We start from the raw sequence: 72,089 nt of genomic DNA, 5'->3' as shown, positions 1-72,089 counted from the left end.
GGAAACCAACCCCAAAATATTTAGGGACATGATTCTATGTGGAATTTAAGATATTATATTGAAGCCACTTAAAGCCTAGATAAATTCATAATGGTGACAACCATAATTGTATATATCATATTTAAAACGGTGTTTGTGTCAAATATATATCAAAATAATAATTTAAATTTAAGTTTTTTTCCTAAGGAGTTGTTAACTACATGAAAGAACTTTTTATAATATTGGGCGACAGTCTCTTACTGTGCACAACCTTTTTTCTATCCTATTTACGGATATTAAATGTAGTTTCATGAGGATTAAATCGTAATCTATTAAACTTTACTCTTGTTGATCCTGCCTAGGACAGGCCGTTTCTGCTAACCACAAAAACAGAAGTCTCAGTTGTGCCGGAAATTAGGCATTTCGTCACTTTTTTTAATTTATTCTATAATTTTAAAATTTTTTGGGGTTTCCATTTTTTTAAATTTATCTGGTGGTTAATGGGGGTGATTTACTTTTTGTTAGGCCGGTGTACGCCACCGATTTAAACTTGGTGCCAGTGGACCGAAGCCCCTTCCCAGGGGGGCCAATCTGATATTTTGCTGTCTAATGTGGACATGGTCAGCCCGGTTGAAATTTCTCTCGCCTGCAGTCACGCCCCGAGTTTGTAATTTTAATTCCCTGCATGACCAAAACTGCTTTGAGCAGCTCCTGGGCTGCAAGCTGCTACCTTGTAGAGGCCTGCTGAGAAAAGCATGTCTCGTCACGAAGCAGTCTCCAGTGGAGCTGCGTTCCCACCTTAGTGGCTATTTCTGCCCCCCCTTCCTCTCTCTCCTCCTCACTTTAGTTCTGAGAATTTAAGCTAAGAGCAGTGATCGGACGCGACGATGACCTGATGCAAAAACCTTCTCCCGGGTCCGACAGACACATCCCTGACATCTAGCGGCAAAAAAAGTAACCGCGGGCCTGGTCGCCAGCGTGCAGAGCTTACCCTCATGACACCTGGTGACAAGTCTGCTCACCACCTCAAGTAGTTCCCCCTTACGCCGCTAGAAGGCAGCGTCGCGGTGCCATAAGGCACTATGCTTTCCTCTCGCGGCCCGGAGAAGTCGATTGTTCTTTGTTTTCGTTTCGGTCCGGTAGAGAGCGTGCATGTCGTGTTGTTGCCACGACCGCCTCGGACTCCTTCGGAAATTTTCGGCTTAGAACCGAACCTACCACCTCCTTTGACCCGGGGCCTTACCGCCCGATTTAATTAGGGGTTTTGGCCGATTGCGGGGCACTCAGCCCTCTGACCTCGGCTACTGACTTCGTCTCATCTACGTCCTCTGCGCTAAGAGGCTTTTTGCGGGAACGGTGATTTTCGCGTGCACGAGAATGTAGTCAGTTTGCTTAAGGGATGTGATCCCGTTTGTACAGTAGCCAGGCAGAGATAGTTTTTAGAAAAGTCATGCGTAGTTAAATTTTTATTTCTTCTTATTTAATTCTAAAAATTCCGGTTTCATCCGCGCATCCTGATTTCTCGGTCCGCGGCATCCTGATGTCGGCGCGAGACACCTAGTGAGCTCCGAACTCTACACCCTAGTTGGTGAGTAATTTTTTTTCTTTCCCCCCCCCCCCCCCCCCATTCCCGTTTGTTGGCCTTTTGCGCCGACGGTATAGGACTGTCTGGAAGCAAGTCTAATTCGTTTTGAATTTGATTTGGGTTTCAGACAGGGTCGAAGTGCTGGAGAGAGAAATCGCTCCCAGCTCGTGGTCCTGCACCTCCACTGCGGGTCACGTTAGAAGAGAGGTTTCCGCGACCCGACGTTATTTTTTGAAGACCCGGGTGGTAATGTGAAATCAACATCCCCCCCCCCCCACTTTCTAGCTACGAACTACATTAATCGAATGAATAGCCTACCAGCGAACAGTGCTTTCCTCAAGAATATGTAGAATCAATAAAACTAATCAGCGATGTAATTGTTGGGACATTCAAATTTGGTGTAATTTTTAAATTTTAATTATGTAATAATTTTTGCTAAGGTGTAACATGTACTGTTTTAATTACTCCTGGGGCGCCCCCTTTAACTTTGTTATTTACTAAGATTTTTATTGTCAGGTTTGAATAATACGAACACAAAATTCCTTAATAATAAACCAGGTAACCTATAGACCAAGCTACATGTGTAGTGTTAATTTATTTATGATATACCTTCTTCCCTTAAAAGATCCATACTCCTCCCAAGTTGCTTGTGTCAGGGAGATCCAAATTATCTTGTTCTCCACCTCGTGCCACCTCTGGTCAATTACTTAATTTTCTTATTTTTCTTACCCAGCAAGTTTCCAAGGCTCTTTTTAATTAATTTAAAATAATTCAACTTTGAGGCACGAGGGGCGTTACAATTGGTAGCAGAGCATGGTTTGGTCTATAGGCATACCTAAATCGAGTAGGCATACCTAAAAATAATAATAATAATAATAATAATAAATATAAATATAAAAAAAATTAATTAAATTGTTGTGATAGCAAATTTGTAATAATAACATTGTGAACTGATCGCTGGTACACCCGGTAGTTATATTGCTTTTCTATTTTAAAGTTATGATTGAGTTTTAAAGTCCCGTGCGGACTTAGTCTGCGCGCAGCGCAAGAAGTCGCGTCGTGCGGTCCGCTAGCGGGCCGGCAGCGAGACGTGTCTTATCACTCGGCTCAGCTGGCGTCCCCCCCCCCCCCATCACCCGCTTGAGCCAGCGACACGCCCGTTATCTGAGGGCGACGACACGGCCCTGTTCCTCCCGCACACCTCTCTCCCTTGTCCATCGTGGGAGACGACCTTGCGAGCGGCAGGTCAGTCCCCCTGTTGAGTATACAGGTTGGCAAGTCAAACTGACAGGGGAAGCTCGCGCAGTTGTCTGAGTAGTACGACGACTCTTTACGCAAATAAGTTTGGGCACATACCCCCCCACCTTGGAAGTGTGATTTACTCCCCGCGCATTGGGGCTAGTTGGTATTTTACAATAATATAGGAAGCCTTAGGAGGTATTTAAAATTAAGATAGTTTTTAAGGGAGGTGTATTTATGGTGTACGTTTGAATCGTACATGTGTGTTAAATTTTTGTTTTAATTAGCAGTAATTTAAGTCCGAGCAGTATGTTTAAGCCGGAGTTATTGCGGTCAGACGAGCTGACCTATGAGTTACAGCTACGCAATTTGCCCTCCAGTGGCAATGTCCAAGTCCTCAGGAAGAGGCTCAGGGCCGCCCTTCATGATGGCGTGCCCACTAGTGTATCGAATTTGGATTTAGATGTAACTGAAGAATTCAACCTGGCTTGCGCCAAGTTTTATGATATATCGGCTTTCGTAAGTTATCTAGATGTGGAGGAAAATTTACCCAATGTCGAGCGACATATAGTCAGGCTAAAACATGTTACCCGACGTTTGCAAAACCTGAAACAGCTTTCGGCAGACCTTCTCCATGGAATTTATATAAAAGAGGTAGAACGATGTTTGCAACAGACGGCAGGTTTCCATTCAAAATTGGCGGCGAGAGCAGCCGTTTTGGAAGACACACGACGCAGTCAGCATTATGTGGCTGGGGCACAGGCTTTAGGCATCGATTGTCCCGCCTTCCCGGAAGGGGACGCTCCTAGCTTGCCCCTGGGAGTAGAGCAACCCGACACGCGACAATCAGAAGTACGGGCGACGGTAAACAGACAGGAGACGGAAACGAGCAGATTACCAGACGCAGCCCCTGACTCACAGCCACTAACGTCGCTTCCAAACCAACCGATACACGTATCTACCACTCATTCAGAGCCACTTGTGCAGTCGACGACAGCGGCGACAAACATTACAACGAGTCATGTGACAACCCACCCCGTCACTAGCGTGACATTTTCACAGGGATTACCAACCTTGGCACACCAAATGACGCAACCATACCCACCAAACATGTTTTTCCCGTATCCGATCGTTCAGGGCCTTTTTAACCCTTATGCTCAATTTCAGCCACAGTTTCCTTCATGGCAAACCACCCCACTTCCGAGTGCTGGTATTCTGCAGCCGCCACTCACAACGCCCCAGCTCACTCCACCACAAATAAGCCCCTCGGGTGCGACTCGGGAACAGACTCAGTCGCACCCGGTGTCACACCAGCCTTCACCTCAGCCGGCAGGAGCCGCGGCTCAGCCCCACGACTCAGTATTGAGGAGCACGACAGCCCCAGAAACTGGCTACAGTTTATACGGAAAAATCACCCATCCTGTAGAAAGGTTACTCAAGGATTTGCCAGAGGCGTCGGGTCTGGACGCACACAAACTGATTGATTTCCTTCGAGTCTTGTTAAAGCTACGGCAAAAGGGAAGGATTCCCGACAAACAAATTTTTGAAATTGTTTACCCATACACCCAAGCTCCCTTAAGTGAGCGGATCATGGCAGCCATTGAGAATGACCTCACTTTCGATGAGTTTCATGAAGACGTGTTAAATTTTTGTATACCGAGTAGGCTACTCACAAACATTCGGTTGGAGTGGTTTAACCGCCTGCAGCAGCGTAATGAAACCTTGCCAAATTACGTGGCTGACATACGCGAAGCCAACCAGGTACTCAGGTTAAAGGTTTCCGAGAGAGAGGTCGTGAGTACTATTCTAGACGGTTTGAACCCAGCGGAGCGCTCGCGCTCAGTGTTCCAGGCACGACCCCAAAATTATGCTGAACTAGACAAACTTTGAGTACACGCCACAAACATAGAATACGCTGATTTTCAGCGAAATAAACAAGCCACATTCGCTAGTCAACAAGGTAGCAGCGCGGGAACGGAGCGCAGTAATTCGCAACATAAGAATGCAGCACAGAAACATCAGGGCAATACATTTTTCTCTTCAAGGCCACAAGGGAGATATCAACAAAATGCACATTGTACTTTCTGTAAAAGAGACGGGCATTCCCTGGCCCAGTGTTACCACAAAAACAACAAACAAAATGGCGACACTCCAAAAAACGCATAACGCGGTGGCCTGAACAACCTTATTCAGGGCCACCGAAAAATTCAAGTGTTAAAAATTTTTCTTATAAGTGGGAAGTTCAACTTGCGCCAAGTAATGGCCGTACACAAGAAACACCATTACACAAAAACAATAATCCTAACAACAAGGAGTCCAGGAATAAAAGTAACAAGCGAGGTCACAAACATAAACAAAGAAAGCACAATAGCAGGAGAAATAACAAAAATAAGGGAAATGGTAATTCAACGCACACGTACTCATGTAAAACGTGTGTTGATCCTACAAATAAGGGCAAGAGAAAGTGCCACCAAATTTTTGGCAATATTCCTACAGTAATTCCGTATGCAGTAACAACGATTGGCGAACACACTGTATCGGGACTAATTGATACAGGATCAGCGCGCAGCCTGATTTCTGGGCAGTTATTTAACAAGTTAAAACAGAGCAAATTAATTCTAAAGACTGAGACCACTAAGCTTCAGAGCAGCCATTAAATATTACGTTAGCAGTTGTGATCAAGGTGAAGATTGATTTATATTCATGGAATTTCCCATTTTTGGTGTCTGATCAACTTGCTACAGACCTAATCTACGGGTCTGATTTCATTGCCAAGACAGGTCTAATCATTAATCTTCAGGCGAAGAATTTCGTTTTTAAATTCAACATGGGTAATCCTATTCCTTGTGGGACCCCTGAACAAATAGTTTCAGTTCCGGCCGAGCCAACGGCAGCCATCTTGGATCAGGGCAACACCACTTCACACGAGCACCTTAATACACAGCAGCGGGCCGCCATTGATAAATTATGCAGTAGTTTTCCAGATGTCTTGAGTAGTAAACTAGGTCGCACAAATTTAGTCGAGTACCAAATTGAGTTAGCGGATAAAATACCAGTGAGATCTCACCCTTATCAATTTTTAGGCCCTAAGATGCAGACGATGCGCAATCATGTTCAGGAGCTTTTGGAAAAAGGGGTAATCGAACCCTCGACCTCCGCCTATAGTTCCCCAGCTTTTCTGGTGCCTAAGGGCAAGGATCAACAACGATGTGTAATTGATTACAGAAAAGTTAATGAGAAAATAGTCATACAAAACATACCTTTGCCAGACCTAAACACTGCTTTTCATTGGTTCAGTAAGGCCAAATATTTTAGTGTGTTTGATCTAAATTCTGCCTACCACCAAATTCCCCTTACTGCGGATTCAAAACCCATCACAGCCTTCTGTGTCCCTTGGAACTTGTACCAATACACAGTAGTACCTTTCGGACTTGCCACGGGAGCCCAAGTACTAACTCGACTCCTGGATCAGATACTAGGAGATCTAAAATTCAAAACAGTGTACAACTACCTAGACGATGTCGTCGTATATTCAGAAACATTCGAAGAACACATCAAACATTTAGAGGAAGTGCTAAGTAGATTTCGTAAAGCAGGGCTAACTGTCAACACAAAAAAGGTTAAGTTTGCAGTCCAAGAACTGTCTTTTCTAGGACACCTGGTTTCTAGCAAGGGAGTCACCATTGATCCTTCACGTACACAAGCCATTCGTGATTTTCCGCCTCCCACAAACCCTAAGGGTATTTCACGTTTTATTGGGATGGCAAATTTTTACTCAAAATATATTCCTAATTTCGCTGAGCACGCAGCACCACTAAATACCTTGCGCAAGAAAAACACACCTTTCACATGGGGTCCGGAACAAGAAAAAGCCTTTAATTTCCTGAAACAGGCGATTTCTTCCCCGCCTGTACTCCGCATGGCAGATTTCACCAAACCTTTCATTTTACAGACTGATGCGTCCAGTGTGGCTATTGGCGCAGTACTGTCACAGGAAGTCGAAGGCTGCAGACAGCCCATTGCGTTTGCATCGCGGACACTTACCCACGCCGAGAGGAAAGCCTCCTCGATCTACGAATTAGAATGCCTCGCCGTGGTATTTGGCATCGACAAATTCCGCCAATTTATAGAACACAGGGAATTCCTGTTAGAGACAGATAATCAGGCATTAGCCTGGCTTTTGGCACACCCGAAACAATTAGGGAAACTCAGGCGATGGATTGCGAAAATTTCCTCTTTGAAGTTCAAAATCCAACATATTCGGGGCACACAGAATATAGTAGCGGACACACTGTCTCGCATGTTCGAAAACCCAACTCAGACTCCGCCCGAAGGAACACCACTCTTATGTCAAGCCCTATTGACAGACTTTCCGTTGGCATTTCAGGATTTACAGAGCCAGCAGGAAGCTGACCCACACATTTCCAGTATTATTAAACGTTTTAGTTCAGGAACGGCGCCAAAATACTTTAGGATGTCTAAGGGGCTGTTGCAAAAACGCACCCCCCAATCAAAAACATACAAAATCGTGCTCCCGCAAAATCTACGTAATATGATATTCCATTATTATCACACCTCGCCGGTGGGCGCACACCTCGGTATATATAAAACCATTCAGGGTATCCGACGTCATTTCGTGTGGGACGGCATGCACAAGGACATCACCGAGCAGGTGAAACTATGCAAAATCTGTGCGCTGAGTAAGCCAGCGCAGAACACTCGTTTCGGTTATTTAACTTCAGATGTGGCCGAGCGCCCCATGCAAAAGATGTTTATAGACTTTGTCGGACCTTTCCCGCGCTCAAAGACAGGAAACACTATGCTGCTGGTGTGTATTGACGCCTTCACAAAATTTGTCTGGCTCATCCCCATGCGAAAAGCCACCGCAGAAAACACTGTATCTGCGCTACGTAATCAGATCTCAAGACGTCGGGAGTCCCGTCTATAGTAGTGTCAGATAATGCAACCCAGTTCACGGCTAGGATTTTTAAGAACATGTGCTTCTCACATGGCATTCTGCACGTCACAACCTCGCCTTATTATCCACAGCCCTCGCATGCTGAGAGATTCAACCGCAATCTCCGGTCTGCTCTAATAGCTTACCATGCGCAGGAGCAGGATAAATGGGATTCGAATTTGGTGTGGCTGCAAATGGCCTTTAATTATGCACATCATGAAGGACACAAAAGTACTCCTTTCGAACTCATGTTCACTTACCGACCTAATACCCCTCTTTCAAATCTTTGGTCTTTGAATGACCTATTGCCCGATGATCCGAGAGACATCAGGGAGATTTGGAGACGAGCTCGTAAAAATCTCAACCTGGCTCATGAGAGCAGAAAAAAGAAATACAACGAAAACCGATCTCCTAACCCTTACAGGGTAGGCGATTTTGTGCTTTGTAAGGCACACCCACTCAGCAAGGCAGTGGATAAGTTTTCCGCCAAGCTGGCGTACCGCTGGAGAGGTCCTTTTCAAATACAGCGATTTTTAACGCCAGTGACGGTTAGCCTAGCTGATCCCAGTTCAGGAGAATTCGTGACCAGAGCGCACATCTCCCATCTAAAGAAAACACAGGCTGACTTAAAGTAGATGTGTTTAATTTCTTTCCCCTAACACAGGGGACTCTCTAATATTACGCATGCCAGAAATCCTCGAGGTCTTAAAAATCCATGGTACTAGAAATAAGAATGCTAGCTTTACGTTGTATTAGTTTTAAGTGGCCACTTAGTTAATAAGCTCTTAGTTAATAATATTGTTTAAGGGTTATCGATATGTTGTGCCTGAGAGGCGTACGCGTCTCAAAGGTGTTAGAATATAAGTAGTAGGATACAGGCGAACCTGGTACTAGTTTTAATGAGCAGTGTAAGTGTTTGTTTTATTTTCCCTATATGCTCCGCATTCAAGCGGGGGAGTATGTGCCGGAAATTAGGCATTTCGTCACTTTTTTTAATTTATTCTATAATTTTAAAATTTTTTGGGGTTTCCATTTTTTTAAATTTATCTGGTGGTTAATGGGGGTGATTTACTTTTTGTTAGGCCGGTGTACGCCACCGATTTAAACTTGGTGCCAGTGGACCGAAGCCCCTTCCCAGGGGGGCCAATCTGATATTTTGCTGTCTAATGTGGACATGGTCAGCCCGGTTGAAATTTCTCTCGCCTGCAGTCACGCCCCGAGTTTGTAATTTTAATTCCCTGCATGACCAAAACTGCTTTGAGCAGCTCCTGGGCTGCAAGCTGCTACCTTGTAGAGGCCTGCTGAGAAAAGCATGTCTCGTCACGAAGCAGTCTCCAGTGGAGCTGCGTTCCCACCTTAGTGGCTATTTCTGCCCCCCCTTCCTCTCTCTCCTCCTCACTTTAGTTCTGAGAATTTAAGCTAAGAGCAGTGACCGAACGGGACGATGACCTGATGCAAAAACCTTCTCCCGGGTCCGACAGACACATCCCTGACATCTAGCGGCAAAAAAAGTAACCGCGGGCCTGGTCGCCAGCGTGCAGAGCTTACCCTCATGACACCTGGTGACAAGTCTGCTCACCACCTCAAGTAGTTCCCCCTTACGCCGCTAGAAGGCAGCGTCGCGGTGCCATAAGGCACTATGCTTTCCTCTCGCGGCCCGGAGAAGTCGATTGTTCTTTGTTTTCGTTTCGGTCCGGTAGAGAGCGCGCATGTCGTGTTGTTGCCACGACCGCCTCGGACTCCTTCGGAAATTTTCGGCTTAGAACCGAACCTACCACCTCCTTTGACCCGGGGCCTTACCGCCCGATTTAATTAGGGGTTTTGGCCGATTGCGGGGCACTCAGCCCTCTGACCTCGGCTACTGACCTCGTCTCATCTACGTCCTCTGCGCTAAGAGGCTTTTTGCGGGAACGGTGATTTTCGCGTGCATGAGAATGTAGTCAGTTTGCTTAAGGGATGTGATCCCGTTTGTACAGTAGCCAGGCAGAGGTAGTTTTTAGAAAAGTCATGCGTAGTTAAATTTTTATTTCTTCTTATTTAATTCTAAAAATTCCGGTTTCATCCGCGCATCCTGATTTCTCGGTCCGCGGCATCCTGATGTCGGCGCGAGACACCTAGTGAGCTCCGAACTCTACACCCTGGTTGGTGAGTAATTTTTTTTCTTTCCCCCCCCCCCCATTCCCGTTTGTTGGCCTTTTGCGCCGACGGTATAGGACTGTCTGGAAGCAAGTCTAATTCGTTTTGAATTTGATTTGGGTTTCAGACAGGGTCGAAGTGCTGGAGAGAGAAATCGCTCCCAGCTCGTGGTCCTGCACCTCCACTGCGGGTCACGTTAGAAGAGAGGTTTCCGCGACCCGACGTTATTTTTTGAAGACCCGGGTGGTAATGTGAAATCAACATCCCCCCCCCCCCACTTTCTAGCTACGAACTACATTAATCGAATGAATAGCCTACCAGCGAACAGTGCTTTCCTCAAGAATATGTAGAATCAATAAAACTAATCAGCGATGTAATTGTTGGGACATTCAAATTTGGTGTAATTTTTAAATTTTAATTATGTAATAATTTTTGCTAAGGTGTAACATGTACTGTTTTAATTACTCCTGGGGCGCCCCCTTTAACTTTGTTATTTACTAAGATTTTTATTGTCAGGTTTGAATAATACGAACACAAAATTCCTTAATAATAAACCAGGGAACCTATAGACCAAGCTACTTGTGTAGTGTTAATTTATTTATGATATACCTTCTTCCCTTAAAAGATCCATACTCCTCCCAAGTTGCTTGTGTCAGGGAGATCCAAATTATCTTGTTCTCCACCTCGTGCCACCTCTGGTCAATTACTTAATTTTCTTATTTTTCTTACCCAGCAAGTTTCCAAGGCTCTTTTTAATTAATTTAAAATAATTCAACTTTGAGGCACGAGGGGCGTTATAGAATGCCTGGAAGTATGCAATACCTCCTGCACGCGGAAGTAAAAACAGTATTTGCGGAAATTAAAAGGTACGATTTTCTCTAAAGGAACAAACAAGCAGCAAAGAAAAACACGTTATTCTTATGGTTAGATTATATACGAGCAGAAGGGGAATCTTGAGATTTCGGTATCTTAATTGGTACTTGTGGTGCACTTTCAGGCAGATGCAGCTTTTGTTTATCGGCCATAGTCTTTCTCGCGTTTAGATTGCAGTACAGAGTAATTGGTGACCACTGTTGCCAGATTGGTACTACCTGCATCTTTAACATTAAAATTCTTAATATGTCAATCTGCACAGGGTTCAAGGATACTTAGGTGCAGCGAATCCTTCGTTTGGCCCACTACAAGAAGAGTTTCGATGCCCTGGTTCACGCTCTGGAAATAGAATCAGCGCGCACTATGCATCCAGGAAAATCAACATCAAGGCAAGAAGAACGGGATTGGAGCCGTACTACGCTGCAGGTAGTATTGCCACCGCCAACGAAGGGGATAACATTATGGCTCTGAAGAAGCTGCTGAATTGTACTCAAGGATCTCAGCTCCGGAGGACAGGAGGTCGACCACGGTGATTTGCCTGCCAAGAACTAGGGCATATTCAGTGTGACTGTCCGCTACGCAAGAATACCCCACAGCAATTAGAGGAACATGGGAACTAGCAGTAGCTGGTGTGGAGGGTCTGCATGCCAGCTCTCTGGGGAAACGACATCCCCTACAGTGTGCCCTGTATCTTAACTCGGTAGGGGAAAAGACAGTCTGTTACTCAGTGGATGGATCGATAGCAGACAGTGCTTACTTACTTTCGACACTGAAGCATCAGCATCTATAGTTCGCACAGACATTGTTAATACGGAACAGTTGAGTAGGCTACCACTCCCTTAAAAGCTGAAAACAGCAAGTGGAGATACGTGATCTGTGCGTGGACAGCTGGATTTGAAGGTAAAGATAGGTTATTGGACATATTTGAAGACATTTATTGTTGCTGATATTACTGAAGAGGTAATCAAAGTAATCGACATCATGAATCAATATGGATTTGTTCTTGACATGTAAGATCAGACATTGCGAATCAGATCCCAAACAATATGAAGTTCCCGTAATGCAGGTAGTAGTCGACGGTACAGTTTCGATACCAGCCAGTCGTGAGCAACTAATTACAACCCGAATACGGGGAGACCCAAGGGGCAATATGACCTATATCATAGAGCCAAATATGTCCATAAGATTAGAAAAAAACATGATCAGCCATAGCATTAACAAGGTCGGTGTGATTGTGCCAGTAAGGGTGGCCAACCTCGATTCAAAAATGAAGGTTTTGATGTTTTGAATCATGGCGAACCAATAGCTAATGGTGAACCAGTCCTTTGGGTAGCCCGGTGGTAAGATACTCCACCTCACGAGTACGTTCTACCACCACTGAGCCCTGAACTAGAGTAGTTATAAAAGCGAGTTCAATAGAACATTTCTCCTGAAGAGCAAAATAAATTGCTTTTCTATGAAAAAAAAATCCCTTTCAGCACAGCCTACAGAAATAGGTAGATTTAGAAGTACCTATTTCTTCTGGAAATATTTCGGAAACTTCTATAAAATTCTGGAACATTTTAAAGTACATGACTTATTTATGTTTTCCAAAATTCCAAAATGATAAATTAAATATTTACTCATTTTCCATGCAGCGAAAATATTAAGACTATTTTTAACTCAATGTATCCACCATTTAAAAATTAGAACGAATTTCATATTATATACCAAATAAGGTAATATATAATTGTTTTAACCATCAAACTCTATTTTTCATCCCTTGTACTAATAAAATAATAGAATAAAAATTTGCTTTGCACCAATTTTAAGACAATATTAAGATGGTTTGAAATAAATTCGAATTAATTTAATTCTAAGTTTTTCATTATTTTTAAATTGCAACCCCTGTTTTACAGTAATAATTCTTTTCATCAAAAATGGTTTCAGCCTAAGATTTAGATGAAGTTTAGGATTTATACAATAAATTTTAACTGATCTGATAGTAAATCTATTATTAAAAAGTAATATCATATTTTACTTTCCATCCCTTGCAGTAATGTTTGGTTACATAAAAAATTATTTTAACAATATTTTTAAATCAATTTTCTGAAAGTTAAAAAAAAATAATGGATTCGGTAATGTACATGCTTGGGAAATTTTATTTATTTTCTTATTCTAACCACAGGTTTTTTCAACCCCTTGCAATAATGGTTTGATTTATCAAAAATTGTTACAGACAAAAGTTTTAGATAAAAATTATAAGATTTACGAACAATTTGAACGGACTTGATTTTGTCCTTGCTAAGGGAGTTATGACATTTTTGTCTTCCAACCCTTGTTTTTTTCACCCCTTGCAGTTATGGTTGGTCGTATAAAAATTATTTCAGAAGAAAGGTTTAGATAATATTTTTGCAGTTTACAAACAATTTGAACGGATTTAATAGAGTGCATATTAAGGGAGTAATGATTTTTTTTAACCCATATTATTTTCCACCACTTGCAATAATGGTTGGTCATATAAAAAATATTTTCGGATGAAAGTTGTAGATTTTTTATTTACTATAATAAAAATAAATGGATTTAATAATGTACAAGGTGCGGATTTTATGATTTTTTTAAACCTTTTTTTAACCCCTTGCAGAAATGGTTTGTTTCATCAAAAATTGTTTCAGACAAAAGTTTTAGATAAAAATTATAAGATTTACAAACACTTTGAACGAATTCGATAGTGTGCCGCAATGTAACTCCAACGAATCCAAAATAGCAGAGAAGAATGAAGGAATCGATGACATCCGATTTACAATTATCATCGGTAACAGTGCTGATAAATAGGACCATGCCAGCGTAAGGCCTATTATAGGCTGGTTGGAGGGGATACAGGATATCATGGCATGTGATATCCAGTAACCGAAGGGCTGTGAAAGCTTACTGGACACTATGGAATATCTTAGGTGATATTGAAGAGGGCATGGTAGAGTACAAATGGAAAAGTGGTTACCATGCATGTACTCCTCCCGACAAGCCTAGTACCAGAAGTGCTAAAAGAAATGCATGATGGAACCTTGGGGCTCTAGCCAAGATTGATCAGCACTACTACTGGTTGAAATGTCGTCAGGATGTAGAATCTCAGTTTAAACCATGTGACACCTATTCAGACAATATGGAGCCACAGAACCATAATCATAAATAAATATAGTTTAAAAAACTAAAGAAACGTGCTTTTAAAGATTATCAAACTAAAAAGTTAAAAATAATTTTAAAATTTAATTTATGACAATAGTATATACGCAATACTAGTATAAATGAGAAAAAAGCTTGAGGCGCTTTGTGCCATATTTTTTGTATATTAAGCGCCCCATGCTTTTTTCTCATTTATACTAGTATTGCTTATATACTATTGTCATAAATTAAATTTTAAAATTATTTTTAACTTTTTAGTTTGATAATCTTTAAAAGCATGTTTCTTTAGTTTTTTAAACTATATTTATTTTTAACTTTTTAGTTTGATATTCTTTAAAAGCATGTTTTTTTAGTTTTTTAAACTATATTTATGTATAACTAGCTGACCCGGCGAACTTCGTACCGCCTTAGCGTAGCAATGATGCACTACTTTATTTTGTATAGCTGATTTATCTTAGGTATGAGTACCTATTCAATTTGAACTGGAATCTATAATATCCTCCATATAAAAATGAATCCATAATTCCCTGGTATCACTATAACTGAAAAGGACCTTACTAATTTAATTAAATAAAAAACAAAATATATATTGTCAAAATAGTGTTTATTCCATAGAATTCAATAATTCCACTAATGTTTTTACAAATTGCTATTGAACAACTTGGCATTTTTAAGTAAACAATGAGCTCAATACCACGCGCGCTCTATAAATCAACTAATAGTCTCTGTACCCCTCACTGCTTCTCTCTACTCTAATGCTTTTTGATAAACTATATTTTTAGTTTTATGTTCTGGCGCGTAAATAAATAATGTTGATGGTTTTCCGACACGGGAACAGGCGACATATAATTGGCCATGTGAAAAACATGGATTTTCTAGGTTGATGCCACATACACTTAGCGACTGCCCTTGCGATTTATTTATTGACATTGCAAATGCAAGCCGCACCGGAAACTGTAAACGCTTAAAGCTGAATGTCATAAGGTTACTTTAAAAATATTTATGTTGTACAAAGTGTTAAGTTAGTTTGGAAATAATTTTATATATGGTGGTTCAGTATTCTTAAATTTTCTAATTTTCCGTTAATTTTTTTCTTTCATAAGAACCTTCTCGTGACAATAACAAACACAACAAAAAAAGAATTAGTGAAATCGGTTCAGTCATTTACGCGTGATGGCGTGACAAAGGGAAATAGGAATTCATTATTCTTAAATTTTCTAATTTTCCGCACAATTTTCTTAATTTTTTCTTTCATAAGAACCTTCTCCTGACCATAGCAAACACAACAAAAAAAATTAGTGAAATCGGTCCAGCCGTTCACGCGTGATGCCGTGACCAAGGAAAACGGGTTTCATTTTTATATATATAGATTATCATAGGGAAATGAGTTACCGACACTACCTATTACCATCTGAGATAACTATTTGGAGTTGCAACGTCACAAAGAAATGGTAAAGTCTCTCCGAATCATTTACAGTTAATGTATGGATATAATCTTAGAATTTACCGGGGGGGGGGGGGGGGACATTTAATTTTTTTCGGCGTGGCCGGGAGTAGAACCCATGATCGCTGAATCCGAAAGCTGACGTCACAGTAGTCGCGCGCCTTAGACCGCTCGGCTAACGAACGTAATGAAATAGGTGGGACATTTTCAGTGATTAGCCACTCACTCTTAGTCGAAAGAGTTACAGACGGACAGACAAACAAACATACAGGTGAAGCTAATATAAAGCATGTAAAAAAAATAAAGCATGTAAAAAAATGAGGTCCTACAATACTGGAGACCCATTTGAGAGGGTAGCTATACGCATTGCTGGGCCATTCGCCAAGACTAAAGAGGGTAACTGGAATATGCTGGTGGTGATTGATTATTTCAGTAAGTTGACAAAGGCTTTTGCTCTTTTAAACTAGAAATTCACCACCATGACAGACGCACTAGTACACAGTCTCATCTGCAGATTCGGGGTACCGTTTGAGCCGTACTCATACCAAGGCCGCAATTTCAAATCTATTTTTTTTTTTTCATGGGGTGTTTACTAGGGATAAATAAAACCAGTACTACAGCCTTTCATCATCAGTCTGGTGGCATGTTAAAAATGCTCAACAGGACCCTAGAAGAGCACCTTTCCAAGGTTGAGGCAGACAACAGACATGATTGGGATCAACACATCAAATTATTCCTGATAGCATATAGGGTTGCCATTCAGGACTCTACTAGACTGACTCCTGCGAGAATTGTGTTGAGATAAGAGTTTAGGTTACCCTGTGACTCCAAGATGGGCCATCCTCGCCAAAATCCAACCAGCACCACCAAGTATGCCTATCATATCGAGGAATGGTTACACTTATACACGATAAGGCTTGTAAAATATTTCGAATAGCGACGAACTGGATGAAGACAAGGATTACTCAACTGGATTTCAGGAAGGCGATTTGGTGTGACTATAAAACCAATTGTGGGAATATGCCAGAAAAGATGTATTGCCTGTTCGGGACAAACAAACTTAAGGAGAGGGAAGGGTTGAAAGATTCTAGCGAGATGCTCGCCAGCCAGCCCATGTGCTTGCTTGTGGGTGGGTCGCAGTCCATTTCTGCGAAATGCCTAATCCGATTAGAAATGGAACTTCGCTGCCCCCTCTACCTGTTTCCCCCTTCCTCTGCACTCTGGAGGGTTTGGAACTTTCCCAAAAACTCGCGTGTGTAAAGTGGCGTAACTAGAATGCCATTCTTCTGGGAGCTTCGGGTATTAAGTCAACCCCGATGATGCGACACTGCAAAGGGATGCAAGGAAATTTAGGGGACCTACATGTATCAAAATGGTGAAGTTGGCCTCCGAAGAAGTGAAGTGAAGAGGGGGAGTAAACCATTTGTGAGCGCAAGCGGACGGTTTGTGTGGATACTAGTGCATCGGGGACCGAAATATCCGGAACAGTGATGAGTGCGCGATTGCGAGAGAGTAGTATGAGACAGTGTGTTAGGACAGAGGTGAATGGTAAGAGCAGTAGTAAGAGCCACTGTCGAGCCTAGCTCTAGTGGTGAGATTAAACTATGGATTAATCAAAACAGTGATTAACGTGTGGACGGACATTTTAATTGTTGTAACTTAATAAATATTTTAAATTGTAGTTAATTAAATAAAACTGTAATTAGTTATTTGGGCTATCCTTTTTGAACTGGTTTTCCCAGTCGTAATAAATCGTTATAGGTTCCGGGTCATGATGTTACTAAAATGATCCGAAGTATGAATGAACTAAATGTAGGGGAAAGGCGTACAAAATGACATAAGCGGGTAAAATGGCACACTCGCTTTTCTCCGATACAAAAGACAACTTTTTTTTCGAAAGTAGCGTGTAGATGATCATTTAGTTATTTGTCGCCACATGTGGCGTCGCCAGTGGCCTCCGTTCGGCCACGTGAGGTGAACACTTGTTTGATTTTCGCAGTCACAAGTTTTACTCATATGGATTTTGTTTCTCCGTAAAAGTAAGTATTTTTCCACTTTCATTTGTTTTTATTGACATGAGTTCATTGCAAAGTTATTAAATAACTCCGAAAATGTGTTGAAATCTCAAAATTCATATTATATTTTTTGTTATTATTTTATAATGTTTAAGGTTATAATGCGGACAAAATGGCATACCTCTTGTTCGGGTAAAATGGCATAGTATGTCGGTTGACCCAAATATTTTTTTTTCTTTTTCCAGATAATAGAACAACATACCTCACAATTATTCTAGAAAGACAGACCGACAGGGTTGGGTTAAATACTCCGTGGAAAAGGCTATTGAAGCTGTGAGAAAAAAATAAGATGGTCTGGTTGTTGGATTCCAAAGTGTTTCAAGTCCTACAATCGACTCTTAGAAGACCTGCACTGGAACAAAATAAAGTCTTAGCTCCAACAAAAAAATGTATGGGTATCTATCTACCTACTTAATATTTTATAGACTCTCGTGGCTTGTTAGCATGATAAAAGCGCATTTAACCGTGTACCTTATTGTTTGAGGCATGGGTAGGTACAAGAGTGTTTTCACATATGAGATAGGACGAGAGCTGGTTGAACATATTAAGCAATTAGAAACGAGGTTGTTTGGATCTACATGGAAGGAAGTTCTGGAATTAGCCTACCAATTTCCAGACATGAATAATATTCCTAATAATTTTAATGAAGAAAACAAAATGGCAGGCAAAGAATGGTTGGCTGGCTTTCGACGCAGACACCCGGACATATGTTTAAGAAAACCAAAAGCTACTTCAGCTGTGAGAGCCCAAGCCTTTAACAAGCCGCAAGTAGCACTGTTTTTTAACACCTACCAAGACATAATTCAGAGCAACAACATTTCTCCGCATAGGCTCTACAACGCCGATGAGTCAGTTTTATCAACAGTTCAAAGACCCCCAAAAAGTATTTGCTTATACTGGGCGTAAGCAGGTTGGGGCTTTAATTAGTGCTGAAAAGGGATCTCATGTGACAGTTGTTTGTTGCATGAGTACAAATGGCCATTTTATCCCACCGCGCTTAATTTTTCCAAGAAAAATCATGAAACAGGGGTTGATAGATGAAGCTCCAATCGGTGTTTGGGCATTGCACAGGAATCAGGTTGGATGACAACAGCTGTATTTCTAAATGGTTGGTGCACATTCAGTTGCATGTGCAGATGTGCCAAAACAGACGAAGATATTTTATTTATGAACTCTTGCATAGAGAAATAATTTCAGACTGATTTCCAGTACAAATATGGTATACCATTTTGTCCGTACCACGTAGGTCTATGTCATTTTACCCGCCTAGGGCGGAAAAAAATGGTTTTCATACAAGTTTTTAAATATTATTCATTATTATTTTGCTATTGATATAAGTTGATAATTTAAATTAAGCATGAACCAAAGAATATAAAGCCACATAAAGTGTTCAAAATTAATAGTAAATAAACATTTGATGACTGGTTTTACAACTAGTATGTCATTTTATACGCCCTTGCCCTACACGCAATATAAATATGGGGGCAAATGTGTTCATACCACATGGCGAATGAAAATAAATTAATGTTAGAGACTTTATACCCTTTTGAGTGACTTAAAATAGTTTGGCATCGCAAAGATATTATCTTCTACTAAAAGTACATAACAGTATTAATGCACTAATTGACTAGATATCACTGAGGACAGAACAGCCTAGCATTTGCCGGAAATTACTTCAAATATTTAAATTCCATTTTACGAGGAGAAGCAGGGCTAAATGAAACTTATAAAATCGAAGTAAAACCGATAGGAACTAACTTGGATGACGAAACGAAGATAAAGTGTGGTTATCTTCTCGCAATAGAAGTGTGCCTGTGCTCAGCCCATCTGGCCAGATAACTGAAGTGAAGAGTTGTTACTTGAGTCGTACCAGTCATCGTTCTAGCCCAAGCTCTCATCATCAGAATGGTCCAACAGATTATAAACCTGGAAAGTGAAATAAGAGTCAGAAAGCGAAATGTCGAAGTCTCATTTGAGAATGAATGGATGATGTGTGTCGGGAAGTTGGGGAAAGGGACTGGGTAAGTAAGTTCATCTCCTGTGTTTATTTTCTGTCCCTATCAGGGGCTTCAGGTATCATTAAAGTTGAGAATGGGCCCATAGAGCCAGTATTGATCAGCTAGGTTGTTGTGTTACCATCATCCAGGGCTTGGTTGTTGGGAGTGTCGGCTGTTTTGGAGGCACTGCACAAATATACAGTTCGTCTTAGTAAACTTAAACCATGTGACCCCTGAAAATGTGAAAAAATTGACCACCCTTCCTTTATCCACATCATTCTGAAGGTCCATGCCTATTTGGGACCCAGTATGGCTCAAAAATTCCAGTCACCCACGAAAAGGGAATGCTGTAGTGCATTGGTGAATTGTCCAGGCTCAAGTATATGTGTTGTCATTAAGCTACAGGTCCATTCAGACAGGTATTGCTCATGTTATTGAGATCTTGCTTCTCATGTGTTGTTGTAGTGGTAAGGGTATCGCCATATTCTTGTTCTCCCCTAGTTGGAGCAGGTGCAAGTTGATCCCTGAAGGAGCTCAGGAGAGTGATCTATATCCACATTGGTATGGCACCGAAATTAATATAGTAGCAATGGCAGGGAATTTATCACTTGGCATGGTCCTAATAGTCCTGGAGCTGGAGTTGTAAATTATGTCCTGTTTTGGCTTTAAGTGTGATATTCTTGATGCTACTGCCTGCTTACGAACTGTGACTCATGGTCGGCATGTGGGACTTTAAGTTAGCCGAACCTTGGAAACACTTAAGAATCGAGAAAGTTCGCAATCATCTCTGCTCGAACACGGTTGACTGCACCTGGAAAACCGATCTTTCACCATGACAAGAAACATCTGTTTCTGGGACATATATCTCATCCAAGAAGGGGTGCAATGGTCATCAGGGTCTCTGTTCTTCGTCGCCATATGAATAGCGAGTTTTACAGTGTCTGCAGAGCTGAGATTGATAGAAGTAGCTCCAGACATCGCGAAACAACCTTGTCTATTGGAAAAGCCACTTAATGTAACAGTGGGTCGGATCTACCCCAGAGTGTTCGGCCAATTCAAAGGCATGTAAGATCTTCTGGTTTGTGAGGTTACGAGAATATGTGATTTGTGTTTTCAATGCATCGTTGCCTCTTTAGGGGCAGCTCTGCAATTATCCATCAAAGCTCAATGTATCTGTGTAGGAAATGTGTGCAACAGGATGTGACTTTACATGTATGGCTAGATCAACAAACTTTGCACTATGCATAGCCCCCATTAGTACACCAAAGTTGTAACTGGACAAGAGGTTGGAGCCATCGGACCACTTAGGCCAAGCAGTACTGAGGCACTGGAGCTGTGTCCTTAACCATTTGGTCAGTCATTGCTCTTATAACCTCCTCTGGTGAGATAAAAGGTGCTGCCTATGGACTTATGCATTAAATAGTAACTGGCTATCACAATAGGCAGCATTTGTATTACACAGAGCATATTTCCCGGGTTTATGTCAGTATTTGGAAATATGAAGTTATCCCAATCATGGCCGTCATCGAATATGTTGATGGGTTCCAGGGGTTGCAAAATATTTCCAGCAATCATTATCTCTTAATCCAGGACATGCTTTATCTGGAACAAATATGCCTGGAACTGCAATGCACAAAATGTAAACTTCAATTTGCCACATTGTACTGAGTCAGCCAGCATACTTGCTAGATGTTCATCCAAGTTGCAAAATGCCATACATCTAGATGGAGCCTCCAGTGTTTCATAACCCATACCCTTGCAAGGCACTAAATTGCATTGTCAAAATACTATTTTCTGTGTTAACAAACTTACCACTGCTGTACTTGATGCTGTGGTATTTGCCATCACATGAACTTGTTAGAGGACATGCAAGGAGTGGTTCCAGAGCCAGGGAAGCCGAGAAACTTCCCAGGGCCCCATGCCAAGCAGAGCCCTGTGCTCCTGTGATGTGAATTGTTTGTAATTCAATTGAAGCCCCTCATATAAATATATATAATAACAAAAAGAGGGTGTTTTCATGACTGCCGTTTGTATAAAATGGGAACGAAAAGGTCTAGAGACATGAAATTTGGTGTGTGTGTGTTTATATATATGTAATATATTACATATATATAATATATATTTACATATATAGTCCAAGAGGGTCCGTTAGTAAGTCGGAACGATTTTCTCAAAATGTGTTTTTTATACATGTTTTAGCTATTGTTGATCATATTTTCATCAAAAATGTTTGCTTTTGAACATCAAATGATATTCATACCATTGTCTAGACTCAATGGCATGAATAAACTGAACATGGTTACGTATTTCTAACTTGATACCTGGATTTTCGGGGAATTTCGAACAATTTTTTATAACACTCTCGCTCTTTACTATATTAAAGTGCATCGGCAAATCTTATAATACAAACATCTTGAAATTTTCACAGAAAATCGAAGCGACATCTGACTTTCGTTTGAAACTATAATGGTCAAAAAATTAATCGTACATTAAAAAACAATGTGATTAGGTTTATATTAGGATCTAGTGTCGTGCAAAAGTTTTTTTTTCAACTCTAAAATAGTTTAAATCGGATAGACCTCAAAGCCAAAAATATAGAAATCTCTAATAGTAGTATATAATAGGGCATCCGAGGACTGGCGCTGGCGCGTGGAGCCGAGAGCCGGCTCCGCCATCTTGGATTGTGACGTCACGGCGGCCATCTTGGATGGTTGTGACCTTGACCTTTGACCTTGACCTTGAATTTGATCCTCAAAATGTGTCAAAATCCGCCAAAATTGGGCAAAATTTGCCCAAAATTCCTCAAAAATCGCCAAAATTTCAATTTCTGTGAAAAAAAATTCCGCCAAAAAATCTCAAAAAAATTCCACAATTCAAAAATTCCCGTTTTCGAGAGAAAAATTCCCGTTTCGAGGGAAAATTTCCCGTTTTTAGTCCTTAAAAATCCCAGCGGCTAGAAATGTCCATATGTAGGCTTAAGCATCCATGTCTACAGCCTACGATAAGCCTCTGACGTCATCATGGATTATGACGTCACCGTTGTAATTTCCGTTACGGCCGCCATCTTTAACTTTTTTATTTATTATCCGATTTTAATTAAATTTTTTTTAAAATTATAAAAATATTCATTTAATAAAATTTCAATAAAATTTTTTTAAAAATCATACATTAACGACACGGAGCTCGGAGTCCTCGGTTCAAACCCGACGAGTGCAAAAAAAATCAAAATGGCGACCGATCCTTCCCCCCGCGGTGGCTGCAGGCATACTGACTCCCACCACTTTTTTTCAAAGCATATATATCGTCAGGTAGTATGACGTCATGTCCGCCATCTTGTCCTCGTCTGCTGGAAGCCATCATCAGTGTATCGTCGGCGAGAGTGCGCTGACGCCATGTTAGTTTAATTCTTATCCGCTAGAGTGCAGTAATCATTTATTATTGCTGTGACACCCGACATCTTGTCATTTGGCCGCCATCTTGAAAATCCGTAATTATTTAGCTAGAAATTCGGGAAAAATTCCAAAATTCATTAAATAAATTTGTAATCTATATACTGATTGATTAGGTCGACTAAGGTCCTTGGTACGATCTAGGACGATGCAAAAAAAAGGAAATATAACATCAATTTAACATAATAGTAACATGTTCGAAAATAAAAACACTGCAAGTTCTTTTACAAACATAATATTTATTACATAATTTCTATTTTACTACAGGATCACCTGCGAAGGTTAGCAATCTTACAAACATTTAGGTCCGCATAGGCGTGAAATGACTAATTCTTAGCTCCAATCGGTTTATACAAGACAGAGTCCAGCCAGATCCTTTACAGACATAGTCCTCCTCTTCTTGACAGAGTTTCTGGATACCTTGTTTAACAGTTTGCTTGATATCGTTAGAACTGTAAATTACTGCAGCCGATGTCTTGAATGCACACTTCTTCATCAATGCCACTGGAACTGTTGACAACCATTGTAACACTGCTGACATGTTAACTTCTGAAGCCGTTGAGGTCTGCTCTGCAGAAGATGTTGCACGCGTCGAAATCTCCCGCTGTGCTGAGAGAGCAGGTGTAGTTGTAGACATCTTTGTATCGGGCTCTGCACTGATGATGGTAGACCTTCGATCCAGGTTGGTGTTGATACTGGTAATGATGCCATCGAGTTCTCAAGAATAGATAGATACTGGTCCATTATGTTATACAAGTCTAACTATCCGAGCCGTTCATCACCGCAGCCAGAGACGGACTGAAGTCCATATCACTTATATAGTCTCATTAGCCGGTACAACACATGAGTCAAATCAATAACCATGTTCATTATACGTCTCGGAGCATTTTTTATAATGACGATGTAAGCTATCGAGACGTGAAATTAGTTTATTGCACTTTTTGCACTGAAATTGTATTCTTTGAGCATTATTCTGACAGCTGCTTCTTTCATGTCTGCGCGCATTTGAAGTGAAAGTAAATGATGCGTCACAATATTTGCATTGATGCGATGTATGCTCTTCATTAGTTGAAGAATCCATTGCTGACGATGAAACTTCGGATGATGGTGGTATCACATCTGTTGAAATCTCCTCCAATGTTGACGCCGTCGTTGCCAACGGGATCTCCACCGCCGCCGTGGTCTCCTCTGCAGTCGGTATCGGGATCTCCGACTCCATCATCGTTGCTGCCATCGAGGTCCCAGCTGCTGTCGGTATCGGGATCTCCGACTCCATCATCGTTGCTGCCATCGAGGTCCCAGCTGCTGTCGGTAAACATTCTATTCCGGTCGACATAACTAAATCTCACGAAACTTAATGGAGAGAGCACGTCCGTACTGCACCGCGACCAGAGGTGAACTGCGGGTCCAGTCGTCCGAACCTCGCTTATATACCCGCGGTCTACTGGTATACCTCATGAGTCAAAATAATGTCTGTATTTAAAATTTTTTTATTAGGTATCTAAAAATTGTAGAAATAAAAAGCATACGAGTTCAAGTTTTACACATTTATTTATAAAAATTACACAAATACATATTAGGTTAAGGAATCAAGCATTTTCACAAGCAAAGTCTTTAATGCCGCACGAACTGACTCGTCGACTCCGGTTCCAACTGGTTTGTCGACTCCGGTTCCAACTGGTTTGTCGACTCCGGTTCCAACTGGTTCGTCGACTCCGGTCCCAACTGGTTCGTCGACTCCGGTTCCAACTGGTTCGTCGACTCCGGTTCCAACTGGTTCGCAGGCCACAGGATCAGGAACACAGGTTTCCAGATGGTCATCTTCTACGACGTTGACAACTCCGACAAGACATGGTCGGTGACGTCTGTGACCACGTCTACGCCTGGGCTTTGGCTCAGTGCTAGTTGGGACAGATTCACTGCCTGAACTGCGACGACGAGACACACACCGTTTGGGCGTCTGCGTAGAAGCATCACAGGTCGCAACAGGTTGCAACACGCTCATGTTTGGTGTTGCACATGCAGACGAGGCGACTACCTCAGCGATGCTAGCAGGAAGGATTGTGTGTGGTCTCATGTGATAGACGGCACAGTTTCCAGGTTCGCAACAAGCTACCAGCTGCTGAGTCGGTTCGTAGGACACAGGAAAGTGCGCAAACCGCCAATGCTGAGCACCTCCATCACAGGTTTCTGTATATGTACGTAGATATCCGGAATCCCAGTAGCTGTACTCGACACTGCTGAAGTTAGGTCTTGCGCTCACGTACACGTTAGCAGGATGAAACGTAAACATCTTATTGCAGGTCGAACGTCAACTGAAGGCACGTACATAGGTACGACGTTTATATATGCAGACTCCTACTAACACTGTGTGTGCCATTTCTGCATTAGCTGCGAGTTTGTGCAGGCACAAACACGTTCAAACTTGTCACGTGGCTGCATGTCGTATATTGCACTAAGCTTGCGCAGGGAAGGACAGCCGTAGTCGGTCTGTATATCTACGATTTCAGCTGCTCCTTCGTCACACAACTTGCTCAGCCATTTCTTCTGTTCAGGTCCGGCAACGTAGATTATTTCGTTTTGAACTAGTAAATCTCCAATAGTGTTTTTCACTTGGTGGTACGGAATTTTTCCTTCGTCCCACTCTAGTCCGTGATAATATTTACATAGCCATTCGTTCGACCGTTTACTTTTTTCGTCTAGTAGTTTCCACGGATACGGAGGTCGGAAGCTGCGGGTTCGAGTCTTGTCTCCAGAGGTGACGCTAATTTCCTTGAGCACGAATCCATTTTGGCTCTGGAAACCTTGCAGGTTGCAGTACATCTTGTCGCTAGCAATGCTCGGTCGTAACTAAATTATTATCGAAAACGAAACAGTATTTATGTCAGGATTTTCACAAGTTTGTCTCGACAATTGTACGAAGCAAGCCGATCGTGAAGTATCAGACAAAAAGCATAGGTGTTTGGTGGAATATTTCCGCTAGTCGTTATCTCGATCCTACAGTCGATGATGTTTGAATTTATTCGATCATCCTGTTTGGAAACGTCAAACACCATTAACGGTGCCTTGTTCTTGAAACTGTCGGGACTCAGTATCGGTGACTGTCTCCGCCCATAGTAAGCTTGCTGAAACTTGGCATACATTTGATATGCTAGAAGGAATCTTCCACTTTCAAAGTCCATGTTCATGTCAACGTACGGATAACTTTCGCTGTTTAAAAATATTTTTACATTGCGTATTTGACAGTTATCGAATACGGAGCGACTTACTCCTGCATTGAGCTGTCTTCCGGTCTGAAGCCCGACGATGATGTATCTTGGTTTTTCCGTAGCGAAGCTGGACTTTACTATCCAATTGATACGCTGACTATGAGGCAAGCCGGGATAAGTTTCCAGGCTCCAGGATCGGAATGGCACATCGAAATTCTTGCCATTTTCTATGTTCTTCAACATCTTGACTCGTTCAACGGTGCTCATTTGGATGTGGGGCAGCATCCACTCGATAGACTGTAGTGTTAGCGAGACATCCTGAGGGTTTTCTGCAGCGGCGACAATTGCATTAATGTGCGTGTTGGCTAGAAGTAGTACGAGCTCTTGTTTCGAATTAATGATTATATGCTTGTAGTCCTCAGCGAATCCGAGAAGCATGGACAGAGGAACACAAACTTCGAACTTCCCTTCGGCATAAACCGGAAGCTTATATTCATCCTCGAGAGCCCAACCGGCCATCTTTGCAGCAGACAGTTCATTTGGTGTGAGCGAAAGGTAATTTTTCATAGCAGATGTTATGCCTACATCTCTCGTCTGGTCTACCTCGACACCATTGAGTACATAAGTAATGCGCTCGATTAGGTGAAGAATACCATTGCAGGATATTGACGTCGTTGTCGGATGTGTACCATCCGCTTTTGTAAGCGTGCCTCTTATACGTAGAAATGACTGCGAAGGTAAAGTACAAATATCTTGGTGCTGTACTGCAATGCGTACTTCCGATGGTAGTGCGTACGGTCCGAGCAGGAAAGGCTGGTACTCGTGCAATTCCATTTTCGTAATGCTGTCATCAAAAATGACCGGATCTTCCACGTTGAGGATTTCGTCTTCCATATATATTCGGCACTTGCCCAATACTGAGAAGATACTTTATGTTGTCAGGTGTTAATGCACCGATGTCTGGTAGAGAACTGTTCTTGTTCACACCAATACGATTTCTTTTATAATTGTTCGGTGTTACGAACTTTATGCCCATCGCTTCAAGTGCAGACGTAATGTAATTTCTTCGTCTTGAAAATTCACCAATCGTCCTCGCTGGTCAACGATTCGGACAACGACTTCGTGTGCGCACTTCACGACGACTGGAACGTAAATGATACTTTGCGGTACTTCGACCAGTTTATATCCTGGCGGGACCATCGGCGAAAACTCGTGCAGCATGTTGCTTAGTCTTCCGTTGAGATACGTTCCACTTGCCAAATTACAGTTTATTCTTATGACATTCACAGGTAAAATGTTTACTGCGCGCGTAGATTCGTACGTTCTTCCCGTATCATAAACCTTTGATTCGAATCCGAGCATGGTACCTATGGTGCCAGGTTTCGTAAAGTCGACATTTTCACTGCATGTTAGAATGCTTTTTTGAGTGTTTGGATTTCCACGCAGTTGAAAGTCTACATCCTGTGGTAACATATCCCTGATGTAATTTGCAATGTCGTCAATTTCGTAAGAGCCAACAGGTAACCGTATTTCATGAGCGGTCCCATCACTTTTCAGGAAGCAGATCTTGCAGTTTTCTTCGTCGATATTAGGTATGGCATTATACGTTTGAAAATCTACGAGTCCGATGCTCCATTCTCCGTCTAAATCCAGAGGCGGGAAATGAACCGCCCGCAGCTCAGATGCGTGACCTGTCAGGGTAAGTGTTATCGACATGACTAATAAATTAACATCACTGCACAACCTTTAAGTAGCAATTTTTTTTATTTGTCAGCTAATTTTTGTTTGTTAAAAAGCGAAGACACAAGTGTTCGCAGTTTGTTTGATTAGGCCTCTGTTCCGTTTCGTAATTGTAAAACAATGTAGTGGACCGGCCCAGGTACTGTCGCAGTTCTGGCGGAGGTCTCAAATTACCGAAACTGTCGTAGTACTCGGCCATGTTTCCAGACTTTATGTACGCCACCCAGTGCGTGCCGCGACCCGCCGACGTGTCTAAATTAATTATGGCGCACTCACGTGTCTTTGGCTTGCTGGGCAAAGTGTCTCGCATAAACACGCCGCGGAAATTTGGTATTTTCAGTTTGCGTGCGTACTTTATTAAATCTACGTTGGTGAGCGGACGTTTCGGCAAAGAACTTAGGATTTTTTCATTCGTTTCTTTCTCATGCCTCGTCCTGCCTTGTGAGGATGCAAGTACAGTCCTGCGCCGTTTTTTTTACCGATGGCAATGGCTTCCATGCTGGCATTGTGTCGCTGTGCTTCTTTTAACTGCTTGCGCTCATTCTTCGAAGTGTTGACTGCCCGCACTATACCGCTCGTTGCACCGATAAGGCCTCCGAGAGCACCCAATGCAGGCAAAAGCAAAGGAAGAAATCCTCCTATAATCTTCTTGTCGAGAGTCTGTAGTTTTTGCTTGGCTTTTTGCACGCCTGCACCGATCTTGCGCTTCTTGGTCTTGCATGAGTTAGTCTTTGACTTGATGTAGCTGGTTCGACGAGCACCCAGTCCTAATTTCGTCTTTGCCTTCATGATCTTAGATACGCCCCACGCTGCGATTTTCTCTCCTAGTCGCGCGTTCGACGATTTGCTTATATCTTCGGCTTCCTGTGCCAATATCTCGTCGGCCCGGTGCCTGGATTCCAGATCCTTGCTTAATGAATATGCGATATCGTGCTGCTTGCACTTTTCGTCGAGAGAATTAATGCCCACGTCACCGCGAGCTAACCTTTTCGCTAGTTTCGTGCCGGGGCCGCAGAATCTGTAGCCGGGAATGTGTAGCTCGAATGGCAGATTGTTTATCAGCGAGTTTACGAGTCCCGCGCCGATGTGTTTTTTGTTCTTACCTCTTCGAGTCATTACGCACAACTGACCAGAAAGTATAAATGTGTTTGATTTTATACAATTACTTTAGTACAATGCAGGTCGTCAAGCAAGACGTGTGTTTGCCCGTACGCATTACGCAAGACGATGTATTTAGTGCGCGTGAATCACGACATGGCTTGCTGTTACCTTCCGCCGTACGTTGCATAATGGCGGGTCCGTCCAACTGCGGTAAAACGTGTGTTTTACTGAGTTTACTGGAGGAACCAAATGGTCTTCGGTTCGAGAACGTTTACTTGTATTCCAAGTCGTTGCAACAGCCAAAGTACCAGCGCCTAGCAACTGTTCTACGATCTGTGGATGGTCTGGAGTATTTTCCGTTTAGCGATAATACCGATGTTGTACCTCCAAGCGAAGCAAAAGCCAATTCCGTGTTTGTTTTCGACGATGTAATGTGCGAGAAACAAGGCATAATACAAGAGTACTTTTCCATGGGCAGACACGCCAAGGTAGACTGCGTTTACCTGTGTCAGACGTACAGTAGAATACCAAAACATCTCCTACGAGACAACGCGAATGTCATAGTTTTGTTTCGCATGGACGAACTTAATTTACGCCACGCTTATGATGATCACGTAAACACCGACATGACATTCCAGGAATTCAAAGACATGTGCTCCTTGTGTTGGAAAGAAGAACACGGATTCCTAGTTATAGTCAAAGACTGGCCTCTATATAAGGGCAGGTACAGACGAGGTTTCGATCAGTTTATCGCCAAACATGAGTCATAGCATTTCGAAATTCGGTCGTAGCAGTCGAGACTTACGTACTGCTCTCAAGTCTCATGACGACGTTATCCGCAAATACATTTCGCTACTGGCTCAAAAAATAGACGGGGTGAAAAAGGAATTTCTTGAGTACCTCGTAGCCATAGACCAGCGCGTGGAAGCTTCGGATTCTCGCATTCGCGACATGATCGAAGTATCGAATGCACAAAGACGTGACGATCTGAGGACTTTTCAAAGTAGTCTGAAAGCATCACTATCTCACTTGTCAACAAATTCAGATTTGGCCAAACACAAGAAAGAAGTTTCTGCGAACGAATAAAAAAGTATATAAGGAGGTCTTGCAATAAGTTTTCAGCCAGTACAATGTCGGACCTGGCCAGTGACCTTCATCGAGCTATACAGTCTGTTCGCGAAAAATATTTACTTGCTAGACGAACCAGACTTGCACGTGAGATGGAAAATGAGGAGATATTTAAACCAATCACTAGTCGCCTCGACGAACTTAAAAACAAGGAAGAACCAGCCATCATTGTGAAGGCAGAAGTTGAAGATGAAATGCCGACTGTAAAGAAGAGAAAGTATGAACCGGATCGAGAAGAAGAGGACTTAACAAGTACAGAGTCCATGCACAAGAAAAAAATACCGAAAAAGGGACATCAAGTTAATGCAATGGTCCGACCATACCTGATATCATTTACGAGCCGGAATAATGACACGACCTATGGAGTGTACAGAAAACATAATAAGTGGTTCCTCGGTGCTAAAGAAATAGACTTTCTACCAGGAAACATCGTGCGCGTAGCAGAGTTCAAAACGCGCGGGACTCCGGGTCTGTACGAATTGCTGTTTCGCAGGGAACCTAAAGGATATTCTCACAACGACTTACAAGAGTACAAAAAACTGCTAGAGCTAACCAACGCACATTTTCGCGATAACGATCCAGATAGTGGTGTATATAAAGACGTAGATCATGAAAAAATGGACATTCTCGCTAATCTCTTCAGTGAACTAACAATACATGGCGAAGGTTTAAAAAAGCTAGAAAGTGGTCAGACATTTGATTATGTATATTGGGACGACCCTAATGAATTAGTTGATCGCCTTAGAATTCTACATGCTTCGCTTAGTGTAGGAAACTATTCGCACATCAACGAAATAGTCTCCATACTTGAAGAACTGAAGGAAGCCGGCTACATACAATGAGTCGAACCGGAATCGCTCGCGAACTTCATGCTCCTGCTAGACGAAAATACCTTCGTCGCAAAGTCATAGTTCGTGGAATTGATGATTTATTCCAGGCGGACCTTGTTGAGATGATACCGTATTCCCGATTGAATAAAGGTTTCAAGTACATGTTGACAGTCATCGATGTTTATAGCAAGTTCGCTTGGGCTAGACCTGTAAAATCAAAGACTGCAACTGACGTAACCAAGGCCATGAACAATATTTTGCGTGATGGACGTGTACCGTCGCACCTGCAAACGGACCTCGGGAAAGAATTCTAAAATGCAACCTTCAAGGCTTTGATGAAGAAGTATGGCATCAAACACTACTCTACATTTAGTAACGTCAAAGCCTCCGTTGTCGAAAGGTTTAACAGAACTTTGCGTTCCAAGATGTGGCGACAGTTCACGGCTAACGGAAATTACAAGTGGCTTGACATCTTGCCGAAACTAATAAGCGAGTATAATTCCACTGTGCATTCTACCACGAAAATGAAGCCAAAGGACGTAAAGGATAATCGCCTGCTTCAAACAGTTTTTCCCAACACGAAGAAGAAAGATCCACGAAAGCGTAAAGCTAACGTCGGCGACATTGTGCGAATCTCCAAGCAGAAAGGTATCTTCGAGAAAGGTTTCACTGCGAACTGGAGTCCCGAACTTTTCCGTGTGACACATGTTCGTGAATCAGAGCCTAGGACCTACTACCTCGAAGATTTGGACCACAAACCTATCCATGGCGGCTTCTATGCCGAAGAGATTCAGCCTACGTTGTATCCCGATACATACTTGGTGGAGAAGATTATAAAACGAAGAAATGGACTGTCCTACGTCAAGTGGTGGGGCTTTCCACCTCGCTTCAATTCGTGGGTGGCAGATGCAGACGTCGAGAAATCCACAAGGCTTTAGTAATTTGTCTGTGTATTTTTTTTGTACTTGTAATAAAATTTTTTTTAATAGAACTTGTGGTGTTTTTATTTTCTCAAACCTTACACATTAGTGGTACTTTTTTAAAATTAAAGTTGATTTGTATCATCCAGGGATCGAACCAAGGACGGGAATCGATCGAATCAATCATTATATAGATTACAAATTTATTTAATGAATTTTGAACTTTTTCCCGAATCTCTAGCATTAAAATTACGAATTTCCAATATGGTAGTCTTGACGTCTGATAGGATGATGGTAGTAGAGGATTTAAAGTCTCTTTACGAAAGTTTAACATGGTTTATTGAATTTATTATTTTTTCATAAAATTAAACATTATTGCATCGATCAGGTATCAAACCGAGGACAGGAATCCATCGAATCAATATGTAAATTAATGAGTGATTTATTTAATGAATTTTGGAACTTTTCCCGAATTTCTAGCTAAATAATTACACGATTCCAAGATGGCGGCCAAATGACAAGATGGCGGGTGTCACAGCAATAATAAATGATTACTGCACTCTAGCGGATAAGAATTAAACTAACATGGCGTCAGCGCACTCTCGCCGACGATACACTGATGATGGCTTCCAGCATCGAAGACAAGATGGCGGACATGACGTCATACTAGGTGACGATATATATGCTTTGAAAAAAAGTGGTGGGAGTCAGTCTGCCAGCACCCACCACGAGGGAAGGATCGGTCGCCATTTTTATTTTTTTTGCACTCGTCGGGTTTGAACCGAGGACTCCGAGCTCCGTGTCGTTAATGTATGATTTTTAAAAAAAATTTATTGAAATTTTATTAAATGAATATTTTTATAATTTTAAAAAAAATTTCATTAAAATCGGATAATAAATAAAAAAGTTAAAGATGGCGGCCGTAACGGAAATTACAACGGTGACGTCATAATCCATGATGACGTCAGAGGCTTATCGTAGGCTGTAGACATGGATGCTTAAGCCTACATATGGACATTTCTAGCCGCTGGGATTTTTAAGGACTAAAAACGGGAAATTTTCCCTCGAAACGGGAATTTTTCTCTCGAAAACGGGAATTTTTGAATTGTGGAATTTTTTTGAGATTTTTTGGCGGAATTTTTTTTCACAGAAATTGAAATTTTGGCGATTTTTGAGGAATTTTGGGCAAATTTTGCCCAATTTTGGCGGATTTTGACACATTTTGAGGATCAAATTCAAGGTCAAGGTCAAAGGTCAAGGTCACAACCATCCAAGATGGCCGCCGTGACGTCACAATCCAAGATGGCGGAGCCGGCTCTCGGCTCCACGCGCCAGCGCCAGTCCTCGGATGCCCTATTATATACTACTTCTAATTGTTCTTTTTTTTTTGTATACTGATGAATGGAATCCATCCAGTGGCGTAGCCAGGATTTGTGTATGGGGGGTGTTAAGAAGCATGCCCCTCCCCCCCCCCCCCCGTAATAAAGCGGGGGGTCCTGGGGTCCTCCCCCGGGATAATTTGGATTTTAAGGTGTAAAATAGTGCTATTTTAGCAGTTTTCGGTTCTTAAATTTAAACATTGTAATGGTAAAATTTTTATTAATTTTAATATAAAATTTGTTTGAGTGATGAATAAGAAATTAATTAAAGATTTGATGCTAAGGGGGAGGGGGTTGAACCCCTAGCCCCCCCCCCCCCTGGCTACGCCCCTGAATCTATCATATAGTTATTGCTTGAGATCATTTTAACAAAAAGTCCCAACGAGAAAATGGTATCAAATATAACTATAGGTATAGGCTAATCACGAAAGCTAAAACCCACTCATCAGATTTTTTTGAACTATTTATCTAAATACAAAAATATATTTTTAATTGAGTACCTAGATTTAGATCATGGTTAGTAAATGGCACAATAACCATTATAATTTCAGTCGCCGAGCCAACGAAGAGTAGTCCCATGGCCAGGGAATATGAAGAGGTTTAACAAAGTTAAGTCCCTTTGGTGCATGACTTTATAACCTTAAATCTCTTTGTTGCCCCCGGGTAGGGGAAACAAGGGATTTAGTCAGAGCGACACAAGAAAACTGTCGTGAGAGTATCAATTTTTATTAACATGAAGAAAGAACGCAACAGAAAAATAAACATGTCAATATAATACACTCAGCTTGTCTGGTAGTGAGATTATTCTGTCTTGGACTTGTCTCGCTTGAATGTCCCTTCTGGCTGTCAACACAAAAATAAGATGTATGAAAACAATTAGTATTATAAATAACATGACAGCATATTTAACTGTTACCAAGAATATAAATGTCTGAAGTACTTTACCTCGCTTTCCTCTATGCACCAATAGCGAGTCACAAAGTACGTTAAATAAATATTTATATAAATATATATAAGAACAATTAGAGAATATTTAGTCTTGGTTTTCCCAAAATATTATTATGTTGTAACAGTCTTAAAAAAATTACAAATGAATACTAAGTTTTGGTTCTCCCTTAATATATTATATATTAAAAATATTATTGTGTTTTAAAAGTCTTAAGTTCAAAGCCGTCTTGTAGCTTAAAACAAAATTTATGTGTAATAGACCCCTCGTTTTATCGGGTACAATACGGCCGGACACTCGCCTTAACACTCGTTGGGTCGTCCTGTCCCGGACGTCGCTCGCCGAGTAGCCTCTGTTGGTTGCGTACCGGCCATCCAGCGCCCTGCTTCCCTTAAGACGCCGTGGATGGACTTCGTTGGCCCGCTGTGTTTTGTAACCGGAAGTTCCCTTGACGACTGCGAAGAGAGTTGCGAAGGACAGGCCACGAATCCCCTGAGCTGGGCTGTCGTGCTGTCCGCCCCTGGCACACACCTTCGAGTGTCTCGTAAGTTCAAAGTGCACACTCCTGTATGGTGTGTGTGTGTGTGAATACTGGTGTACTCCAGCCTAAATCGGTATTTGTCTCTCACTGCCCTTGCTTTGCCTGCCTCTGTCTGATCACACTGTCATCTACATGTACTTGCCCGTATCGTTAGCCAAATTTATTGTCCGACTGTCTCGGACACGCGAATACAAAGTGCCCTCCTTAACAACCTTTCCGGCGAGTATCTTGGTTGCCACACAGGCGACACTGTACTCGTTGTTGAATACCCTGACACTTAGTCTCTGGTTACCTCGTTGCGCTCCGGCGTTGCTCCTCCCGAATTGGGCTGAGTCCGACTGACGACGAAAAATGACTAAGTCCAGCTTACCCTTCGTGGAGGCTCAGTCCCATATCGGACTTCGGTGTTTCTTCGGGCAGAGTGACTGTCTTCCAGATGATCTAGGCAGGGCGGCGGCAGGTCTTATTGCAGCGGTTTGGTTTTTTTTTTTTTTTTTTTAAAGGTTTGACAAGTCAAGTATCACCTATTGAGCAAGATACTCACTCGTGTAAATTACACGATCCCACCACCTACAGTTGGGTTCAAACGCTCCAGCTCTTGGAGCTCTTTCGTAAACACTGCTACGAGCGGGGGAAATAAAGCAAAGAATGAAAATAAGGTATTGCCAGCAAAGGTATAAGATGCTGGGAAAAATTGGAAAACCCAGCCCGCAGCCATGGTGGAGGGGCAGCAAAAGTAAACAAAATTACGTTTCGCTAAAAAAAGAAAGAAAGTGGCACGGGGCAAAAGAAGAACCGGTGCTGATGAACAGGTAGGGCGGTCAGCAAGAAGCCATGAGGGGAAATAATCTTCACGTTAGAAGGGAGCAGGCAAAGTCATGCCAATGTGGGGAGGACAGGCCTTGGTTCTTCACTAAGGTCAGGGAGGATCTTGCAGCAGAAAATCACGAATGCGGCGATGAGCACGTGGTTATTGCAGCGGGGCAGCGCTTACGCTGGTCGCTGCTGTCGTCTGCTTGTAGTCTGTGCCTTAAGCGCCGAGGTCGGGGCTTTATATACCTCTCAGGTCACCTTCCTCTATGTTCTCCGACCATCCAGAACCTCGTGGTCACTCCTACTTCGCTCTGGATGGTCGGAGGGGAGGGAAGTAATGTGATCAGTCACGTGACCTCTCCTCAGTCACATGGTTACCCCCTCCACTGCGCGGCTTTTGCTGGGGCGCGAGCGCACCGGGTGCCTGTTGGGTTGTACACCTGCTACACAGGGGTGTAGCGCGGGTGGCAGTCACTTCAGGTACGTCACTTCATGTGTGACCAGTTCGTTGGGATATGCTTAGCTACAACAACATCTTGAATCAAAGATAACGTCTTCAAGAATATTTATTGCCTATTTTGATTTTTAAAAATTTCATTCCATCAGCACCAATGCTATCGATTGGGAATATTTATAGTAAAATTCATAGTTGAGAAAACTAAGCCATATAAAAAAAGTGTGTAAGTATGGAGACCACGTGCGACAGAAGTGAAACTTCTTTGCTTATTACATTATGAGTTATTGGAAACATAATTCTCTTTGCAGGATGTGAGCACTAAATTATGCTATTGAGCAATTATGCAAGTGTGAAAGTATTCAAGTATGAAAGTGTGAAAGTATTCAAGTATGAAAGTGTGAAAGTAAGAAAGTATATAAATGTGCAAGTATGCAAGTTTGCAAGTATCCTAGTATGTAAGTGTGCGAGTATGCAAGTATGTTAGATGCAAATATGCAAGTGAAAAGTATGCTAGTATTCAAGTGTGCAAGTAAGGAAGTTTGCAAATATGCAAGTGTTAAAATGTTCAAAGTATGCAAGTGTGTAAGAATGTGTGTGTAAATATACAAGTATGCTAGTGTGCAAGTATACTGCATCAGTTCTACCTCAGCCCTGCCATCTCCTCTACCAGTTACCTCACCATATACCTAAACATTCCTCTCGTCTCCCGGTTGCCCCTCACGCACATAACTATTTCCCTCATGCGATCAGAATTTTCGTAACACTCAAAAATTGTAGCCCCCTCAGCAAAGAAGTTTCACTTCAGAAAATTAACTGTTTTGTGGTTTAAGGATATGATACTACCCCGATTTTAGACTTCTGGGGATAGGGCTGACATTGGTATATTTTTTTTTCATTCATATAATCTGATATATTTAAGGCCATGGATGTTGGTTTACACTCAAACAGGAATCAATTTTTGTTTAACTATTACAAATTTAAGTTATAATTTTATGCGAAACATGCAGCATGTTCTGAAACTGTGGGGAGTAAATTTATTATATGGACTGAAATTACAAAACAAACTATTTTTTTGTTAAGAAACATATGTTCGGTCCATAAATGCAAACCTACAAAATTACAGGCACAAACATTACATCGTGTGTGAAGTCACTGCTCCATTCGCTGTGAATACACACGATCACAGTGCAGTGGCATTAAACACCCTGGGTTACTGTGATTTTTTTGATTTTAAAATCAAACATACTAGCAACCAGCATTCTGGTGTACAGCAGGGTGGATGGTTGTCAGTGATGCATTGACTTGTTTGGCTTTAGATGATTATTTCAGTGTGGACCATTATTGATTAGATTCCTGTGATCACAAATTTGACAAACAGCAATATCACATTAGACTTTATATGTGCAAAGATGACATACATATTTCTTACATCTGTTGGTGCTCCTCCGATCGCACAGGCCAATATGTCACATCGTCGCTATGCCAGAGAGTGGGTGGATGACATATGTGACTGGCCAGAACAAGCCCTAGACATAGCATAGTGTAGGGAGTGGCGCGCTGCGAACGCCCGCCTCTGAAGGCATATAGATTGTCGCCCGAGCGGCAATCGACTAGTGTGGTTTGCCCTTGATTAATATAGTAATATTGTTAAAAGTGTAATTCTTAAGTAATGTTTCCACAGGAACGAACATTAATTAAGCATTAAGCAACTATATTTTCGCGCGAGTAGGCTGGAAACATGGCACGCATTTCTCTTTCACATGCGGCACGATTCCGCGCCAAGACAGCCTATGGCAGCATGCAGAGGCCATGGTCACGGCAGTCTGGTCTCATCTGACCACTATGACTGGCCATGTTCGCGCACCACCATTATCATCACTATCATGTGCGTTACCACTCCCTTCATCGGCCCCACAGGTAGCCACACATACAACTGCACCAACATCGTCCCCTTTCACTTAATTCGACCTGAGGACTTCGGGGTCCACCTTTTTGTTCCGCCCTTGTGGTGTCAGTTTAATTTAAGGCCGGGTGCCACATTGTTATGCACACTATGTATGTACCCATGTGACAAGTGGCTTTTAGTGTCTTTTGTGTGTGTGTGTTAGGGTATTCGTATTTGTTGGTAGCATAACCATTGGGGGATATTCACAGCCCTTAATTTGTAGTGTATCTGTAATCGATCCACCTGCATGTAATCATCACTGCTGCAAAACTTTGAATCAAGGAGGCCGAGGTTGCCTACACACTGAGGAACTAGTAGCCAGAAGGCCTACTAATAAATAATAGGCTCGTAAACATAAGCATAACTTCACCTCTCATCGCTAATCAAACGAATGTAAAGACATGCTGCGTCATTTTAGGCTCCAGATGGGATAACGGCTATGTCATTAGGTAGCGCCATGTATGAGTGCTATTTGGTCAATAAAACAGTATGACCGAATGTCTCACATTTATATTTCAAATTAGTCTTTAACATATTGCTTCTCAATAAGCGTCCCTGGTGACTACAACATCCAGGGGGTCTCTGTCCATTTTATTCCTACTCTCTGTCAGCTACATGGCGACATTACGCCCGGAGAAGAGTTCTGCTCTACCTACGAACTTGCCACAGGGTTCATTCATAGACTAGTTGGGGGCCCTGCAACTACCCACCACTCCTAACAAGGGCAGAGAACGACAGGACGACAATATGATGTGCGGGGAGGCTAAAGGAATTGCAGCAGATGCAGTATGCATTTACCAAGAGCACTTTTACAATATAAATGTACTGTATTGTGTGTAACCAGTGATTACTTGAAATTGATAGTGTTATACAACTAAAGATTATGTACCTTAGATAGCTAGTTGCTAGTATGAATAACTAATTATAATAAATTTTGTCTGGCTCGTGCTTTCCGCGAATCATTTGAATGTCACTATGCCTTGTATTTGTATTTTTTCAACCAATGGAGTAGTCTTCTAAAGCTAGCAAAAATCAAATTTGTGTGTCACTGTAAGCATTGGAACTTTGAAACAATGTTATTCTGGACCTTTTTCCTTAATACATTAAGCATTTTTGGCGAATAAGGGCCGGTTTTATGACCCCCGGCTATAGTTCCGGCTAAAATTTAACCGCAGGCTAGCTCTTATTTCGGTTTTATGACTCCCTGTTAACGTCTACCTTCCAGTTAAAGTCCCGGCTAACCTAGCGGGTGGATGAACCGGCCGCTAGCTGCTTAACCGGAGGCTAAGCGACAGAAAATAAAATGGCGATGTATCAGGCGAGGTTAGTTGTTGATAGTGATGATGACAATTTGAGGAATTCTATTGAACATTTGCAGGATGCGATGGAATAATTTATAACTAAATATAAAATGCTTCGCCGTATTCAACAAAGTTTTATTAAAAATTACATGACATGAAAGTGTAGTCACGCTTTTCTATTCTCGTCGAGTCGTGTATTATTATTTGACTTTAATTGATCACGAAGTACATAAACGTTTGCAATGTATATAAACTTAAATGTTCCTGCTTAAGAATATGTGTAAATAAGTGAATTTTAAAATTGCAAAACGAGGGTTATTATTATCTATAAAATGCGTGTTTTCGTGGAAGTTGTATCTGTGAATTATTATTCGTAATACAGTTGACATAATATGCCGGGAATGAAATGCACTTCATACGACTTCAGACGTGGTTCTGAGCCGGCAGACCGACGTAATGGCGGATATTTTGAAGTGACCACCGCGGGATGAGAGATTGATATCCCCACCTATAGGTCTCCCTTACCCCTCCTGAATTGGATCCTTCCACTCTGCGCATGCGCCGGCGTCACATCAAGTTTATATAAGCTCGTAAATTTGGTTGACTCTTTGGCATTAGTAAGCGCCTTTACCCACAGAGCTAGCGATACCAAAAATATAATAGTTTAATTCATATTAAGTTATTAGCTTTAAGATATCTTAAATAATGTAGCCTACGCTCCGCACTAGCAGAGCGTACACATAGTGAAATATGTTCTGTTTGTGTATGTTTAGTAAGTAATGTGTTCTAATTTTCTTCTTTTAGTTTAGGTGCTACTGGAGGCGGAGTGGGTGGCCCGGTGTGGCCAGCCACCACCAGAGGCGCTCGCGTCCCTGGTCAGAAGATCCAGAACTGCAGAACAACAAACAATGCGGACATTTAAGTCCAAGCGCCCAAACCCCGCATGGTAGACTCTTTCTGCTCTGACCAACTCTTCTTCCTGAACCATCCTTCTTTCTCCCGTATTGAACCTGCCTGAAATTAATGCATGAAATTTGGCATCCCGCATGAAAGTGCCCAGGGTTTTCCCTGTGTCTATGCAGGTTTTACCTGGGCCCAACTTATCTAGTAGTTTAGTCTAGAGTTAAGAGTGAGGGGAGTTAGTCATGGCGCCAATCGCTGCCATGGCTGGCCAATCCCCTCCTAGCACACGATGCATGCGACCCTCTCCCTGCATGGCTAATCCCAGCATGACTAAGGCGTATAGGCTTCGGCCTGAGACGCACTTAGGTCCCTCCCTAACCCGGACCCCTCCCAAATACACTTAGTTTTAGTTAGGTTAGGAAAAAATAAAAAAAAATAAAAATTGACTCTTTCTTCTCCGGCGTAACTTTGTAACTGACATGACATAGTCTGGTTAGGTCGTGATGGCAGTTGGGTGTCTGGGCAGCACTTAGCGTGAGTACGGATCGTAGGAACGTTTATCTAGTCAATTCGTTTCGACACGCCCTTAGAAATTGATTTGAATGTAACTTTTATTTTTTATGTACTAGTTAATGAACATGTTGCCCGAGCGACATTTCGATCAGGCTTTTTATGATGCATTGTTTTAGTCTGCTATATCATTTTAGACTAATATACATAGAGTCTTTTCTATCGTAAGTTAAATGGAGCTTACTTGCAATCAATTTGGTCGCGTAATAAGTTAGCACTCTAGGGTACTATTTAGATTCGGCAAACTGCTGATGTTTGTTTAATGTTGAGTTACATTCTGGTTACCTTTTTTATGAAAGCTATTAAGTATACAAGAAGCTCGAGCACGTTACGTGAATGACTTATATGTGAAAGCTATTGTAATGTTGATTAAGAATGTAACTAATTATGTGTAGTATACGTGTCAGGCTACGACACGCTCCATAACCGTAATCTTGAATTTGTAAAGGCAGCTAGTATATACAGCTGTATACGAGATGTGATTTTACTCTTGGTAATAATATGTAACTTTCTTAATTTCCTTTATATGAGATAAACACATACCTAGTCAACTTCCTACAATTGTACTGTATTTGCGACTATATTAGGGTCGTAACAAATATGATTTAGCTAATTTTATATGCTGTGTGTGTTTCTGCTATTTTATTATAAGGGTTTTTTACTCACTCCAAAGAAAATATAATATTAAAATTTTAATATATAAGCATGTTTTGTTTGTTGAATGATGTGATTGTGTTTACGTCACGTACGAAACCAGCATATTGAGGGAATAGGGTTTGTGGCTGAGATTTCTGGTTCCAGTTCTAATTCAATGAATACAATTGAATGTGAAAATAAATGTTACCCAATTATCCCTTCCCTATCTTACAAACCTTAAGGTACTTATTATCTACCTGCCACGCAAGTGCAAAACGAAAACAGGACTGCAATTATTATGTTTCCCGTATCCAAGTTTATCCCTTGATCCTATCGGCATGACCCTTATTATGTTGGTCTTGTTTTACATTATACTTGCTGTTTTAATTTAGAATGTTGAAAAATCCTGTACATAACTCAAAATACCTAACATATCACGATACAAACCAATTATGTCAGGTCTTGTAAAAATGTATTTCTTTCGTTTACATTTTACAATCATAATTATTTCACCAGTGAATATGTCTAGGATCTCTCGACCTACTAAATTAAAACAGCAATCATCCTATATACCACAAACTATAATTCCATCAGGATAGGATTAATTTGGATACGTGATACGAAACTATTAGTACATACAAAAATGAAACCTGCACCAGTGAAATGAAAATGGATAAGTATTTTCCCGAAACAGGGTCTATTATTTGATTATGAAATAAATTTATGAAAGAAATAAGTGTTCTCTAGCAAAAATGTCATCCCTATTTATTTGTTTGTATAGAATTACTTCGTTAGTTTTGGCTTAATATATAAACTAACAAAATTATGAGTTTCAATACAAGAGTAAAGTTGAAAACACGGTTTTGAATCTTAAATTGTAATTTTATGGTTTAATACAAAGCAGGTTTGACGTCGGAGTAGTTTTTGGTTAATTTAATTATATCTGTTGCAAGATAAAGTTCGCGGCATATTTCTTTACTGCAGCTGTAAACATTCCGAATTAAAATACAAACAAACAGCTGACTAACATTTAACCAGAAAAAAAACTGTCTTGCAACAAAAGTTACCAAATTCTGGTTTATTTCATTACCGTCGGATGGGGTGACTTAGGTCAAAAAAGTACCTTTCTCTATTACCTACAATTTGTTATCGATCAGAATAATGTTAAATTTCGTCGGTGTGTTCCCGTAACTTTTGTCTACATACTGAATAAAGAAAAAAAAATTAGCATATATAGTATTTTGAAAAAGTTTTGTTAACTAAGTGACCGATGTCACCCCAGTTCTGGGGTGACTCCGGACACCTGCATTTATCCTTCGAATATCAGTTATTTCGGTCAGGGGTGTATTCAGTCATTAACTCTTATCTATTACAATTAAGTCTGGTAATGTTTTGTGTTTCCATTTTCATTTATTTGTTATTATATTACATGATAATAGTGTTTTATCTCATTTAAATGCATTGTAACTTTTAATTTATTACAAATGATTCATGTAAGTTGGATAAGTTACCCAGATAACATCATAGCAAAGTAAACTCAAACATCACAAAACAGAAACATTAGTTACAACGAAAAGTTAGCAATTTCATTCTCCACAAACTGGAATCTTCCTCTTCGAAGCTGTTTTGGTGATGACAGCACCTTCACAATGTCTGTAGTTGCAACTAAGGATGGTTCCTTGTCATCCACCACAAACATTTCATGTATTCCCTTGAAAAACTGGATGTTGTGCTCACCAGTCATTATTTCAAATCCAGTATCTTCAACTACTTATTTCTCCAATAAAATGTTTTTTGGAACGCTTTCCTCTGCAGAGCACAATGACATATTTACCAATACCAGGCTTCTCACTCTTTCCTCGGGGTGCCACAACTTCATCCATTCCACCATCATTGTTACTTACCGGTAACAAAACTTCTAAATCCATGTCAGGTTCTGAATCATGAAGCGACATTTCTTGTCCACTATCCTCACTGTCTGAAGTGTAGCCATGCCCCTTTGTCTTTTTCTTTTTCTTGTGGTGCCATTCTTAGAGACACCTGAATTTGATGTCATATTATTTGCTGTTGCACTCATTATGGGCCTGGAGTTGAGGTTAAATCATCAGCTGTGATACTTCTTCCAGCTTGAACATTTATTTTCTTCTTCCTTTGCATTGTATGTTTGGACGAGTTGAAACGTGTTTCCTTTACATCATAACATTTTTTTAATATGATGTATATAAATAAATTAATTTAACAAGTAATTGACTACTAGCATACAGTGGCGTAGCGTGCCATCTCGGCGCCTGGGGCGGGAGACCCATTTTGCCGCCCCCATTCTATAGGTGCTTAATTAAAATTAAATTTCACATGCAATGAGGTACCTTTTATTGAAGTTAAAATAGGATGAGCGGTTTTGCAAGCGGATTCTACGGGCCTTATGAGCAGTGAAGTCAGAAATAACTTTGTCAAAATCAATATTAGCAGCCAATTCTTGTTCAATAGACAATATAGCCAAGTTTGATAGTCTAGCGGAGCTCATAGTAGATCTGAGGTAATTTTTTATTAGCTTCAACTTCGAAAAACTTCTCTCACAACTTGCAACACTAATCGCCAAAGTCAAATATATACGAATCAAGATGACTATATTTGGAAACCAAATTCCGAGATTCAGTTTTTGATTGAACTGGAGGAGCTCCAGTGGTCCTTTACCACTTATATCTTCCTCTGATTCAGAACAGGCAACAACAAACTGCTGAAGACGCTTCCGCTCCATCTGAAACTCGTCCTTGTCGATGTCTTCTAATACATGGGAAAGATCACACTAGAACTTGCTGTCCAAAAGTTTCGCTGGCATCAAAAATCCGAACTTGTCCGATATTTCTTGAATTTGCTGGAATCGAGTCGTCATTTCTTGAATGATCTTGTCGAATGATGCGATAATCTCTCGACGGATTTCCTGTTCGTGAGACAAAGCTGCATCTTCAGAAGATTCATCGCCATGCATGCGTTTTTTCCTGCGAATTCTTCTCGTTTTGAGTTCGATTCCGAGTTTTTCGCAGAGAGTCTTAGCAAAGTCAACTGCTTCTTGCACGAAACGGTCTCTACTTTCCACTAAGAAGGTTTTCAAAGCGCAGAGTTTCTGAGCACACTTATCCACACTTAGTCCTCGTTGCTGCAGGTAAATCTGTGCTTCATCTACTTCAGGTAGCACTGCAGCCCAAAAGCCAAGAAAAGTTAGGAAGTTAAATGACTGCATGGCTGTCAGGAGAAGACTGGCTCCCGATCTTGTTTCGGAAGTTTGAGATGAATCTGTTAATTGTTCCAGTACCTCAAGAACTACCTCAAACTTATTTTTAAGCATCTTGACAGCTACATGTCTAGCGCTCCAGCGCGTTTCAGTGACTCGTTTTACTGCTTGACCTGTGACGGCAACCAAAGCGTTCCATCGAACAGTTGATGCGGAAAAGAAGGCAAACAGCTTCTCCAGAGTTCCAAAAAACGTCACGGAATCCACTGATTCAGAAGCAGCGTGTACCCCAGCCAAGTTTAGTGAGTGGTTTGTGCATGCAACGAATATAGCTTTCGGATTCAGTGTTTTAATCCGGGCTTGAACTCCATTGTGGATCCCTGACATTGTGGCAGCATTGTCATAAGCCTGTCCTCTCAGATTCTGTATGTCCAGTCCGTCTGATGTTATCTTCGCGATTATATCGTTGCTGAGATCTTCTGCATTTTTTTCCTTTTGGTTCGAAGAAGTCAATGAAAGATTCTACCACAGCGACTTTTTCTCCTTCGATATGTACGTATCGCAGAACTTGGCTCATTTGGTCATTGTGAGAGATGTCTGGTGTACTGTCCAAGATTACGCAATAATATTTAGCTTCTTGAATACGACGGATGATGATGGATCGAACTTGCTGTCCCAGTAAGTTTATAAATTCATTCTGGGTTTCTGGAGATAGATACGAAACTGAGACTCTTGCTCCCAGCTTTATCTTTGTCAGGTGTTCCATTAGAAGAGGGTCGTATTTAGCTAGGAGGTGCACTAACTCCAGAAAGTTCCCGCGATTGCCACTATCATCTCCTCGAATGTCTTCTCGATGTCCTCTGAAGGCAAGATTCTGTTTGGCTAAGAACTGTATAATTTCAGCAACCTGTACAGTACATCCCTCCACTTCTCCTCACTTTCGAAAACTTCTTGTTGTTTCTGATCGATGGTTGCTTTACAGTTCAGGCGAACTTCCAACTCCTTCCATTTCAAGAAGCTCTGTTCATGGCCCAGGCTATTTTCATGGTCTCCTATTCTTGGATTTAGCTTCCACCATTTGTTGAATCCTTCTTCAGATGCGAAGTTAGAGCCGGAATTGCCAAACAGCTTGCAAGAAAAACAATACAAAGATTGCTTCAAAGGCGAGTACACCATCCATGTTCGGAGAACCTTTTCGCCGTTAGATAATGGTTTGTAGAACCACTCTTTGGTTAGTTTTCGGGTACCGCCTTTCGTTGAAGTCCCTGAGCGTACAACATCGGCAAATTTGGAACCGATGTGCTGTACTGAGTCAGATCCGCGACGTACTAGAAGCGTTCTTACTTCGTCGGTCAGGCCAGCAACCTACATCGTCGAGATTCACATCTTTGATTTCGGCAGGAGCAGAAGGCACGATTTCAATTATGTCTTCTTTGGCAACATTCACTTTTTCTGCAGGCTTATGACTAGATGCTTGAGGTACTTTTGATGAGTCGACTTCGTCTCGACCCTGCTCTGTGGTGGGACCAGAACTACTTCCAACTGCGACGGCAGGTACGTCTTCTTCTTGTACCTGTAAAATAAGTTATGTATTCCCATGAATATTGGCCGGAGGACACGTTCGAATTTCAAATAAGTATTTTATCTATCACAAAACAAAAGTGGTTTTGGTGACGGCGCGGTTTGCCGGGCTTATAGGAAAATTTACAAACAAAATTGATTTTGTATGGCAGCTACCTTTTTTAGAGTTTCCCGGTAAAAACTGACTGAGTAAGCCATCTTATAGATGTTATTAAAAGATAAAATGACGAGAAATTTGAGAAAAATCGTTGGCGCCATTTTTGAGCTAAATGGAAAATTATGTTTTCTTTGTATGACAGGTACCATAAATAATCAAGTTATCCAAAAACAAAAAAACAAAAAAATATATTCCTAGACTACTACCTGATTTACAAAACATCCCCTAATGAAGTTTTAAATTCAAGTAGCAGGACAAAATTCAGTCGTAAACTTAAAAAGATGTACCTTAACTCAATGTAATTTATGTTAATATACTCCATACTTTTTAAACAATAATCAATGTTCAAACAGCTATTAGAGCAATTTTAAGTGTATTATAAAATAAGATTTAATGAACGAGTGTGACTCCGTACTTGCAGACAAACCTAGGTGAATATGTTTTGCGAGACTAATGTAAGAAATATTGTAACTTTTGTAAACAATAAATAAATAAATAATAATAATAAATAACTGGAGTAATTCTAGGCCATGCATGATTCTAGATGGAGGAATCATATACCTACTTACACTGGAATCACTTCCGCTGCTGCAGGATGCCACCGAAGAAGTTAATGTGGCTTTCGAACCAGAACTGGAACTAAAATATTTCAGTAATGCACCTTGAGACTTCTTCGCATCTGCTTCTTTCTTAGCCTTTTTTTTTTTTTGCGGAATTCCGCACCGCTTTCTTTGACTCTTTTCATTTTCAAAAACTAGTTCAAAGATTGGGTAAAGTTATAAATGTTTAGTTTTAGAAGATTCAACAGTATTTAAAATATCGAAACACAATCAAAATGACTTTCGTTCCGTATCCGAAACTCTCGCGAAACAAACATACGAGTAAAGCGTGATTGCGTAACGGTACTTCACGATGCATTAAAACAAACAAAGATCAGTACTGTAGCATGTGTGCTACAGCTGCTACCTTTGATAATGTTTATGTTGGCAGAAATGGTTAACATATTTTATTAATCTTTCGGATGCCCTGGTAATACGAGTTATTTTGGATTTAAGTTTGTTATATGTTGTTTTAAAAAAGAAATTTGTAATTCTTGTTTAGTCTTATTATTTTTAAGTTTAAGATTTTAAGTTATTAAATTGGTCTAGAAAGTTCGAGGACACTACCGAATATGTTGGTAATCGCTGCGCTAGACGGCGCGCGAGCAGAATAGCTGATTGTGTGACGTCAGGTGAGACGGGCGAGCGGAGTCGCCTGGTAGGCCCAGGCGGGCGCGCACGTGAAGTAAAACGCGGGTTGGCCATGGTGATGGTTCCACATCGAAGTAACTGTATACGAGTGTTCCTTTTTGAATATGAAGGGGGTTCATTTATGTAATTTAGAACGCTTTAGTATGATGAACGCGAGTGGTTGGTGAGGCGTGTGTGAATATCGCGAGGATTTTCCAAGGATGAATTATGTGCGCCGAAATAAACTCCAAGACGGTATGGCGAAGGATTCGTCATATCCGTACAATTACCTGCAGCTACGGTAACGTATAATGGTAAGGGTTTGCCATTAAAAACACTCGTGAGCAAACGAGTGTATTTGGTGACCGGACATCACGACGTCAAAAAGCAAGTAAGTGCCAGCCGTGCCACCGCCCCGTTGACCCCTTGGACCCCTGGTGCGAAACTATAATCTGTGGATTTTTGAGATTTAAATAAACGGACTAATAAAACTGAAACTGGGATTTTACGTTCAGCGTGTTTCACCCAATCCCTGCCAGACCTAGAAGAAAAAAGGCGTCGACCGTTAGAAAATGACTTAACTGAGAAGGGCTTGTAAACTCATAATTTGTAATTTGCTAAATTTTTGGTATATTTATTTGCATGTTAAGGTGTGTCAATTTTTTGCTAGATTTCGCCTATGTTAATTGGTATTTACAGCGGTGATACGCCCGGTGCGTATCTATATTTGTATTTGTATTTGTATTAATATGTTCTTATATATTTTAAATGCCTTTTTGGTAATTATATTTAATTTTCGGAGCTCCGAAGTATATGATCAAATTATAATTTTTGGGGGGAATTGTTAAAGTATTATTTAGTATTATTATATAGCTATTTTTTTATAAGTAGTAATAAGGTATGTATTTTATGATGGATGCGCCGATTTGTGATGAAACGATTTTATGATATATATATTTATTAAATGTCATATAAATTTTGCGTCTTTTCAACTTGCTGCCTCCTCTCACTGTTCGCAACCTTATTAGTATTTTTTAAGCCTGCTATTAGTTTGGGTTTTAATATTTTTTTTGGGTTTACCTGCGCTCGCGGTACGGGGCAATATAGGAGTTTTACTGTGTCCCGGTTTGCGGAAGTTGTTTGGTTTGCCCTGGGTTAAGGTCAAACTTTACAGTACAATGCGTAGTACTAAATTCAATTAGTGCGAAAGAGAGGCATCGACGCGGGCCGACGTGTGAAACAAAAGATTTTGTATGAGTAATTAACATAATGAGTGCCGCTCAACTCGGCTCGCGCGCGCCGGGCGGCGCGGCGTGATGCGATGTTACTGTTCCTATGTAAACAAACAAACGTTATAAAGAGCTCTGTCAGTGATTTCGCAGTTTTTCTTTTAAATAAATATTAAAAAATAGTTGGTGCGCAAAATTTTAGATAAAAATGGAACATTATAGTGTGTCTGACACATGTAATGAATGAATCATAGATCAGATCTCAACCCGCTTCACCGGCGACCCGCCCCCGCGGGCTGCCGCCCGGGGCGGGCCGCCCCCTCCGCCCCACCCACGCTACGCCACTGCTAGCATACAAGATAATGAATGGATTGGATTAAGAAAGCAAGAAAAAGCAACATGGGGTGACATCGGTCATTTAAACTTTGTGACCGATGTCACCCCAAAAATTACTTGATAATAACCAAATTTTATAAAATGAATTTTAGTTTCTCTAAAATGTAATACTTTTTAACGAAAACTTACCAACATGTGCAGGATGCTGTTGCTAACAAAGCTAAAATACCATCAACCAGCGTCATTGTTGTTTCATAAATGATACGAGAGCAGTTTAACCAACATAGCAAAAACCACAAAAAAATTGTACAATCGTGGGTAATTTTTTTTTTTAGGAATATATTATTCAGTATTTGCAGAACTATTATTTTTTACCTTAATGTATCATAGTCACACATGATTATTGAAAAAAACTACATAAAATAAATTTTGTAATGCGAAAAATTCATATTAGTTTTTTCATGTTATGTGACCATAGTCACCCCTGTGACCGAAGTCACCCCTTCTGACGGTACCAATACACCCATTATTACACCACACGCTTCGTCAGGTTCCGGTTAGCCAACCGCAGGCTAAGTATGGGTCATAATACACCCCTCGTTCGTTAACCGGAGGCTAGCCTAACCTGAGGGCTAGCTAACCTGAAGATTTAGCCGGAGGTCATAAAACCGGCCCTAAGTGTTCTACATTATCTTACTACATACTTTATAGGAAAGTTTGATAGCGTGACAAGGCCTCACTATTTTCATGATAGATCGTTCTATTTTATTCCCATATTCTTAGATGGAAAGCTTAAGATGTCCATCAAGTTCTGTCTCTGCCCGAACATGCCCGAATATACACCTTCGGCTAACCTCGGGATTTGTTTTATTTTTGCGCAGGAAAAATGAATTCAAATATTAAAAGTGGTCGGTTAGGTAAGCTACATTAAAACACTTTAAAACACAATGGACGGTTAGTTAGGTTAGTATTGCTACATTAAAATAAACAGAGAAATATAAATACATATAAATAAACCCTTCTTAGTTAGTTTATCTTGAACTTATTCATATTTTTTCCATGTTGTGTACGTATGCCACTGTATCTATGGTGTGTGTTATAATCTGAACTTGTGTAAATTGGTGGATTTTGCGAATTTCGCTGTGGGTGCATGGGTGCATGTAAGTCGAATTTTCTTTGAAATTATGCTTAGAAAATACCCTAAATCGCAGTTTAAGAAACGAATACTGACTGGTGTTAAAGGAATTATTGCAGTAGAAGGACTGTTTATGATAGCTTCATATGGCATTTGGTATCGTATGAACACCTCTCGTGGTAAGTAGGCGTTTCTGATTTTTAAATGTCATTAACGCCCACCAGAATTCTGTCAGCAGTTCCTGTCCGTACACGTGAATGTCAATTTTACGATTTTTAAAAAGTGTAGTTTATTTTCTCATATTTAGGGTAAGTAAATGTTGTTTAATGTACCGCGAAAAGGGTTTTTTCGAATTTGAGCTGGATTCTGAAAATAAACTAGTGTGGATGGCGATAATGGGTATTTATTCATATTAGCGGCTTAAAATGAAAATTAACTCGTTATAATACATTGTTTCCAGCGAATTTAATATGTTTCGGTAATTTTGAAGAAGAGTTACATGAATAAAAATAATAAAAAATTTAAAAAATTTTAGTGTTACTCACTTATTTTACAGTCATTCTCTAAAGTAGTTTTTTTAGTTGTTTACCATTTTAACGAGTAGTGAGATTAGGTTACCTATTACAAATGCTGTGATATGAGAATGGTTGGGTAAGTTAGGTTAGGTTAATGCACTAAAAATAATAGTGTGCGCGGTTGGTTAGGTTTGGTTAGCTACATTAAAAATACTGTAAAATCATTGGAACGAGTGTTCACACAGTATGTCTAATGTATAGGTTATCTTACCTAACTGTCTGTCCACACAATTAAAAAGTATTTTAAATGTTCCCAACTTGACCTAACCTACTCTTTAAAATGGTCAGTTAAGGCCCTGCTACAATTGACTTGTCCCATGCAAATGTCCGTTGGACACTACTCGCCGATTGGTCCACGTGACCCTGTGATGTCATGTCTCTTGTCCCTTCGTCTCTATCCCACCGTGTCCCATGCAGATGGCGAACTTTTATAATTTTGTCCCTTATTGATGTGTCCCATGCTGGAAGAACTTTAAAAACATGCGAACAAGAAGTAAACAAATATCGATGAAATGAAAAAAAAATGTAAATACATAAGCGTGCAGGAAAATAGTAGTGGTGTAGTATACAAAAATAAACACAGTAATTTTTGTAAATAGTTTGTGAATTGACTACTGTGAAGCTAAAATGGAAGTAACTACGGACGAGGTGGACGAGATATTAATAAGTGCTGTTCAATTACGCCCCGAATTGTTCAACATCAAAGACAGAAACTATAAAAACTATAATTATGCTCGTTGTTTACAAAACATTAATTTCTTCCGGGATTTTGTGGCCTCTCAAATAATAAACGGCCACAACACTTCAGAAATATAAAAAAGTAACGTTAAAATGTCTCCCAAAACTACTGCACTCTAGTGGTGGTATTTGAAATGTTTACATTTGGACAACTTGGGACATAACTGTTGTGGCAGCACATTTTCATGAGAGCATGGGCCAAACTGCCATGATGGACCAAGGGACCAAGGGACATGGCAATTGTAGCAGGGCCTTTACTGGTAAACTGTTTGAAGTATCACAACACCCTCTTGGATAATTGGAAAACATCTCAGGAAGTGAAATAATTTTTGACACTAAAATAGATTTAAAAAATTCAAAATGGATAGTACTTAGGCAAGTTTCCAATCTTACTAATTTTTTGTGAAAGGGCATTGCAAAACTTCAATTAGTTAACCAGTTGTTTACTTTTTAACGAGTGATTAGATACATTAATTATAGTGTAAAATCATGAAAATGACTGGTTAGTTTAGCTACATTTAAAATACTTACTGTCAAATTATATAAATGCATGGTTGGTTAAGTTAGTTACATTGAAAATACTGTGAAATCAATTGAATGAAAACAGTACATTATTAAGAAACTATGTACTTGAAATATAGCAATGTCTTTTCACAGAATAGTTACTGGTCATTTTCGAATTTTTTTTGCATAAATCCCTACCGGTATGTTATTACCGAATTAATACATTTAAACTATACTATATTATTGTATTTTTTTTAAATTTTGCTGACCTTACCTGACTGTTAATGTGAATATGACCATCTAGAAAAGTGTAAGCCTTCACACAATTAGATTATCACCACCCCCTCAAACATCTGTATGTTTTTTTTTTGTTTTTGTTTTTTTTTTGTTGTTTTTTTCAAGTCACTTGAATGGTTACCATGCCTATGGTGGAAATTATCATTTGTGGAGAAAAGTATCCAGTAATTTTCTAGATTAGCAGCTTTTCCGTGAAATCCGAAAATTTTGTTTTTGACAACTACTGACATTCCTGTACTTACCCTGGAAACATCATTTTGAAATTCCTACTGTGGTCTTAGAAACCCTCTAATGGACAGGGCCTTGAAGTTGAGGAAAATTATGGTGTAAATGAGAAATATGTATATTATATGGAAAATATTAAAATTGCTGTAACAAATATACTACAGGTAATGTGATTAATTTGATTCAATATTTACTCATTTTTAAACGGCTAAAAGACACAATTTTTGCAGACTTCAAAAGTAGTTTCCCACTATATCAGCCATCAGAATCAAGTCCATAGGATTTTCTACACACTTAATTAAAACACTATCATTTACTCAGAAGCTGCTACCTACAAAAATGTGCACTATGTTAATTGCTTTCAAAACTATAGCCTAATGTGCAACACACTCTACCACAACCACTTTAATAAGTGTAAAAAAGACAAAAAAAATTTCTAATTTCTAATGACTGTTTTTAGGCGCTGTTACCTTCAACCGTTCTGCTGGAACTGTTACAAACATTATCGGTTCTGACAACCCAAATCAACTAACAGAATCAATATATATAAAGTTTAATAAAAAGTATATGCAAATATCTAAAATATCACACATTAAAACAGCAACTAAATACACAAACAACAAATGCTCAATAACGGTGTAAAAAAAATTAAGTATTCATTTTTTGTTGAAATCAGTAGATATTTTGAACATTTACCCATAAGGTAGCATGTTGCTTGTTATATCATACTGCCTCTCGGGAAAACAACACAGTTTTAAATTTAAATGCAAAATAAAAGGTTACTTTGTTGGTTAGTTAATTATTCTTGTTCACAGTCTTGCCACTTCTTGTAGGATTGTCAACATTCGAATTAACAGTGGGTCAATATACCTAATATGAATGTGTGTGTTTTTAATATGTACCTATATTATAATAATAATTTTGAATGCCAATGTCAAACAGTTACTTTATAAAAATTCTTGAGTTACTAGGTCTAAAGCAGCTTGTGCTCTCTCTCTCTCTGTCTCTATATATTTGTGTGTGTGTGTGTGTGCGCGCGCGTGTGTGTGTGCGTGTGTGTGTGCGCGCGTGTGTGTGCGCGTGTGTGTGTGCGCGCGCGCGCGTGCACATACATACATATATACATACATATATAAAATATTACAGCTCCTTGTTATACTGCATAAATGTTGCTCATTACTTGTGTCTTTTCTTTTCCAGATTTTCGGCTGTACATGCACAATAATTTCAACTGGGTGTTGAGAGGTAAACAATGTTATTAATATTTTGAATTTAAACTCAGTGTGTTTATTTTGTAATACTTCTGCATCACGTAGCCAAACTGGGGAGATGAGTTGTGATGGGGAAGCCTAGAAGTAGGGAGGACACCAAGAATGTCTTTAAGGAGCGAAGAAATACGGAAAGGGGTAAAAATGCTATAGTTATAAGAACGATAGGAGATTGGAATGTGTCAGGTGAGGAGTGTGTATTGGCTAGTAGTGGCTCAGTTCAGAAGATGAATGAGAGGGAAGTAGGGGTAATGCTTGCCACGGGGTTTTTTACCCATTTGCAGCAATAACTATTATAATAATAAATACTGCTGGCATAATGCTGTATACATTTTGTACTCTGTTACATGATGCTTGATGTTTATTGAAGTTGTTTAAAAGATCCTCGACACAACAAAAACTTGTGATGTACCGTGTTTTCTTGCATAATCGTCGCACATTTTATTCTAAAATCAAGTTTGAAAAGTAGGGGTGCGACAATAATGCGGGAAAATATTTTTTTGTTAGATAAAGTTATTCATAACAGAACCCATTCATGGAAAGTACGTTTATTTAATAAAGGAAGTATAAAAGAGCACGCCAAACAATTTTAATTAATAAGTCATACAACAAAAACCTTTATTCAACTTTAAATAGAAAAACATCTGTGATCCAAATGCAAGCCGAACGAACGCGTAACTACCGTAGTACACAACACAAAAGAATGCGGGCTATCAAATGTAGTTAACTCAGCACCTGATAGAGAGCGCGCATTGTATGCACTCGGCGAGATATCAATATTCGGCTACGTGCGCGCGCTCTATACGGAAAGCAAGAAAGCAATATATAACCAAACATTAATGATTGCAGCGAGCACTGGCTACAGTTTTGTACGGTATACATCGCGGCGACACTGACGTACGGATGATGATTATAACGTTTAAGAAGTCTTTAAAAGATAATTTACACATCAAACTACTTCGTATTTCCGTTAATTAAATAAGTAAGTGGTAATGACCTAATTAAATTTTAGATTTCTATTTTAAAATACTTTGTTTTATACGGAAAAAATACCCACACAAAGTTCTCGGAATCTAATAGCGGGACCAAAAACATTATGCAACGTTTACGCGAGAGGTTTTTTTTTTATCCAAATTTTGACGCCCAGAAATATGGCTGCGACAATTACGCACGTGCGACCATTATGCGATAAAAGACGGTATCAATGAATTATGGTCGTAAGTTGAATATGATATTCAAGTTTTTGTATGGCCAGGGTACATAGAGGTTGAGTGTAAATTGAATGGATAAACTTAGCCTGCAGATTCATCATGTTAACAATTAGTTGAAAACATACATTAATGACTAATCGTCTAAAGTGCTACGAAGACTGAGAAGGTGGAGCCAACAACTGGTTTATTACCAATAAGAGAGAAATTATTTAAAATTGATCACTAAACATCTGGATAATGTTTTATTTAACAAATTTCCACAACCACAGCAAAACTTAACGCTGTCATAAAATGATTGAATAGAAATAATTGGGGGGTGATACTCACATTTGTGACAAATTTTTGTGATCTGTGTCTGCATTTTCAGGATTCTCCAAACTAATATTTTTCCAATTAAATTCACACACTCCCAATTTTTCTTGCTGAACATTAAATACTGTTACGATTTATAATGTGGGGTTCGTAAGGGATAGCCCAATTAAGTTTTATTACAGTTTTACTAATTACTAATATTTACATCAATAAGAATTGTACTTAAAATGTCAGATCACAAATCACTAGCACTTAAAAATGTTTATCCTCAAGACACTCAATGTCTGTAAAGTTCCGCAGTTCACACTCCTCACTGGAGCTAGGCTCGACAGTGGTTCGCCCCCTACGTTGCGCCTGTCCACACACACAGTCTAGCGCCACTCATTTGGGGGGGGGGGGGGTCCTCTCGCCCTCTTTGTCAACGCACTTCCATTCGCTTGTGGAACTCTCTGAACAATCGGGACTCGCAGGACACCGTCGCCAAACTCTTGCTGAGGCCAGCGTCACTGCTTAAGTACCTGGGATGACCTTCTCGAACTGAGTGCAGCTGTGAGGAGTCGCATCATCCCGGGCCGACCTGGCGCCAGAAACATCGAGAAAGGCGGTGTTTATTAGTGCCACTCCACGTGGTGGCTTTGGGAAACCAGCAGAATTCCCAGGCTGCTGAAAGGTGATAATAGCCCGAGGCGGTATGATGCTTGGAGAGGGGAGAGGGTAGCAAAGACCCTTGTAATCACACCAGGCGCGCATGGCATGCCTTACGTCAATGGACAATGTGTGACGTTAGTGGCCGTGCGTGGCCGCCAGCCAGCCCCAAACATGGCGTGTGTCACGGTCCTGTCTGTGTTAGTAAAAATACTTTGAATTTTTTGGGTATTATTTAAAAATTTACAATGCTACAATTTATTTCTCACACTTCAATTTTTTATCTGCATGTTGCTGCCACTTGAAAACGGAATTTAAAAAAACTTTTCGGCCATTTGTTTTGCAATTGGAAGTTACGCCAGTGTAGGACAAATAATAATTATTTGAATATGAAAGAAAAAAATTCTTCAAAGCCAGGTATAATTTGTTTGTAATGGGATATTTGCATATTTTTGTGGCCAGGATCTTTTGACCTACCTAATAAATTAAAACAGCAAGGATCATGGACCACAGCAGTGGCGTAGCCAGGATTTGTGTATGGGGGGTGTTAAGAAGCATGGCCTCACCCCCCCCCCCCCCCCCCCCCCCCCCCGTATCAAAGCGGGGGGTCCGGGGGTCCTCCACCGGGAAAATTTGCATATTGTAATGGTAATTTTTTTTATTAATTTAATATGAAATTTGTTTGAGTGATGAATAAGAAATTAATTAAAGATTTGGTGCTAAGGGGGGGTTTGAACCCCTAAAACCCCCCCCTGGCTACGCCCCTGGACCACAGGATCAATATATACATGATCATGCCTTCAGGATCAAAGGATTAAATTGATTACATGAAATGCAACTACATATTAACATATTATTTTAATGATTGGTTTTTGTTCATCTTTATTTCATTTTTAAATATTGTTTTTTGTTTTGTGAATTTAGTATTGTATTATAATAATTTAGTACATTTCAGTGTTTTACTACTTATTGATGGGATTCTTTTGAGGTAAGCATTATTATGTGATGTAGTACGTCAAGGTTGAGGAATTGATAATACATTTTTCAGTGGCAATAAGTTGAAAATAGTTTTTATAACTATTAAAAGCAATACTTTTACTTTGAAAATGAGAGATTTAAGTGATTTGGATGGGTGATGCAGTAAATATTACATGTAGGTACAGTACACAAATGATAGTGACATGTTTGTGTGTGATATTGCGTAGTGCCAACTATTCCATTTTGTGTTTACGTAAACACAAGGTATTTTTTTTATTTTATATTTAGTTAAATTGCAGACATGGTAGCAGACACTGCCATTAGCGCTGTCGGTGTTTCTGTGTGCTCTGTTACCAGATGAAGTGCTAGAGTGCAAAAATTGTAGGCAAAACTTTATACTGTAATGAAAAAAGTTTTTAAATTATCTGAAACATTAAATTTTGTTAAGGAAAATTTGGAATGAAAAATTAAAAAATACATTAGATTTTTACTTCTAAGGAGACAACTGAAAGTTGTATTCTTGGTTTAAACAGTTTTTTGTAAGCAGATTTTTAATTTAATTAATATTCAAAATTTAGGCTGTGCTTGAGGATAGCACATTATTTAATGAAATGTATTTTTATTAATAGAGACTGACTGCTACATATAGTTACAGCTGTGAAATAATAATTGGTGTTTAGCATTGAATTTTTTTTCTTTTAGAATGTTTACAACTGTAATAATATGTGAAACACAATTTTATTGTCTTAGAAATCTCAAAGTGTAAAATTTATTAAAACTTATAATTAACTATGATATACAAAATAAAATTTTTAATGTCAACAAGCAGGGTAATATCAATCTTGCAACAGTGGGTGCCATTTACTCTGTACTGCAAACTAAGAGTGAGAAATTCTTTATTTGGAGATATGTACATACTTGAAGATCCTTTCTAGCCATTTAACACTACTCATTTCCATCAAACTAAATAAGGAACTTTTTTTTCTAAATATATCATAATAAGCGTTAACTATGTATGTAGGCTCGTCTCTTGATGATAATCATGAGGGTGAGTGCCCTTTTCAAGAAAGATTTTGGACTATAAATGTGTAGTGGGAAATGCGTGGCATTAATTTAAATTGAAAGAAATAATTTTCTTGGTTTTTTCCTTGGTAGGCATTGTGCTTTGAGGGCCGAATGTTAGGGAACATACCTGAAAAATTTGCAGATTCATTTCGTGATAGCCTAGAATCCAAAAACTTTTGGTTTTATGTTGCTTCAGTGACTGGGTCACAGTTTATCTGAAGGACCTTGGGTCAATGAAAAACCTTCAACGAAAGAAGTATCGAATCTGAGCATCCCAGTTAAAAGGTGTCGCGAATGAGTAGCCAATGAGCAGATGTAATTGGTCCAAGTGCACAGAGGATCGTGGAGTCTTTGTTATAGGTCATTGAAATTTTGAAATTTTCCAGTTTCTATTTATGGGTTATTTAAAAAAAAAAAAATTCCCATGGAACAATATAATTGTGATTTGAGATCCTAGGTGTAAATTGTCTGAAATAGGTGCACAGGTGTTGTAATACTGTGTGTTTGCCTTGGTGGCAGGCTACTACAAGCTCGGGGAGACGCTGTCGGCATCAAGCAGCACTCGGGAGACTGACATGTCGCTGTGGCTGCAGGAAGGCAAGCTGCCCAAGAGTAACTAAGCCCACGCACTCACTGGAATGGTTTACATCAGGTCGGCAGTTTGGTTATTAGCAACTGGTGGTTTGGGTTACACGTTGATGAAATTTGCTGACCCCAAACAGAAAAAGGTTTCTGATGTAAGTAGTTATTAGTTCCATGCTGGGAAATCTTATGGAAGTGAATTGATGATCATTTTCAAGGTTTAAACCAAGATTCTAAAAGTTTATTTTGAAAGCTCAAGAGGGCACTGTTCCTCAATATTTCAGAAAATATAACAGATGTACATATAGTAAGTAGGACTGAAATTGTAGATATTGGCATATTATTTAAGAGTACACGTAACACTTGGAAGTAGGACGTGCAACTGTAAAAAACTTGTGTGTAGCTTGTTTCGGTTAATTGTAGGAGTATAGTTGCATAAGTATTTATAACCAGAATTTTTATGCTGTCTAAAATTATATTGTTTAGTAATTTTTATAAAATCCAATATGGAGAGATGTGATATGCCTAAAATAGAACTGTCAGGGTGGCCACCAGCCTTGAATTTCGGGAAAAGCAGAAAATATGCATGAATTTTCGTCATCAGGGAAAAAACCTTAAATTATGCTGGAATTTCTTGTTGTCACCGAGAATTTCATATATCTCTCTCACAGATAGTATGTCTGCTAGTTTTACAGGTCAAGTCAAACTCAGACTCTTGATGATGATAGAATTTAATTTCAAATTAACAAAAAAAAACAGTAATAATTTTTACCGTTTGCTTAATGGTGGAAGTTCTGCTTTAACATGGTTTCGTCAACTTTGATTAATTTGACCATGGCCATATTGAAAATTGGTGGCTGATCACCATAAAATTGAATAGGTACCTTTATCATCCTTTGGCATCCACATCTTCAATATGGCGGTGTTGTTATTATTTAGACAAGTGAGTGAATATGATTTTAAATACATACCGAAGGCACCCAACTTATTGAGACTTTGCTTATGAGATGTTAATTTTGCCAAATAATTTTGGTTTCTTCTTCTTCCTTCCCAATTTCAATTTAAATTTTCTATTGTTTGAATTTCGTATACAGCTTCAAACCAATTTTATAGTATAAATACCCAGAATCTTCTTTCCGGTTTTAGTTCGTACAAACAAGCTACTACCTTAGAACATACCTGTAGTTTGTGAAAAATGTAATTTTGCCATAATGCTGTTCAGAAGAGTTATTCTTATTTCTGTGTGCGATGATCAAGTTGAGTGGTTTATCCTCTCTCGTGTGTCAATTATGTTATGTTATGTTATGTTATGGTTTTGCATGGGGAAAATGTAAGTAAATTAATATCCTATCACAAATTGTTAATTGCATACTTAGGTAACTTGCTCTATTAATACTGATAAAAAAATGTTATCTTACCATTTACATGTAAGAGTTCAAAGGGAAAAGGGGGGGATCCCTTCCTTCCACCGGTCTAAAACAAATTAAAGCCCTGGTACAATTAGGTGGTCCTCAGACGTGACCCTGCCTGATTCTGGAATTCTATTGTACGTGTCGAGATGACCAACTTTAATATTTGGGGTCATCAGCAGGCTGGCAGAGTGTGTGGATTCTAGTGTTGTGCACCATCAACTAATTTCTGCTACAGAATAATCGGTTATTATTCGTACCGTACTGTTGAAAAATTATTCAATAATAGTTGTATAATACTTTTCATTCGCTGCAAGCTGCAACAGTGTTATTAATGATGACTAAATATTTCTGTCGACTGAAAACTGTTCTATTTACTATTCAACCCGCAAAGATATTATTTTTTTAATACCAATTTTGAAACCATAATTGCCGGCTCAGCGTTTACTTAAGGAAAATTACAGAGTACCGTATACATCATAAGAGTGATAAGAGTGTAGTCTAAAATAATAGTAACATTGTTTAAATAGTATAATGATGAAAGATGTTTTCAATAAATTCTTCAAATAAAATATTGAGAGCTGAAAGTAATACAAAAAATATTATTTGTAATGTAGAGGTGTGTTCTGGTGGTGTGCAGCAATTACAATGCAGTGACTATTCAGAGTTCCTCTTGCATAATTATTATTTATATACAGGATGTATATATATATATATATATATATATATATATATATATATATATATATATATATATATAGTTCTACAGCTGACTGATCAGTGATGTTAGAACACAAGTAGGTTTTGTTAAATTATAATTTCAGAATATTTATATTACTGTTTTGACATGCACAACACACAAAGCATATCAATAATATAAGGAACCAAACACATGCTTTAAATTATACTTTGGACGTATAATTACAGGAAGTTATGTTGGGTCCGGCTTCTAACAAAAGTTCAAGTCTTATTGAATATTATTGTTTATGAAAATTATAAAGAAACTAAATTTGGGTTCGTAATATTCTTATATATAGACTGTACCTCAGCTTTAGTTCGGTAGATTTAGATAATCATATAATCTATAGGACCACTAGTTTTAACACAAGTTATGGGGAGAAACAAAGTTATTTGTGACTATTTCAATAGTATCAATTTCTGTGACCACACAGGATATTTGATTAAACTAATATTCGGAAAATGGTTAAGATATTCAGCTCATGTCAGTCCTAGCTTTAGGCACATCAATCTCGCTCGTAGTAATAATTTTATTCATCACAAATATTATCGCAATCATTTAATTTTATCTTGAGGCCTATAATAAGCTTGCAACACTCAAAATTATACTGGTAATGAAATTTACTTCACATTTCTATCAGGCCATTTTTTTTAGATACTCTTCTTCCAAACTTTCTTAATAATCAGCTTTTCTAATTAAATTTTACTATGGCCTTGGGTCATAGTTCCTATCAATCTTAAAATGAGAAACACTTAGAACGAACTAGAAACTAAACAAAATTGTAACATTAAAACAGTTAACATGAACAATGAGAAAATAAAATGAAATTGCATAGACAAACTATATGAATTAAAGTTAAAATAATAGTCTTTGCAGTCTGTTTGCATTACTGCTGCTATGCAATTGTCCCATAGCTTTATAACTATATTATGTTTTTGAATTATTTCAGTCTTTGACAAATGTTTAAATAATTATATACATATAAAAATTATTTACTTATTATTTTTGTCTATAATAAATCATAACCACCATTATTGCCTGTGTTTAAATCAACATAATCTAGAAAAATGTAATAATCAAATCGGATTACATCTTACGACATGACTTTCATAGAAAATTAAACTTAAAATATAAAACTTGCCTTGCAGTTGAATTCAAAACAGTGCATTAGGAAATGGATACTAATAAACCATTTATTAGAAACTTTCAGTTCACTTCGTAAATTATTTTTTCAAGTGTGTTTTAATGCTAAACCCAACCTAACCATTTCACATCCACTTAAAGTGAATCAGTTTGTTTAAAGTTTTTGTTTAGTGAAATTTCTTAGTGGTCATTGTCAAATATAACCACAATTACCAGCTACGTGGCCATTCTGAGTAAGAGCCACTTTTCTTGAAAAAATAAAATAAAAATTACAAAATTCATTTTTTTATACTTTATTGCATTTTTTGGAATCATTGTCTAAGAAGGCATAGTGGTACATACTTTAAGTTTTTTTACCAATAGTTACATTTTAGTGAGTGGTAGGGTTTTTTATTTATTTATTTTTATTTATTTATAAGCCTCCATTTCTCCAGGCAGCCTGAAGGGGAGTTGTCAATACAAAACACATAGGACACTCACATACAGAACTCAAATTCAGTACAGCGGATATTTTGTCATGGTGCTACCAGCAAATCATATACAGTAGCAATTAATACACAGTTTTGATACATTAAATTATATAACATATATTAAAAAATAAAAACAAAAGTGGGACTTATATACATATGTAGATAGATACAAGACAAGACAGATACAAGTCATAAATAGTCAATGTTTACAGAGCATTTAATATACAAAACAGATACAATAACTATTTGCAGAGCATTTAATATAATCACTTTTCAAAAAATATGAATCACCCATCTAAAAACTCTTTAACAGAGTAGAACGCTTCTTTAGTTAAATACTCTTTTAATTCCTTTTTAAATTTCTTATCATTTCTAGTATTTATCATCTGTCTTGGAAGTTTGTTAATTAATTTTATGCCACAATAGTACGGGCCTTGTGCAAATATATTGGTTCTATGCCCTACTATCTGTAACTTATTTTGACCCCTGGTATTATATTCATGTATATCACTATTTTGTTTAAAATTTATATGTTGAGTTACAAACAATATGGTATGATATATGTACAAGGAGGGGAGTGTAAGAAAGTTTAGCTCCTTGAAGAGAGGTTTGCAATGGTACTTTTTATTTTTACCTTTTATTATTCTTAGTATTTTTTTTTTGAAGGCGAAATAATTTAATTGCTTTACTTGAGTTTCCCCAAAAAATAATACCATACTCAAGGATAGATTGAACGTTTGAGAAATATAGAGCTCGGACAGCTTGAGTCTAACAAATATTTTTAATGGTTTGCATAGCATAACACATAGTGCTTAATTTTTTAGAAATAGTGTTTATGTGCACATTCCAGGATAGATTTTTATCAATTACTAAACCAAGAAATTTTATTTCATTTTTAATTTCCAATTTTCTGTTTCCAATAGGCTTAATTTCGTCTTCCAGAATTAAATGTTTTGACCGTGAAAATTTCATTATAGTGGATTTAGAAATGTTGAGGACAAGTTTATTTTTTTGGAACCATTTATTGAGTTCACTTATCACTGTATTTGTTATGTTTATAAAATCTGTTTTTTCAGTTCCTGATATTATTACACTTGTATCATCAGCAAACATAGTTGTTTCACCTTTAATTAATCTTACTGTTTGTGGAAGGTCATTGATAAATAATATAAATAATATTGGCCCCAATATCGAGCCTTGAGGTACACCAATGGTTACTGGATTTTTTTGCGAAATGTATTCTATTAATCTTCCATTGTTATTTCTATGAGTAATTGCTGTAACTTGATAACGGTTATGTAAATATGATTGAAATATTTTAAGTGGTACTCCTCTTACCCCATATGATTCTAATTTTGTAATTAACAACTTATGATCTACACAATCAAAAGCCTTAGAGAGATCAGCAAAAATACCTAAGACATGGTTTTGTTTATCGAAAGAGTCAACTACTTTGTTTATAAAGTGATATATTGCTTGTTCTGTTGATTTCCCTTTTAAAAAGCCAAACTGATTTGGTGATATTATTTTATATTTTTCTAAAAATGCTATTAACTGGTGGGCAATGATTTTTTCAAGAATTTTTGAGAAAGAAGAAAGTACTGCAATAGGCCTATAATTGGTCATACTAGTAGCTTCTCCCTTTTTGTGGATCGGGATTATTTTAGCCCACTTTAGCCTATCAGGAAACACTCCGTTTAGTAAACAATGATTAAAAATATATGTTAGTGGATACTTAATGGCATGACAGCATTTTTTTATTATGGTCATAGGTATTTCATCTAAGCCAGCTGAATTCTTTGCTTTTAGAATGTTTACTATTTTAAGTATATCATTTTCAGTAATTGGATTGAAAATTATAGATTCTTGGTTTATGTTTATTGAACCTTTGTCTTTTTGAGGGATGGTAATATCAGCTATTTGTGGGTCAGCTTGCCTTACTAGTTCATGAGGTACTGTTGTAAAAAATTTATTAAACTCATTGACAATTATAATTGGATTTTCAACTAGGCAGTCCTTTATTTTTAGAGATAGATTTACATGGCAGTGACTGCAATATTGTGATAATAATCGGTTAGGTTAGAATCATTTTAAATACTTAACTGTTTGGATAGTTTGTTGGGTTGGGTTAGCTACAGTAAAAATACTACAAAATCTTTTGAAACTGAGGTAGGAATTACTGACTTAATATGTAGCTAACTAGAAATTTACACAGTTATATTTTTATGTAGCTAACCTAACCTACCATTTACAAATTTGAACAGTATTTTTAATGTAGCTAACTTAACTACCATTTATAGGATATTGTGCAATTTTTTGAAACTTAACCTAACTACTTGTTAAAATTATTAAATACTAGTAAACTACTTTAAGTATAAAAATTCCCTTTTAAATAATTTCTTTAAAATATGCTAGGAATTAAAAATATTAATATAAATTTTTTAGAAAAAAATTCATGCTAGTATAACGGCCTAAGTTAGCTGGAAAAAACTGAATTTCTAACCGCGATCGCGAACTTGCTACTGCAGTAAGGTTTTTAAAAAAACAGTATAATCATGAAAATGTAGCTCAATGTGAACGATTAAATTTAGTTACTACTAAATGGCAACAAACACAACACATTGATTGGCTGGAAATGAGCGAATACGACTATTATGTCTAATCTAATTGAATGATTTTCATATTAATGCAACTAACAATAGTTTAGTACTATTGATTTAGTAGATAGTTTTTAATTGATGGTGCCCATTACTAGTGGATTCCATTCGCCATTGGTTTTTGATGTCATGAATTACATATGCCAAATAAAATGTTTATCTAATTTACAAAGGTGCAATAAACACTATTCGAGTTCATTGAAAATATATATTACATGAAATAAAACATATTAACAAGCAAAGTATGTTGTTAAAACATGCTCACTCACAATCTTTGACTGGCTGAAAATGTGTTTGAGAGTATAAACAAGAGATTTGCAATCACATATTTTTCACTTTTTTATTTTTTACTAGCTAAACCCGGCCACGCTTTGCTGTGGCACATTTTAATATTAATTCATTGTTTAATTTAATATTTTACTGTGCATGGCTGTGGAATGTAATAGAAGAAATAAAAATGTGTTTAGCTTAAATATTTTTATTGTAAAGCTAATGGAAGGACTACATTCCTTGTTTTCCCATTTTTTGCATAAACATATAGATCAGATGGTTTACCGACTCTGGAGCACCCGACATATAACTGTCCATGAGAGAAGCATTCATTTTCTAAATTCAAACCGCACACTTGCAAAGATTGTCCTTGTGCTTTATTGATGGTCATAGCGAACGCAAGGCGTATTGGAAATTGAAGTCGTTTGAACTTGAACGCCATATCTGTCGGAATAAGTGGCATTCGTGGAAGTAATACATCTTCACCTTTATGAAGTCCAATCAAAATTGTTGCTTCAATAAGATTATCCATTAATTTTTTAACTACTAATTGTGTACCATTACATAATTTAGGCTGACAGATATTTCGAAGCAATATAATTGGCACACCAATTTTCAAATTCAAAATATGTGGTGGTAATCCTGGAACATCGAGTGAATTGAGAAATTCCGTTGGAAAGTTCACTGCTTCATTTTGGTGCACTACTGAATCAATAGATTTGTATGTCATTGTTTCACCTTCGATTCTGTTTATAATACTATTGTTCATATCGTGTACGTCAACATTTTTAGCCGCTAGAATGGCTCTTTCGCTCAACCATGCATGATTTTTGAATTTTGTTTCGATGTTTTGGAATACCTTGTCTACTAATTCCTCTTTTGAATCTACGATGTTGCATAAATCAGATGATAAGCTGATTTTTCCTGTTTCTGGATTTGTAGGTACAGTGCCGTTACCAACTTCAATTAATTGTCTTGAAAATATGACTGCTGTTGGATCGTTCTGAAGTTTAACTCGCATATTCGTGGTTAAATGCATTTTTTTTACTGTGCTCCAAAAATTTGAATATTTTTTAATTTAAACGTATTTTTATCAATAGAGTCGAAAGAATATACTTTCAAATTAAATAAAGTTTTTTATTCTTTCTTGAAATATATATATATATATATATATATATATATATATATATATATATATATATATATATATATACACATATATACATATATACATATTTGTGTAAATTATAGTCGTCAAGGCACAATGGTCGAGTAGCCTGATGTGCTTGAACTTCGACAATATGGTACAGCATCGTCGAGCGTGGTCACAACTAAGTTGGGTGACCATGATATTTAGTTATAGAAACTTTTTTTTCCGACTTTTCCGGTGGATTTTCCCAAACTTTTATTTCATATAAACACTCTTCTGTTAAGATGCAATGTTCTGTAAAAATTTCAATCCAAACCATCGTATACTTTCCGAGTTTTGCGGCCAAATACATACGGAAGCTAAATTTTTATATATATAGATTATGTTGTATTTAATTTTGTTAGAATGTATAGGTCTACCTATTAAAAAATTTTATTTATGAAATGGCAGTGGCAATTTTACTAAAGCTTCTAATCACAAATAAAAATATGCAAGTATTTCGATGAGCACATAAAATTTTTGCGTGGTTTTTTTTTAATGGTTCTTACCTACCATTATTATCTTTATTCTCAGCAATTAATAGTGTTATGGCGAACAACAAAATGTAAGATACAGTGTCTTAATAATTTCAAAATAAAACTATGAATTTTAAAATATAAAAGTGCCCGTGAATACCATTTAAATGTTCTTTTTTTTATATATATTAATAAGTAGCTTAAGTTTCAGTAATAATCCAATAAAGGCACTTAGGAAATTTAACCTGCCACATGACCATGTATATTAATCATTTTTTAGTTGGGTATATGGTTTAGAAACTATTTTATTCAAGTATAATTTTTTTTTAAGTTCTGGCAGCTCAGAAACAATAATTAAATTGTTTATGCTGTCTTTTGTTGGAATATAGGTATAGGACCTGTGTCGTTAGTACATAACTTAATATTGACATCTTAAATTTGCCTAGTTTCACCATCAAGCAAATTCCTTGAGAAACTACATTTTGTTTCTTGAAAACCTGGAAAAGTGCATGAATTTCAAAATTAAAGTTTGGTGGCCATCCTATGTAAAGTAGATTAGTACATATTTTTCTTTCGATAACGAACTTAGTTTTTTTTTTTTTTTTTTTTATGTGGTAGACACATTTTGCTGGTTTGTGTAATTCTTTAAACTTTATAACTTTGATGCATTGTTCATACTATGCTTGCAAGTGTTTTCTTTTTATGTTTACAAGTTATAGCTCAAGGAAGTAAGCTAACATTATTATAGCTCAAGGCCCATTTATGAATCTTAACTTTCAGTTTTTAGATTCACTTTTAAGTTATAATAGTGTTAAATAATCATTCAGTCGCAAAACAACCAAGTTAAATATAAGATATATGTAAAAAAAAAAAAGCCTTTGAAGTATTTGAAAAACAAAAGCCTATTATGTACTCGAAAGTAAGGTATCTTCTAATTGCTTGTGGTTCTGCAGTTTGAGTTAGTAGAAATTCAGTTTTAAGAGAATGGTTTTCAGGGCAAACAAACTGATCCAAAGATGGGCCATTTTATATCTTGATTACATTTGCTTATAGAATTGTCATTGCAGACATTTTGTTTTGTAAGTACACCTATCCCTCACTTAGCACATCTTCAGATTGCACGGATTCATTTAGCGCAATATTTCTGTTAGCACGAAATCTCGACAGGCAAAAAAAAAGGTTGAGTACGATGCCACAAAGTCTGTTTCAACTTTTGTAAACAACAGATGTGCAATGGGATACAGTTAGCCAAACAAGGGGGGAAGAGACGCTCGCGCAGGTCTGTCTACCCTATCGGCTGTTGTACAAACATCAGCTATGGCAACTTAAATTGCGGTTATGAAATGTAAAGGACCAAACGTTTTACGTCCGTGTGTATGCCGCCGTGCCGTACCGTTGTCGCCTGGCCACAAACCGGGCCGTAAATTCAGTCTAGCCAGTGGCAGGGAATTCACTCAAACAAAAGCAACGTCTGCCCATTCAGCTGCTGGTAACTGTACGTGCTTGATCACTCATAATGCATCGTGTTTAAGTATTTGAGACAAAAACTAGAAGTATTATGGCGTGCAGATTGTCACGAAGACCATGCTTATGTTGGTCCCACTTTAGTTTTATGCAAGTCAACTGTGCACACAATCGTATGAAATAAGGACTCTTACCAAAAGTTTATATAAGTCTGATGCTGTTGGTTGTATTAGCGGGAATATATTTGGCATTAGACACCAGAACAGAAATGAACAGATGATTCACGTGGCATAAATGAATGTTGCAATAAAAAAAGTAATCATTGGCCTGACAGGATTGGTGTGAACCAGGTGGTGATACGCGAAATGAACTTAAATTTTTGAAAAATTAAAATGTAATTATCTGGACAGTAATATCTGTTTCTCTGTCAGTAAAGGATGGTTAGTGCGATGGGTGGCATATAAAGATAAATGGTCTGTAATAATTATAGTGTAGTATTATTCAACGCATTTATATTACGTAAAGTATATTTTCCTACACAATTTTGGAACACATTAAATAAATTAGTCTTGCTATTTATGGAAACTAATGCTTCAGAATATGCGATTTTGAATAAAACAAGCATTTTTAGGAATGAATTAGTCGTGCTAAGTGAGGGATAGGTGTATAAGTGTAATCTATAGTACAATGTATGAATGGTTATGGTTTGTTTGATTCTCAGGATCTTTCAGCAACTGATCAAACTTCTCCTTCTGAAGCTCTGAGAAAACGCCAAGCTTTTAACGCTATTCTTCTTGGAGCTGCTAATAAGAAAGACCCGTTATATCGATTGAGCGCAGAAGAATTGGCTGCTGAGAAAGACAAAATTATTTCAAGTTCTAAAAATAAGAAATCATAAATGAACTAGTTTACCAGTTGACTTGTAGTCGCTATATTTAGAGTTTGTTGAGTGTTCAAGGTTGTGAAGATTATAGAAGTATTTGTGCTTAGTATAATGGATGAGGAGAATGGAGACAGTTTTAGGGCAGTAAAAGACAGACTTAGAAAACGGGAAGAGAAACGGCAGAAAGAACAGGAAAAGAGGCGGCTGGAGAAGGAGGAAACTAAGGTAGAGACAGAGAAAGTCAGCTATTTCCAACAGGCGTTTAGCGAGCAGGCTCAGGAAATTGAAGATAAATTGCAGGAGCTGAGTTCTGGGAAAATCAACAAGTCTCTGTTGCCAACTTACTTCTACGAGCTGGGCAGTGATCTTGCCGCCATGGAACAGTTTATCGCAGCTTCTACTTTCTACGTGCGCCACTACGATGTGCGCAAGTCGACCGAGATGATCCAGGACTTTGAGAAGCGCTTGAGAGAGTTGCAGGACAAACTGCTCCCGAAGAAGAAGTTTGCCTTCAAGGGCATTGCGACCAAAAAAAAGAAAGCTGCGGGGGAGAAAATAGAAGACGCGGTGGACGGTGTGGTGATCTCGGAATCGCCTTCCAAGTCCAAGGTTCTGGACTACGCGGACATGGGCATCGGGCACTGGAATCGGATCGGCGAGGTGCTGACCTTGACGCAGGGTGAGGTGTGCAAGGAGAGCGTAGAGCTGACGGACCTGCAGGACTGCACGGTCAAGGTGACGGGCACGCCCAGCACCCTCCACATGGTGTCCTTGAAGAACTGCAAGGTGCTCTCCGGCCCGGTGGCCACGTCCATCTTCGTGGATGGCTGCGTAGACTGCACCTTCGTGGTGGCGTGCCAGCAGCTGAGGGTGCACAGCACGTCTCGCTGCGACTTGTACGTGCACGTCACCAGCCGGACCATCATAGAAGACTGCCACGACCTGCGCTTTTCACCCTACAACTTGAAGTACGATGACTTGGACAAGCACTTTGAGGTGGCCGGTCTCGACCCCAACAAGAACAACTGGACCATGGTGGAAGACTTCAACTGGATACTGGCAGACCACCCTTCTCCCAACTGGAGAGCTATGAAGGACTGCGAAAAGATTGACCTGGGCTGATGCACCTTGACGACGACCTCTTTCTTTCTTCAACTTCTCTCCATGGAATTCAATCTCACTTCATTATTAGTTTTCTAATAACCCCAATGAAAAAATTATATATTTTGCATTTCCAAACTGGTTTAGTAAATCTGCAATGCTATTCTTGCTCTTTATAATTAAAAATGAGGACAGAATTTTATGGCATTAATAAATAATAATTCAGATAAGAATTGTAATGTTTTATTTGTTTCAAAAACATTTTATGTATAAGCCACATTGGTTCTGTACCTTCTTTACTATTTTTTATCACAGTTCTCTTTTTAATAAATGTTCAATCATTACTCCACAGGTTATTTGACTTAACTTTACAATGACTTTATTTTTTGCCATCTCCTTGAACTTATTATGCTTTACACTTAAATAATGATTGAGATTTTAAAATATTGTGTAAATATAAAATAGCAGATACTGTTAAGTTTTTTATGTATAATACCTTCAGTTTTGATGCCTTAAATGAAAGATAACAATCATACAACCAAAAAACTATCTTTGTTTGGCATGTAGCTGCTTTCCATCATTGTTAAACTACATATTAAATTTATTATAATTTGAATTATTTGTATGGATTTTTTTTTACTACTGTGTTTACCTGAATCCAAGACAATCTTGAATTATACAACAAAGATTTATAAAATTATTTGTTCATCAGTTAGTTACTAAGACACTCAGGATTATTGTAGTTTTATTTTGATTTGGCACATAATAAAATATGAAACTGCCTGACATAATATGTTTTCAGAAAAAAGCCATGTTTATGTCAAATTCCAAAATGTTGAGATTATTTGGGATGCTCTAAATGTACCTATTTTATTCAAGAATGAGCGAGTAAATACTGACTACTCAATGATACAGTGAATATGAATCTAAATCCTGTTTGTGCAATGATTTCATACATTTTGTAACGAAAAACATATAGAACTCAGATAATGTGTTTCATATGTGAAGTTGGAGATATTCATTATAACTGCAGTATTTGCCAAAAAAAAAAAATCACTTTAACAATTAATTACATATATAATTCAAACTTCTCTTCAGGCAAACATTTTACACGTGTTCTTAAATTTTTTCCCTGTGGGTTTGTTGTTGCACAATTATGATATATTCATAGCTGCCAACTCGTACGATTTTTTTTCTTATTTTGTACTAATATTTGTTGTTTGTACAATTTTGCGAATTATATAATTATTTTTCTTACAATTTTTTTTCTTTCAAAATTTTTGCATGTTGTTGTGGCATGCTACCTCACTTGTGTGCGTGTAGGTTCACGGGCGATCGCTTCAATATCAGTTTTTTTGGCACAAATCAAAGGACTTCGGCAGCATTCGGCAAACGAAACCATTTTGTGTTCTTGGTTTTTGTGCCGTCAAATGTGCTGTCATTATTTACAAAGTTTTGAATTAATGGATTACTGAAGCTATTAATATTTCATGTTATATTTATGAGAGCTGGCAATTTAACGAGTTGTGCTTATGGTTAAACGGGAAACAGAAGAATGGTTTATACGAAGAAAGTTTAATGAAAGAATGGTTTATACGAAGAAAGTTTAATGAAAGAATGTTTTAAATAGCGAAAATTGAAACACGTATCTTTAAATAGGCCTGCTTTGGTAGG

The 72,089-nt window shown here is 38.8% G+C and overlaps 1 protein-coding gene across 2 annotated transcripts; it reads left to right on the top strand.

Moving 5' to 3' along the window:
- The first annotated feature begins 50,156 nt into the window (after positions 1–50,156).
- Positions 50,157–71,670, top strand: LOC134530931 (tubulin-specific chaperone C). 2 transcript variants are annotated; one of them, XM_063366250.1, is made up of 4 exons: positions 50,157–50,239; positions 53,754–53,798; positions 58,552–58,684; positions 69,153–71,670. In XM_063366250.1, exon 4 carries the CDS (start codon positions 69,426–69,428, stop codon positions 70,434–70,436), a length of 1,011 nt encoding a protein of 336 aa, XP_063222320.1. In that variant the 5' UTR covers positions 50,157–50,239; positions 53,754–53,798; positions 58,552–58,684; positions 69,153–69,425; the 3' UTR covers positions 70,437–71,670. The 2 variants fall into 2 exon arrangements, with proteins under 2 accessions (XP_063222320.1, XP_063222319.1); XM_063366249.1 differs by having other exon boundaries at positions 58,552–58,769.
- The last annotated feature ends 419 nt before the right edge of the window (positions 71,671–72,089 follow it).

Source organism: Bacillus rossius, chromosome 3, assembly GCF_032445375.1.
Source record: "Bacillus rossius redtenbacheri isolate Brsri chromosome 3, Brsri_v3, whole genome shotgun sequence".
NCBI lineage: Eukaryota > Metazoa > Arthropoda > Insecta > Phasmatodea > Bacillidae > Bacillus > Bacillus rossius.
This window is presented reverse-complemented; position numbering and strand designations above follow the sequence as displayed.

Excerpts from the sequence above, each read along its gene's own strand:
- LOC134530931 (XM_063366250.1), top strand. The coding sequence starts at position 69,426 with ATGGATGAGGAGAATGGAGACAGTTTTAGGGCAGTAAAAGACAGACTT.